The sequence below is a fragment of the Hoplias malabaricus genome, chromosome 4, assembly GCF_029633855.1.
Source record: "Hoplias malabaricus isolate fHopMal1 chromosome 4, fHopMal1.hap1, whole genome shotgun sequence".
NCBI classification, from domain to species: Eukaryota; Metazoa; Chordata; class Actinopteri; order Characiformes; family Erythrinidae; genus Hoplias; species Hoplias malabaricus.
The window spans coordinates 60,372,578-60,443,114 of record NC_089803.1 but is presented as its reverse complement, the minus strand read 5'-3'; the positions used below and the strand labels follow the sequence as shown (position 1 = coordinate 60,443,114).

The 70,537-nt window shown below is 37.1% G+C and overlaps 6 protein-coding genes across 15 annotated transcripts in view; 1 reads left to right on the top strand and 5 right to left on the bottom strand.

Annotated features, from left to right (window-relative positions):
- LOC136694457 (protein mono-ADP-ribosyltransferase PARP11) overlaps positions 1–5,502 on the top strand; it is a 6,590-nt gene extending 1,088 nt beyond the window's left edge. For 2 of the 3 annotated variants that reach the window (XM_066668029.1, XM_066668027.1), the window contains 5 exons: positions 21–93; positions 2,088–2,221; positions 2,323–2,480; positions 2,573–2,760; positions 5,034–5,502. In XM_066668029.1, coding sequence (XP_066524126.1) covers positions 21–93; positions 2,088–2,221; positions 2,323–2,480; positions 2,573–2,760; positions 5,034–5,135 — 655 coding nt within the window. In that variant the 3' untranslated portion in view covers positions 5,136–5,502. Of the gene's footprint in view, positions 1–20; positions 94–2,087; positions 2,222–2,322; positions 2,481–2,572; positions 2,928–5,033 lie in introns of those variants that run through there. The other variant, XM_066668028.1, reaches the window with a different exon arrangement.
- pyroxd1 (pyridine nucleotide-disulphide oxidoreductase domain 1) lies at positions 2,166–11,538 on the bottom strand. Its single transcript, XM_066668023.1, has 13 exons — positions 11,403–11,538; positions 11,151–11,238; positions 10,590–10,670; positions 10,331–10,450; positions 10,122–10,250; positions 9,568–9,641; positions 8,908–9,089; positions 7,453–7,523; positions 7,252–7,354; positions 6,449–6,561; positions 5,916–6,038; positions 5,176–5,313; positions 2,166–3,590 (listed from the first exon to the last, which is right to left on the bottom strand). Exons 2-13 carry the CDS (start codon positions 11,232–11,234, stop codon positions 3,342–3,344), a joined length of 1,467 nt encoding a protein of 488 aa, XP_066524120.1. The 5' UTR covers positions 11,235–11,238; positions 11,403–11,538; the 3' UTR covers positions 2,166–3,341.
- A 6,033-nt stretch (positions 11,539–17,571) lies between these two features.
- LOC136695453 (islet amyloid polypeptide) lies at positions 17,572–20,913 on the bottom strand. Its single transcript, XM_066669538.1, has 4 exons — positions 20,857–20,913; positions 20,151–20,252; positions 18,173–18,298; positions 17,572–17,860 (listed from the first exon to the last, which is right to left on the bottom strand). The coding sequence occupies exons 2-4, from the start codon at positions 20,228–20,230 to the stop codon at positions 17,680–17,682; spliced, it is 387 nt and encodes a 128-aa protein (XP_066525635.1). The 5' UTR covers positions 20,231–20,252; positions 20,857–20,913; the 3' UTR covers positions 17,572–17,679.
- A 2,953-nt stretch (positions 20,914–23,866) lies between these two features.
- LOC136695452 (solute carrier organic anion transporter family member 1C1-like) lies at positions 23,867–34,694 on the bottom strand. The gene is made up of 15 exons (XM_066669537.1): positions 34,641–34,694; positions 33,431–33,562; positions 32,583–32,724; positions 32,263–32,395; positions 31,446–31,549; positions 30,977–31,129; positions 30,169–30,267; positions 29,735–29,956; positions 29,275–29,439; positions 28,781–28,976; positions 27,292–27,457; positions 26,863–27,044; positions 25,985–26,049; positions 25,674–25,791; positions 23,867–25,318 (listed from the first exon to the last, which is right to left on the bottom strand). The coding sequence occupies exons 2-15, from the start codon at positions 33,530–33,532 to the stop codon at positions 25,120–25,122; spliced, it is 2,046 nt and encodes a 681-aa protein (XP_066525634.1). The 5' UTR covers positions 33,533–33,562; positions 34,641–34,694; the 3' UTR covers positions 23,867–25,119.
- A 1,438-nt stretch (positions 34,695–36,132) lies between these two features.
- Positions 36,133–49,525, bottom strand: slco1e1 (solute carrier organic anion transporter family, member 1E1). Of its 7 annotated transcripts, none has more exons than XM_066669531.1 (19): positions 49,321–49,525; positions 49,068–49,175; positions 47,941–48,076; positions 47,514–47,694; positions 47,271–47,426; positions 47,044–47,177; positions 45,155–45,296; positions 44,824–44,956; positions 44,522–44,649; positions 43,710–43,862; positions 43,258–43,356; positions 42,853–43,083; positions 41,890–42,054; positions 40,946–41,141; positions 40,158–40,323; positions 38,929–39,113; positions 38,403–38,467; positions 37,866–37,983; positions 36,133–37,094 (listed from the first exon to the last, which is right to left on the bottom strand). In XM_066669531.1, exons 6-19 carry the CDS (start codon positions 47,146–47,148, stop codon positions 36,737–36,739), a joined length of 2,244 nt encoding a protein of 747 aa, XP_066525628.1. In that variant the 5' UTR covers positions 47,149–47,177; positions 47,271–47,426; positions 47,514–47,694; positions 47,941–48,076; positions 49,068–49,175; positions 49,321–49,525; the 3' UTR covers positions 36,133–36,736. The 7 variants fall into 7 exon arrangements, with proteins under 7 accessions (XP_066525628.1, XP_066525630.1, XP_066525627.1 ...); XM_066669533.1 differs by having other exon boundaries at positions 47,514–47,613; XM_066669530.1 differs by lacking the exon at positions 47,941–48,076.
- A 1,926-nt stretch (positions 49,526–51,451) lies between these two features.
- slco1d1 (solute carrier organic anion transporter family, member 1D1) lies at positions 51,452–68,640 on the bottom strand. 2 transcript variants are annotated; one of them, XM_066668016.1, is made up of 15 exons: positions 68,558–68,640; positions 67,524–67,580; positions 65,723–65,864; positions 65,215–65,347; positions 64,412–64,536; positions 63,572–63,718; positions 60,188–60,286; positions 57,495–57,758; positions 57,145–57,309; positions 55,754–55,949; positions 54,745–54,910; positions 54,016–54,200; positions 53,868–53,932; positions 53,193–53,310; positions 51,452–52,693 (listed from the first exon to the last, which is right to left on the bottom strand). In XM_066668016.1, the coding sequence occupies exons 2-15, from the start codon at positions 67,572–67,574 to the stop codon at positions 52,492–52,494; spliced, it is 2,058 nt and encodes a 685-aa protein (XP_066524113.1). In that variant the 5' UTR covers positions 67,575–67,580; positions 68,558–68,640; the 3' UTR covers positions 51,452–52,491. The 2 variants fall into 2 exon arrangements, with proteins under 2 accessions (XP_066524113.1, XP_066524112.1); XM_066668015.1 differs by lacking the exon at positions 68,558–68,640 and having other exon boundaries at positions 67,524–67,661.
- Between the last annotated feature and the right edge of the window lie 1,897 nt (positions 68,641–70,537).

Here is a 70,537-nt window from a genome sequence, read left to right as displayed (position 1 = left end):
AAAGTGTTCTTGTGTTACAGATGCAAATGTGCTGAACAGGTTTCATCTATACCACTTCACTGGGACAAAATGGACCATAGGAAACCTTATGAGGTACAATTTATGATATAAAATACTTCAAAATGTGTGTTTTATGTAGTGGAAAAACTGTCACATGATTAAAGATTAGACAAGGTTTTCATTTTTGTTAATTTGTTAAAACATACTGAAGTCAGTTCCAAACCCCTGAAATTGTTCAGTTGCTCTAAAGCACTGCAACATATTGAAATAGACTGCAGTGCATTAACATCATTTTTAAAATGTGAAACACTGAACTTTAATAATCAATGCATAAAAATGACCACGGCTTTGACTCTGCTGAATGATGTATGAACCATGATGTATGTAGAAACAAGATGAGATTTCAGTGCAGTTGATGAATCAGGTACAGTGCATGAAATACATGCTAGTCTACCAGGCCACATTCACATATCATTTGCAAGAAAAACACTCTAATTCATGCAGATGTTTGATAAATAAGAAAAATTAAAAACGGAATTCCAAGGCTTATGAGAGTAAGTGGACATGCTCATGGGATGAAGGTGAACATGGAGTGCCCTGCTTTACTTGCTGACCAATATTATAGCGTTAACATTACAACAGGAAAATAAGACAATAATACGGAGAAAATTGCGCTGTGGCATTTGATCCTTGTGGTATTTTGACCAAAACATGTCACAGACATTTGACAATGACAGTGTTAAAAGGTATTATATAGGTATATGTCCTCTTTAAGATGGAAGAATGTTGTGTTCATAGTTTGATAATTTTCCTAGAATAACAGATTTAAACCTATATTACTTAAGTTCATTAGATGTGTGTTTATGTGTTTTTATTTTTTATTTATAAAGTAATATAAAAGCACAGGGTCCTCAAATTTTTTAATCACAGGGCCCTCGGTTTTTAAATCTTTCAGGGGCCAGAAAAAATCTATTAAAAGAGAGAAAAAAAACACCTATATACCATGTCATAAATAAAGTTGTTTATATTTAGAGAATGTAAAGTCATCTATGTCGAGTGTGTGAGCGCACAGGGAAAATTTATCGCTGAAAATTGCAGATATTGCATCCCCAAAAGAGCTGGATTGAATCCTAGCTGATGTCACCGGACCTCAATCTATATGAGACGCGAAATCTTAACTGTTTGTACGAAATACATTGACTAGACACCGACAGAGCATTGTATTGTGATTTCCACCCAAAATTATTGCGAGAGAAAATTCAGTAATCACTGGATTGGTTAAGAGACATGTCCATTTAGTCTCTAACCAAATCTATGTCCTTGGCCAGGCCACATGCTTTGCTGCTGTAGTTAAAGTGGTCGGTCAAATGAAACCAGCGGGGCGTATGTGGCCCTGAAGACCCCTGAAGTCCATTTTGTATAGTATTGCCATGTGCACATTATTAGTAAAAATTTCTGTTTTTGTATTGATGTTGATTTTCATTTACTGCTACAATCAAATTTGCACGCACTTTTATCAGACATGGGGCGGCACGGTGGTGCAGCAGGTAGTGTCCAGTCACACAGCTCAGGGACCTGGAGGTTGTGGATTCAAGTCCAGCTCCGATGACTGTCTGTCTGAATGGGTTTCCTCCCAAGGTCCAAAAACACACGATGATAGGTGGATTGGCGACTCACAAGTGTCCATAGGTGTGAATGTGAGAGTGTGTCACCCTGTGAAGGACTGGCGCCCCCTCCAGGGTGTGTTCCTGCCTTGCGCCCACTGATTCCAGGTGGGCTCCTTACTGGGTACAGACAATGAATGAATGAATGTATATTTGGGTCATACAGAAATGCTAAAAATATAGTTGGTAAATATCAAAACAGTCAGTGAAAGGCATGCATGCTCATGCTATTACCAGGTGTCTGCAACTTTGATGAATGAGGTCCAGTACTTTGATTGGGGTTAATAGTCATCATTAAAACCAATGTGCATAGCTATCAGTTTATGAGTAAACATATTGAGTTTACCATGCTTTAGTCTCAAATGATTTAACATTGAAGTGTAAATGTTAACAGTTGACAAAAAATTGTTCCCCCTTCTTTAGGTGTTTTGCCTGAAGTGGCACACAAACGAATACAAAGAAGTAGAAAAATATGTTCGAGAAATTGGTTTACTGAACAAAACTATTAAAAACATTTACAGAATACAGAATATAGACCTCTGGGAGTTGTACTGTAGGTAAGTGAATTTGTTCTATAATGTAAATGTGTTTTGCAAACAACTACATTTGTGTCTGTATTTATGTAAGTTGTTCAAAGTTGGCTTTTTCTTGTGTTTAGGAAAAGAACACAGCTGATGAGAATAAAAGGTCAATCTCAGATTGAAGAACAAATGCTGTTTCATGGAACAAGCCAGTACAATGTGCAAAGCATTTGCAAGTACAACTTTGACTGCAACCTCTCTGATCAGAGGAGAAGTGCTCATATTTTTGGCAAAGGTGAGTACAATATACTTCCCCGGTGGACTTCACATTATTATACAAGATTACACAATATATACACTTCAGTTTTTTTTGTTTGTTTTCTTTAGGGACATACTTTGCAAAACATGCAACCCTAGCTGACACCTACAGTGTCTGTGCCAGCCCAGGAGTTAATAAGTTATACACTATGTTCCTTGCACGTGTGACTGTTGGAAAATACACAATGGGACAGGAAGATCTTTGCAAACCTGATGGCAACCAAATAGAGAACACACATGACAGTTGTGTGGACAATGTAATGTATCCTAGAACCTTTGTCATCTTTAACTCCAACCAAATATATCCAGAGTATGTGCTTGAATATTGTGGTTGATAATATGGCGGCTAATTTAAGACATGTACGTTTAATCTTGTTGGAACATGCCCCAAACCGAAGCAGAAAAAAAAAAGGTTAATAAAGCCACAGACACAAATTATACAGCAATTTACTGCTCAATTCAAACTGCTGCAACTACTAAAACACTACATATCTTTTGAAGGATGAGCCTTTACAGGATAATCTTTTTGAATTTCTAGCAGGGCTAGATCTTCTAAAAGTCTGTCATCATTGCCTTTGCACTTTTTTGTTTGTTGTTTTAAACATTATATTAATATATTAAATCATAAAATTAATTTGATAAGCAAACTTCCCTCTCCACAAAGCCGATAAGGCGCATATTCCTCCTTTAAATAAACATTCTATTTCACGTCTAGTTCAAGATAAAGACAATGCACTGATCCATTTGATGGTGTAAGTCTTATGACATTAACACTTCAAATGTGCATTCTCTGATCTACTGCTGGATCCACATTCCTGAGTGTGTCAAATCAGTAGAATCAGTCAAAATAGTCCTCAATATCAATATTTGGGTTGAGAAGCTCTTCTCCGTATGAGGACAGGTCCATCTGGTTCAGAATGAGGTTTTCAAACGTCTCCTCCAGGTCAGTCTCTCCGATGAGGATGGCCCCCATCATCCGGCCATTGCTTAGTACCACCTTTACGTACTCCTGTGCTTTGGTGCAGCGCACAAGCAGCTCATGATCAGATCCCAGGCCCTGAGCATTAAACTTTCCTAAAAGCACCACCTGGAGGGGACAGAGAGAACACATACACAAATCCAGTTCACAAATACAGATCACATCAGCTCCAACTAATAGTGGAGACCAGCAACAGTCCAGCATGGAGGGACACTGAAGTAAACACTACAGCAGGCAGAATAAAAAGAGCAATAAAAAAGTGTCTGAACCTTACATAAGAAAATAACATCTGGGCAGCGTAACAATGCTGTTTTTCCACTACGTTGGAACTTGCTCTAATACCTGCTCTATTTGAACTTGACTCTGCTTGCTTGGTCCCTGGTTGGTTACACCCCCAAATGTAGTCAATGACATTGCAAGCGAAGTCTCTGTGCTGTATTTGCGTGTTATTTGTATTGTGGTTGTTGTTTGGGACTAAACCCACCCCCTTGTCCCAGTACACAGAAATCAGTAGAGGTCCCCACCCACCCTCATTGCTCCACCAGGCTCTGGATGGGTTGTTTCGTCGGCCGCCAGTCCAAGGAACGTTTGAACATCTTCAAAACCCAACAGTGTAGTTTTACATGTTGTGAGTTGGACAAAACTTTGTGATCGCTGTTGTAGCCTGGAGGTTTTACAAGTGGCTAGTTTGTGCTGGATGTCTGCATTTCATGACAAGTCTTACTGGCAATCAACATTCTGCAATTTATACCCCTGCTCAGCTTACTTGGAACCAGGCATGAGTCTCAAAAAACACACAGGTCCCAGATTTGCCTAGTGGAAAATAAAAAAGGCAGAGCTGAGTTGAGTGGAGCCAAGTATGTACCATGCAGTGGAAAAGCACCATAATTGTTGATTTGCAGTGCATTCCATGAGAGCCCCACCTTAGATCGAGCATTTCAGTTATCGAAGATATTCCAGCTTGCCTATTAGGTTCAAAACTCTACAATAAAGGCAATTTTATCTTGTAGTGTCAGTGTTACATTTTGTTCTTTGGGCTCTTTTAGTAATGATTAATAAATGTCTTGGGTGTTTTACTTTTAGAGGATGTTAATACTTGTCAGCTTGGGTCAGTTAGTGAAGTTGGTTAGAGTAAAGTAGAGAATGTTTCCTTCCAAATACTGCTGTGCACCGATCTATCGAAGTGAGACTGCCTGAGCAAGTGGGCCTTGGTCCGTTTCTAAACTAATTTTGGTTTAAATATGAGCACAATACAAACCTCCTCCTCAATCAATACCAATTCTTACCGTGTTTCCAGTTGTTAACAACTTGCAAAGTACACATCACATGTCACCTTTGATTTAAATTTTTCTTGGTTTGATTGTAAATTTGTCCATGTGAATGCTAAGCAAACCAGGACGAAAATGTAACAATGTATGATTTTCTTGTTTGGTCCAGACCAAGCCAACCCTGCTACAAGTATAAACACACCCTTATATTTCAGTTTCAGTTGTGTTCTACTGCCTCTCAAATGTTTAACGTACTGTTACTAATACATCCAAGTCTTTACAGATGCAGATGATTCAAAGATCAGATCTTTCAGGTCACACTGAGACGTCCCTGACAGTTACGCAAAATCCCATAAAAAACTGTAAGAAAACTGCAATGGAATAACGAAAAATGATGAGTGACAAAGAATACTGAAGAAAATCACCTTGTAATTGAAAAACTTAGTGATGTGAGAGAAGAGCTCGAAGCAGAAATCCAGTTCCAGGTGCTCCCCCAACACATCAGCCTGTATAGAGCGGGCCGCATACCAGCCCATCTGCCTTGCCTGAGTCCACAAACGCATCTGCCACCAGAGGGAGACATCACTCAACACTACAGTACTAAGTCACTTATTACAGATCACATACACACCTGTGATTTAACGGTGTCCATAATCTGAGGCTGGGATTTGGATACAGCAAAAAAATGATCTGTAATCTTTAGCAAAGATGTTGTGATGTCCTGAACATTTGCATATTAAAATTTTTCCAAGAAAATCTAACTTAATGACTCTGTATACTGATTCATTTGTGTGTGCACTCATTTTTGGGGTTGGCAACTTGGGGTTTTGACAAAAACAGAAAAACTGCCCAATGGCCAAAATATTTACTGAAAGTAAAAATGACACAGACTTATAAAAATATACCAAATTCCACCACTTAACAATTATTAATTGAAATAAACTAAAGGAAATAATAACCTGCAAGGATTTATCAGGTTTTCTAAGAGGGGAATTATATGTGATTTATAATCTCTCTTATATAATGCGAAGGTGCCCTTTAGCACATATACTGTAATAATGTTATTAGTAATTTGTGTTTTTATTTAATATCTACTTTTATCGTACTTTTTGTCCTGTGCATCCTTAATTTCAGTATAAGGTTTTAGTGGTGCAACACTAGGTACCTGCTGCCAGAGAGCACTGGCCTTCCAGCCTGCAGTGCACACATCTCCAGCTGCATAAACATCTGGTTCAGACGTCTGCATATGCTCATTGACCCTCAGACCATGATCCTCTGCCAGCTCAAACTAGCAGCAGAAAGTGCAAAAAGCAATCATTAAAAATGCAAATGATGTGAATGAGACTTGTTCCCTTGAGCCAACCAATGAGTGTGGAAGGGAGGCAGGAATACAAAAGAGCGAAAGAGTGCTTTATTGTAATAAAAATATACTCCAGTTATATAAATCATGTACAATTTGATGGTACAAACAAAGGGGTAACAGCTCAACCTACTGTGCTGTTTTCCCCCTTCACTTACCTAAAGCTCCCCTCTGATTTCACTGACTGACTCAATGGAAGTGACTGATTAGCTTTCAGAAATAAACTCCCACTAGCGTTTGTAAAAATGACAACAGTGTGGAACCTGAAAGATGGAAAGTTACCCCAGGGTCCTATGTATCTTTAACCTCATCTGAAAAGGGCTACAGAAGATACTTACGTTGTTTCCATGGAGAAAAGGTTCAGTGTTTGGCACCACACCTGTAGCACTGACAATAAAGTCACAGCCATATGTTTTTCCATTGGTTAAATGTGCATAAACTGGCCATACCCCTGGGGGAAAAGAGCAGTAATGATGTTTCAGTATAAGGGCAACTGAGTCATTCCATAGAGCATAGGGATCTACTGTGAGGCTGTTTGTTATTGTAACATTTCCTGCTTGTACATTATTATTTAAAGTAACTAATTAAAAGCCCTAAAGTATATACTTATCCTCAAGTGATCCACAACATCACTTGAATGTGACTGGGATCGTGACAAACAGGAAATGCAAAAAAAATGTTCCAAGACTGAAACTTGTAAATGTCGAAACATATCCCTGCAGATTCCTCAGAAAAGCAGGAAGCAATATAAAATTTTATATTAAATTTAGATTTTCAGGCTTTTATTTTAATTGTTTTTCACCCTAAATAAATGATGATTATATGATGGTTTTGACAAACTATTAAGATGAATAGATAGGTAGGGACCAGTTTAGTCTCTGACTTTTATACAGTAATGTATGTATAACACAGTATACAGTGTTAGCTCATCAGTATCAGTATATTCACTGTAAACATATACTCACTTATGTATCTCCAGTGGCAATTGTAATAATATAAATTAATTAATTAATTTAAAAATGCAGCTCATTCAGGTAATTACATATGACTTGTTGCTCATAGTCTGCACATTTTCACGCCTACATGCCTAATGTGTCATTTGGATAAAAATGGAAACAATTTATCAAGGCTTTTTGCTGACCTAAATCCGTTTGCTGTCTATGGAGGGGGGATTTCATGAAGTCTTCCAGTGAGTAGATTGTTTTGATTTCACACTTATATTCTATGTGAACTTTGTGAGACACCTGCAAGGGAAACGATGACATGAGAAACAAAAAAACCAAAATGACTTTCAACAACATAATTTTGTGTAATCTATTTTGAACATGTAGTTTTAACACACCTCCTCTGTTCCTCTAAGGCTGATGCCCTCGTGCCAGTCTGGACCTAAGGCACTGCCAAGCAATTTTGATCCTGAAAGGAAACACTACACATTAGCAGAATATCGCCAGTAGTTTTTAGACACAGCTCATTTCTTCTATCACTCCACCCCCTTTAATTTGCAATCTTTTATACAGTATTTTATACAGTACTGCTGCATTGTAAAAGCTTTTTCTCATATTGGAAGGCTACATATTGGAACACAGCTGTAAAGATATGACAGCAGCACCTCAAACACAAGGGAAGACAGATATTGATGTTTGAAATATTAGATCTGGATCACAAATGCTATTTCAACCCATCCCACAGGTACTGGATGGAGTTCGATACCTCCAGATTCAACACAGTTCCACTGCTCCAAAGTCCATTTTCTGGTGTTTGTTTACCCTTCCAGCAAAGATTTGGCCCACCTAAGGCTCATATACAGCTGCTCTAGGTTGTCATATTCTATTGGGCAATGTGTTTGTATTTATAAACCCAATTTACAGAAGAGTTGGAATATTTTAAAAAGGAGACAAGAACCTGTGACTTGTTGAAGTTTTCTTTTGAAGCTTGATTTAACTGAAAAATGCACAAAGTAAATAATTCCAGTGTTTCACTGAACAGGGCGCCATAGTGGGGCTGCAGGTAGTGTCGCAGTCACACAGCTCCAGGGATCAGGAGTTGGGGGTTCGAGTCCTGCTCCGGGTGACTGTCTGTGAGTAGTTTGATGTGTTCTCCTTGTTTCTGCGTGGGTTTCCTCCGGGTGCTCCGGTTTCCCCCCACAGTCCAAAAACACAAGTTGGTAAGTGGACTGGCGACTCAAAAGTGTCCGTAGGTGTGAGTCTGTGAGTGAATATGTGAGTGTGTGACACCCTGCTCCAGGGTGTGTTCCTGCCTTGTGCCCAGTGATTCCGGGTAGGCTCCGAACCCACCACGACCCTGAACTGGATAAGCGTTTACAGATAATGAAAGAATGAATGAATATTTCACTGAACAACTTAATTGTATTTTTAAAATATAAACACATTTAGAAATTCGTGCACTCCTGGGACAGTGGCGGGTTTACCACTGTGTTACAACTTTCCTTTTAATTTCACTGTTTAATCATTCGGGAACTGTGTTTACAGTTTTGCAAGTAGATTTATTAAGTGTCTACTAGACAGTTCTCCAAGCCTTAAAGACGATTAAAACAATGTTATTTGAGTAATTCCTTTAAATAACTCTAGTCAAGTATTAGGAATTTGAAAACACCCTCACTGGAACACTATTGAAACCTGTATATTAGAACACATTTGATCATTAATATTTGTCCACTTTTTATCAGTATTTTTCCACCTGAAGCTCATATGTGTGGTTTGGACGCAAGGATTTGATTCCAGACAAGGCATTATTTGTAATCAAACACGAGGACGCCAACACCTTTAACTTCATGTACCTTGCTTTGAGTCAGTGGACTGGTCTGTGGTGTAGCGTGTCCGTTTGCAAGGCAGGGCTTTCTCAGGTTTATCTCCCTCCAACGTGGGGATGAGGAACTGAGCAGCTCCAGCATCAAAGAATGTGTTCCCTATGGCCTTGTCCTTTATCGCCCAGATCACCTCACAGCCCTCCACCTCGTACCTAAACACCCACACAAACAGTACAGTAGTTACCAACAAAACAAATACATTTAGACACAAGAGGGCAAAATATTTCACAAGAGAGTTGATATGATTCACACCATTTATAGACACCTATAAATGTTAGTCAACTTAGTGGGTTTAAAAAGTGCACCAATTCTGGAGACAGACCTTCACCTTTGCATGCACAGCTTGTATAATCTTCATAGAAAAGCAGATGCATATAATTTCACTATACCATGCCATGCATAGGGATTATAAATCCCCAGAGCACAGGAACTTCTGCAGACAGCATTCTCTGGAGTGTTTGAGCTAAATCATATATATTTGGGATACACTGGAATGGCATTTGTGATCCAGAATTAATCATCCATATGATCCATACTACCAGCCATACATCCCTAACCAACATAAATTCAATCATCAATATTAGACGGTGATCTCATAGCAGTTGATTGAATGTGAGACTTGATACTTACACCAATTCCAGGGCAATTCCTCCATTTCCAACAACCACCATACGCTTGGCTTTGGATAAATGCTTCTGAAATTCCTGTAAACAGAAAAGACTCTTTTATAGAACACATTTTTTATATTAGTTTTAAAAAAACCTTAGATTACTCTATGAATACAGTTTTTGTCTTGTTCTTTCAATAATTTCCATGCTAATATTAAACTCAAAATAATCCTGTAAATTAACTGACAGTGGTCAGCAATATTATCTTATATATCCCTTTTCATAAGGATAACGGCTGGTTGTGTAAAAGATTTCTAACTTGCTAAAGAACATTTGGATTCAGTGTATTGACTGACTGAAGTTTAGAAATAGCTGACATTATGTATTTTTATACATTCACAATACATTAAAAAATTTAATCGTTTTAAAACATACCATTACCCATGAGCATTGTTTCTATAGAAAACCGGATGTGATTCATTATATATTGAGCATCCCACAGCTCAGTTTCATTTACAAGAGGCTTTGCTGTCATTTCAGCTTTAAACATAAGTACAAAATGAAACAAAACAGTACCTGGGCACTGTCTGTGTCTCGTAGGCCCAGCACATGAGGGTTCTCCTGGGTCAGGAGTTTAGGTCTGGCTCCAGTACAGAGGCACAGCTTTTCATAATGAAACACCTGGCCATTCTCAGTCTGCACTCTCTGCATGTAAACACAGAATCATTATCACGGTCCATATTACTTCAGATCTCTTTTATTCTACAGTTTATATTTCCACTTACATGTTGCTTTGCATGGAGCCCTTTAACAGCTGACTGAATAACTTTCAGGTTTGAGTACTTCTCCTCCAGAACACTGGACGGCTGCTCTTCAACACTGAAGTCCTCCAAGGTCTTAGAAACCTTCAGAAAAAGGTATTATGTATGCATTATGTAGTCACCGTAAACAGTAAAGTGAAATGGTGATTCATTTAAAAAATATGACAGCTAGAAAAGTCAAAAAGACTTCAGTGACGAATACCCAAGACCAAGATAAACAAACCTGTCTGAAATTTGTCACGGTTTTCACTAGTGGAGCAGCGGTCAGCAAAGCCACTTCATCAGAAGGAAACTGAGATGCTAACTAGTCAAGAGCAGAGGACATTTGAGAGGTGGTAGATGAAGATGAAAAACAATTGTCATAAAACATAAGCCATAATTTTCCTCACTGGAGTACTGTAGTTCACATTCTTCTCAGTTATTTTATTGAAGATGGCACAATGTAACTTTAGATATCAATATAAATATTATAATGTCAGCAATCACTATAGCTTCTTCAAATGTATGGCTTAAGCACTTAAAGTTGACTATGAAACCAAGTGAAGGGATTCTAGGACAGAATTTAAAGTACTGAATCACATCTTCTCTTTTCTGTATGTTCTCAAGTTTACCAATTTCTAGAGAAATCTCAGAAAAAGTATCACGGTGTATATTTTTTTATAGTTTTTGCTGTCTTGTGACATTTCTTTAGGTGGAAGAAAGCAAAATGTCAATTACTGAAGTTTAAGCGCTGCTGCAAGCGAACCACAAATACAAAATAATCTATAAATTACTAAAATCTTACCTGTTCTGCACAGGTTACACCAGCGATTCCTCCACCAACAACAACAAACCTAAACCATCTTTTTGACTCAGAGACACCTGCCATTACACTGATAGAGAGAGAGAGAGAGGGAGAGAGAGAGAGAGAGTACAAAAACCGATCTAAACAGTTAAAGAGATACAAGAGAGTCTCCAGTGTTTTTATTGCAGTACCATATGCTAATAGTGTTATTTTCAACTCAGTTCACATGAACAGTCTACCTTCTGTTATTACCTGTATCGTTTAACAGACACGGTCTGTTTATTCGCCGTGAAACTGTTTTATAGAGAATTAACCCTAAGCCTTCAACACTTAGCTCTTACAACCTCCATAGTGCTTTATGGATAGAGGACTACGGCGTGTGAGGAGGTTCATTCAGCGAACACTTTGAATCTAATAGGCGTGTCCTGATAAGACCACGTGACTCCTTCCTTCCCCACTTTTTTAAAACCCAAATTCTGTGGTTTTGAAACATGTATGAAAAATGCGTAACACTATGACGCTAATTTAGGAACAAACGGTTTGTTCATCTGAAAAAAAATAACTGAAACTGAAAGTTCAAATCTTGAGATTGAACTTTATAAAATACAACAATGTATTAAAAATATATATATTTTTTTCAGTTTAAATTGAATTATGATTAAATTCTGGAATTATTTTGAATAAATAGTTTATTTTCATTTTTCACGTTCATGTATATGTTGATATTTGCAGTCTTCTATTTTTCAGTTGCAAATTCTATGTTTTCATACTCAGATCTTATTTTTTCTAGGTTCATATATTTTATTTGGCTGCAGATTTATTTTTTTAACATTTAGATCCTTTTTTTCACATTGGTTTCCTTGTACTTCAGTTTCAGATCTGTCCCATTATACGGAAATAATAGCGTGGCATTATAGATTCAGACTCTCTATTTAATATTTTGAGGGGTGTTAAAAATATAGATAACCTTAACAGACAGCAAGAAGCAAAATGTATTTGAGCAAATGTAGGGCTCGAGTCTGGTGTGTTGGATTTTGATTCTGTCATGGTAATTGTCTCATTGTCTCATTGGTGTTGCCTAATTAAATTTTTCTTGGGTCAGCTATGTACGATGGAGTTTTAGGGCCACGATACTGAAAAAAAAAAAAAAAAAAAAAATATATATATATATATATATATATATATATATATATTCATTCAGAGTATAAAGTCAGAATTCAGAGAATAAACTCAAAATAATTCAGAGAATAAAGTCAGAATATTTAAAGAAACACTGTTTAGGTTATTATTTATTATAATCTGCAAACAGACAGACTGTGCAGCATAGAGTGGGTTCTGATAGAAGCACTCAGTGAAGTGAACAGAATCATTTATTAAATGCATCCACACAACATTACAACCAACCCGGTCAGTGCAGCCCCTGGCTGCAATGCATACGGCTGTAGTTTATTGTACAAGTCTGAGACGTAACGTGATGTACGGGCATGCCAGAGTTCCACCCTGTCTGGATTGATCATTTTTGTGATCATTAACTGTAACCTATGAAACATGACCTCTGAATAAACGGGTTCTTGCAACAATTCAAAGTTTGAAATTCTAATCACAGTCTGGTCCTGTTGTGGCAGAGAACTGAGTATTTATTCCTAAAATCTATACCATAATATGACTGCAGCAACACACCTCAATTACAGTGTGGTTGTGTCTGCCTCATTATACATGCAGCGAATTATTCTGAGGTTATTCTCAGAATTCTGACTTTATTCTCGGAATCATATATATTTTTTTCAATGTCGTGGCCCTAAGACTCTTTCGTAGGCTATGTTTTAAACTAAATGTGTATACACATTTCAGGATCTTTGAAGAATGTTTTATTATCAAATGTGCATATTGTGTTTGTCATATTTCTTGCTTAAAAAAAACAAATATATATTTTTTGCTGCTTAAATAATGTTAATAATTTCAGACACACTTATCCTGCAGTTTTCCATGAAGAGTTGTCTAGACTGGACAGATTATATTTTTCCAGTCAACTCTCATTTCACTGTTTAAGTGGTGTAGTTAATTAATAGCATTAAATATAGGGGTGCCCACTTTCCTACTCTCTCTGATACAAGAGGAAACAAAACTGATGGGGCTGTTAATTCCCTCTGATCAGCATCTAGAACCTTTAGCCCAGTGAGAACTGGGTGTGAAGATGCTCCCATCACTGCAGCACATCATATCCACTAAATTACCCATGACCACATATGATCCTATTATTCAGTAGTTTATAAACAGCAGTGATGCTGCCGCTGCTGTTGCTGTTTGATACACTTGGATTAAAAAAGAAATAGGGTGACACAGGGTTAAAAATAATTTGGCCTTTGTCATAATTATGTTTATCACAGATAGAGAGTGAGTCATAATACGGTTTCTGCTTAATTGTAAATACAGAGTACTCCTTCAATGGCACCTTTTTTCAAAATAAACAGCAGGAAACGGAACATATAATAATATGAACAATAATAATAATTAGAAGAAGAATAACAACAATAATATTTTGTATAAACAAGAGGGACATACATTAACATACTAAAAACCTAACCACTTGTACCTTTCAAATAAACAAAATTCACAATCACAATCAAGCACAAGTGTTTGGTTAAACAGGGATTTTTTAATTGCTTATGGTCTCTGATTTTGTACCATGCCATACAATATTGCAGTACTTTATAGAAGTAATACAATATTAAAAAAAAATAACATTACAGTTCAAACAAAAAAAGGCCAGTGGGCTTTTGATTTCATTTTATTCTATTACATCGCAAGGCCATCTTTGATGTTTGGAAGTTTTCTGCATGGTGTGCTCAGAGCCACAGAGGGAATATGTGAAATTTTATTGGAGAAAGTTTCGTCTGTTTTCTCGTTGGCTGGGCCATTGCTTGATGTCTCTGATGTCTCTGTAGTTATAAGACACTGCTTGGCCCTGGTGGCCCTGCCCCAGCAGACTGATTGATCCATTTGTATTGCAGACGGTCCTGGATGTTTCTATATTTGTTCTGTTTCATAGCTGTTCATTACACCTTTATGACTTTGGGCAGAAAGGGTACAACTCCTGTGGTCTGCATCGCTGTCCACAGGCAGAGAGCACGCCAAAGCGTCGGACTCTAATGGACAGAATGTTGATGTGATGGATATGCCTTAGATGTGAAAGAAAATACATGTGAGAGAAGAGATAAATGGTCAGGTTGTGCTGAAAATTGAAAAGTTGTGTTAAATCTTTGAATCACGATTGTCATAAAGACATTTCCTAATCCATTTTGGAAACCATTGGATTGTAAATGGCTATAAAAGGCTGCATTGTCTTTCCAGATACCAGCTTCAGATGGTACATACGCAACCAGTAATATGACCTTCATTATAAACATTTATCAGTCTACATATCCATGCCCACATGTGTTCCCACAAATCTGGTCCTATGTATCAACTGTTGAGAGTATGTTTAACTGATTTTTGCAAAAAATCAATTTGAGCCCAGTGTGAACACTTGTTAAATAATGTTAAATTGCTATACTAAGCGGCACGGTGGCGCAGCAGGTAGTGTCGCAGTCACACAGCTCCAGGAACCTGGAGGTTGTGGGTTCGATTCCCGCTCCGGGTGACTGTCTGTGAGGAGTTGGTGTGTTCTCCCCGTGTCCGCGTGGGTTTCCTCCGGGTGCTCCGGTTTCCTCCCACAGTCCAAAAAAAAAAAACACACGTTGCAGGTGGATTGGCGACTTGAAAGTGTCCGTAGGTGTGAGTGTGTGAGTGAATGTGTGTGTGTCTGTGTTGCCCTGTGAAGGACTGGCGTCCCCTCCAGGGTGTATTCCCGCCTTGCGCCCGATGATTCCAGGTAGGCTCTGGACCCCCCGCGACCCTAAATTGGATAAGCGGTTACAGATAATGGATGGATGGATGGATGCTATACTAAGCTAGATTGTATTTTAGTACGGTGGTGCAGCAGGTAGTGTCGCAGTCACATAGCTCCAGGGACCTGGAGGTTGTGGGTTCGATTCTCACTCCGGGTGACTGACTGTGAGGAGTTTGGTGTGTTCTCCCTGTGTCCGCGTGGGTTTCCTCCGGGTGCTCCGGTTTCCTCCAACTGTCCAAAAACACGTTGTTAGGTGGCTTGGCGATTTCAGGGTGTATTCCCGCCTTGTGCCCAATGATTCCAGGTAGGCTCTTGACCCACCGCGACCCTGAACTGGATAAGCGGTTACAGATAATGAATGAATGAATGAATTTGCTATCATGCTAACATTCTTATGAGGAAGTTGGCTTGAGTTTCCAGTTGGAGTTGGATTTGCTAGTTACTGAAACTAGCACATCACTCTGCTGAATTATATAATTGTATAATTCTTTCCCGTAGGAAAACTAATTTCTTAATAAAGTAGACAATATTTGCAAGTATTCTGAAAACAAGGTAGCAAATAAGCCTTTCCTCATTTATTATAATATAAATCCCCTCTTTAACTCCGTGGGAGGCTTTTTAAATCTCTCAGTCAAACAAGTTCATTTTTGCTATTGAAAGAATCTGGAAATGACATGACGTTCTCTCTCAGTTGTTTGTGTTTAGTTCGGTTTGGAAAAGCCCTTCTGACTGATTTGGATCAGCAGATAAATGGGATTAGAGGTGAACAAGCACATGTCACAGAATGAATCTCAATTATGACTAATGTTGTTGAGGTGTAATAATCACATACGGGACTCACTCCTGTTAGCAGTTGTTGATATGCATTAACTTCACCATGATTTTATCAGAACAACAGCTTTCTACAGCCAACACACTGTGTCAGAAATGTTTTTAGGATAATTGATGATCCCCAGAAATACAGAGGGAAAACTAAATAAAATGTCTAAACAGTAGCTGTGTGAAAATGTGAAAATGATAAGATTTCTCTTAAAATATTAATATAAAATATGAAAACTAATATGAGTTTCCATATTATGCATGGGTGTCCTGCAGGTGCTCCAGTTTTTTCTATGATCAAAAAAAAAAAAAACACGTTGGTAGGGGGACTGATTATTCAAATATATCCGTAGGTGTGAGTGAATGGATGAGTATGTAGAAGGTTTGGAAAATAGTCTGGCTCCCTGTTGAGGGTGTGTTCCTGCCTTGTACCCAGTGGGTAGGCTCCAGATAACCTGCAACCCCGAACAGGATGAATTGGTTACAGAAAATGAATTAGTCAATTGAATGTATTGCAATAATGCTTTGTTATATAATATGGAAACTATTATCCCAGAGGAATATTGTATTGTTTAAATGTTGCTCAGGATGGCTTAGTAGACTTACAGGGGATTTTCTTAAAATAGTGTCCCAGATATAGATACAGATCCACCATCGTAATATTCACAAAATATCTCTATAAAAAAGTTACAGGCTTCTCACATGTTAGAGTAGCAAAAGGGATCACTCAGACTGTCATCACCCATTGGTATCAATGCCCACAGCATGGGTGATTTTCATATTTGTATTGTATTGTAAAAATGTAAAAAAAAAAAAATGTAGCATTGTTGCCAATAAATATATCTGGAATCTGGGGAGATATATGCTGCCATCAAGACAAAGTCTTTTCTAATGATATCCAGACAGTGTAAGGTCTATATGCCACAACAGGGTGGTAGGGTATATACAGAGAGTGTGGCTTGACTGGCCTGTCAGCAATTCAGATGTGCCTTCAGCTGATAGTGTATGGGGCACCTTGAAGAGGGGAATAAGAAAGCCGAGCAGCTTGTCTTGTATCAAGCAGGAAAATGCAAAAGTTCACTTGCATTACAGTAACTATTAATATCCTCAGTTCCCAAACAATTTAAAAGTGTGATTAATATGAAAGGTGATGTAACACAGTGGTAAACATTCCTCTTTCACAACATTTTTAGTCTGTTGGAGGCATCAAAGTATAAATATGTTTATGTTTACAAAAGAAAATCAAGTTGGTCCGTGAAACAACAGGGAAATAAAGGTATAAATAAAGGTGTTTTTTTGTTGTTTTTTTTTCTTTGTATTTTACATAAACGTACCAACCCCTTGAAACATGGGGTTTGTTAAAAACATGCATTTCATGCATTTTGAAACTACAAGCTGGTTCTTTATAAATTTTTACATTCTTTTGTGTTGATATATATGCTTTCTTTTATGTCTAAATTAATTTCAAGTCAAGTTTTGTTGAACAACACAGAGATCCGGATTTTCAATTAAATATTTTTTATTACAAAAACAAATGAAAACATGGCAAGCTTAAATTTCATGTAGTATTTTTATAATTACACATTATTCAGATTGTATTTCCATTGCAGTACTCCTTGTACAGGATGCTGTTTCACCCCAAAAAATAGCAAAAAACAACAAACATTAAACAAGAAAAAAGAGAACCCAATCATCAAATTCAGTTTTCAAGTATGTTACATTTCCTGTTTCCTGTTTTAATTTATCATTTATTTTTATTTCATTTTATTTATTTTGTGGCACCTACATACATTATAAACTAGAGAGTTTGGATAGGATACACTAGAGAGGCAATGAATTTGGGGACTGGAAAACATCTCTTTTCCCATAGGTGCTGGAGCCCACGTTGGTGGGGATGTAGACTGTGCCTATGGTGTTACTGGAGCGCACAAGGAAGTCGGCTAGTCTCTGAGTCACACATGTAGCTGTGTTACATCTTCTCTTCTCTATGTGATGCTGCTGACTGGTGAAATACAAAAAGGAAAAGTCAGTATTTCTTCATTTTGCTGCATAACCCCAAGCCCTATGATAACGTATGTGGGTTATTCATAATGTGCTATGCACACAGAGAGCATATAGTATTGTAGTTAACCTGAAAACAGAGTCATGGGAACAATAAAGTGTTTTATTATTATATATGTGACAATTTTCAATAAGTAGCTGCTAGATTATTTACAAATGAGTTATGGGTTTTCCCACTGAGAATTCAGCTCCAACCTGCAACATTCATCACCACCTTCAAGACTTTCAGCACTGCAGTGTTGAGAACAAATACCTGTCCTGTGTGTTGAGTCCCCTCTGAGGCCGCAACCCCATGAATTCGAGGAAAGGACTTGAAGACAAACTTGGAGGTATCCAGCCTCGAGTCTCATCCTCCTGCTCAGTAGAGGAGATAGAGAACCTGCAAAAAAAATCAAGGATTGGAGGCTCAGAGAGAAGCACTCACTCCAAATTCTACCCAAAAACAGAGAGGCACTCTGGAAGTCCAATAGAAGAAAGAAATATGTCAGTTTAAAATATTCGTCTAAATTGTCCTCAGTTACTGTGTCTTTAGGATAATAACCTGTGGTGAACTGAAACATTTGCGCATCATTTCCACATCTATACATTATTTTACATCAACACAATTACTAAGCAAATAAGTAAAATGAAAGACAAATCAATGCTGAAGAATTTGCCCAGTTACTGTAATATCCCTGATATGCCATATATGGAAAAAAATCTGGAGAAGAAAGGAAATATATTTATAACTTTCAATGTTTATGTCAAATATGTCATTGTATCTTCAAAAATTGTTAACGAAAATTTTTTTTTTTGTAAATCTTCTATCTCCCAAAAAGAACCCTGCTACTCTGAACTTTCTAAAATGGATACTAAATAAGTAAGAATTTTGACAATTTCATTGTATTTCTAATCAGTTTTGGAACATTTTTGTTGGTCCATATATTATTAACTTTACACAATTTAAACACAAATTGGTATTTTTTACCAATCTGTGACCACCGCGACCAATGAATGAATGAATGAATGAATATTGTTGTTGTTGTGCCCTGTGGGGGACTGGCGTCCCCTCCGGGGTGTGTTCCCGCCTTGCGCCTGATGATTCCAGGTAGGCTCTGGACCCCCCGCGACCCTAAATTGGATAAGCGGTTACAGATAATGGATGGATGGATGTTGTTGTTGTTGTGTTGGTGTTGTGTAAAATAAAACAAATGTTTGGCAACAAAGTTTGTTTCTAAATCCAATAGAATGTGTATGTACTGTTGGATTTTTCCAGTTTTTAAACAAATTTCAGTTAATTTCACTGGAATCCCCACAGGTGAACAGGGAACATGAGCTCAGTCTCAAATAATTGAGGAGAATGGCTGTCTTTCCAGAAACAGAGGCATCAGTGTGAGCCACCATTTACTTATTTACACAAGCTTATTATTGTCCTGAGCCAGGGCAGATGATGACCCTTTTCTCAGAACTAACATGTGAAAGAATGGAATCGGTTCTGCACTGAAGAGCAAACTGTTTTGAGAATGTAACACACTTTATTTGCACTTGTCCCCGTCAAATGTATTAATTAGGCTGTGTGTGGCACTTAATTCTAATACTTATCTAAAGAGAACTAGCCTTTCCTTCTCATGCTCAGGCTACAAATATCTCTAAAAAGGTTAAGCTATTTCTGAATGTGGCAATCTCTCTGCTCAATAAAGAACGATAGTTTGAGTATATTCATCCTGGTCTCTTGATACAATTGCATCAGTTATAATGCTTACAAATTGCAAGGCTCCAAAGTGCTTTGATGTGTGGAAGTGTTAATTTCTGGTTTGTAATTGTGCTTTATAATAGTCATTTTGACATGAAATGTTTAATACACACCCCCCCCACACACACACATTTTTTAAGTAAAATTATGTAGACGTGTAGGGAAAAAATAGACGTATTAATTATGATAAATTCTAAACTTTATATAATATTCATAAGTGTACAAAAGACAATTTTTTAAAGTCATGACCAAAGTAATAAAGCATTCAAAAATAAACATGCACTCTATTTGAATTTTTAAAAATGATTAAATAATGTGCCACAATTAGATCACAAGATAAGATCTGTTTTACTGTGTTGTTGTGGTAAGGAGGATTATTTACAGTAGGAGATATTGTTGTAGTATCATAAAATGTATCAGTATTGCTGAATCTTATCCAGATTCAGTTATATTATTTATTTAGTTAGTTATTTTTAATCCATGTTGACCAGGTGCTTACCTGTTGCTGGGGGCAGTGCTCACACATTGCAGCAGAGTGAGGAGCAGCAGGAGCAAGACAGGCACTTTCTGATCAGACATGACCAAACTGATCTACAGAATACTAGAAACAAGCAAAAAAAAAAAAAAAAAAAAAAAAAAAAATATGTATATATATATATATATATATATATATATATATAAACAAGCAATAAGTAAATACCATTTAATTGCAGTTGTATTAGTACAAAATTGTATTGTATTTAATTCCTTTCCATCATATTCAATATTTCTATTACATTACAGGAAAATAGATATAAAACAACAATGAAAAGATTTGAATAAGAATGAAACATTAACACAAAGGGATCAATAAAAATGTATTAATTTGATCTTACTTATATTTTACACTATATTAAATACTCTTATTTTATATTATGACCTAGACATTCAAATGTTTAAGGGAAAGATTACAGTAGCTGCTCTGCATTCGTGAAAACTCTTAGGTGCCCCCCTTTTTTTGTTGGTGGATTATTGTACGCACTACTACAAATTACAAGCAGAGGAGGCAAAAGGCTGAACTTTCCCATACACGTGCATTCATACGAATTGAAACATTCATTGATTAAATTCAAATGTGCAAAAAATCCGTTCCATATGAATAAAACACATTGCTTCAACAATTATTGATACAGGTTAGGACTCAAAGAAAGACCCTCCTCACTCACCTGCAGTAGTTAATGTCCAGTGGTAGGCAGTGGCAGGTGTACCATTCACAGTTTTCTCTCACTCACATACACACACACACATACACCAGCCACCCTGTTATAGGCTTCTCCCTCAACACTTGTGACATCACAGCCATCCAAATATAGCCATCAATTTCCCTCTGAGCGGTGGACCGGGAGGAGTGTCCGCTTGAAGAATCCAAACCCACGGCATGGGTCAAAAGCTCCACACACATTCGTCATCATCTTCGTCATTTTCATAATACACATCACCCTCACCATCTGACTATTGCAGCAGTGGGATGATCACTTATAAAGTGGTTCTGTGGAAAACTTCTGCATTAACCCTGCAGCGATCAACCATAACATTATAACCATCTACATTTATCTACACTCTCTGAGTTCCACTGACCATACAGAAGCATTTTGTAGTTTTATAATTACAGAGTACAGTCCATTTATAGTGGACATAGTCTTCTAGTCCTTCATCAGTGAACACAGGACACTGCCCACAGGATGACAGTGACACTGAGAGCGCTAAAAACGTCCTGTGTCCACTGATGAAGTACTAGAGGACGACCAACACAAAGTGTGCAGCAACAGATCAGCTACTATCTGGTAACTTTTTTACATCTACAGGTGGACCAATGAGGTAGGTGTGTCTAACAGAGTGGACACACTGTTTAAAAACTCCAGCAGCACTGCTGTGTCTGATCCACTTGTACCAGCACAACACCCACTACAACATCACCACATCAATGTCAGTGCAATGTGAGAATTATCCACCACCCAAATCATATCTTCTCTGTGGTGATCCTGTGGGGGTTCAATGGGTTTTGACCATTGAAAAATGTGGCAAAAAGTGTGTACAGAGAACAGATGGACTCTAATCTGTAACTGTAGTCCTGTGGACATGGAGCTGAGACAATGGACAGCAATTGTAAAAACGAGGAGGTTTCACGAATTCAGTGAGGACTCCAGAGAAGGCAGCTGCCTTTTGTCAAAACTCTTATAATGTTCGGGCCCTGGTACTAATGACTGCAGTCACCGCACATGAAGTAGAATGACCTTATTTTTGTCCATAAAGGAAAATAGTTTTCAGTTCAGTGTTTATCACATTGTGTACATATGGATCATTAAGCGAGTGTAAGGAAGTGTTGAAGTAAACGGTGTGCATCATCTTTTCAGCTGAGCACTAGAAGCTCATAGATGTCATTTAAACACAACAACACCAAAATAGAATATTTATTTGGATTGGATCGAACTCCTGAGCCCTACATTTCCCACATTTGTCCTGTTTATAACTTAGGAGCCATAAATATTTTACATAATTGCTGTGAAGTTTATTATTATTTTTTCTTTTTACCCATGTCCCTCCCAGGGCTCCATAAAAAATTCAGCAAGCACAATGACATGATGAATGAATACATGCACAGTAAGGGAAAGAAAATCATATATTTGTGTTCATTGCTAGTTTTAGAATAATAACGCTGGGAAGAATTTGCTGAAATACTTTGGAAGCTAATTGTTACACTAGTACAATTTATGCTAGCCTCACACTGGACTGAGAATAATGTAATTTTGGTTTAATTCTATTTTCTGTGATCTGTACAGCTATGGTTGGTTTGATCCACTGAACCGGCATTAAATATTCAGGTCAAGGAATGTGCTTTTTCTTCCCTCAACAATAATGTCTGACATGTCCTTGAGTAAAGTATAGTGCACTGTCAGAAGCACAAACACCAGCTAATTTTCAATGGTTTCTGGTGCTATATAAGAATGACTATGTCATTTATGAAATTCACTGTATCGAAGCTGTTCTACAAATTAAAGATGTGCCAAAATGTCCCTCTGACTAGACAGCAGCTGTTGAGCATGAATGGATTGAGGATGTATTAAGGATGAATTCAAGGACCCAGTTGTGTCCGTCCCTGGGAAAGTTCAGTTTGTACGGGACAAAAATGTACGTCCAGTACAATGTACACTATGGAAAGAACCAGGGGCTTTAAAAGTGAGAGTGAAATCACAGTTTGACAGCTATGAGAAGAAAGGGCATATCATGGCATTGAATGAACCAACATCTTGAATTAGCATCTTGCTGGTTATCACAAAACTGGACAAAGTGTGAATAAACATTAAACCAAATTTCCTAAACAAGGATCTGAAAAGGTCACACTACATTATGCATGACCTGGAAGAGTTTCTCTACACGCACACACAATTATTCACACCAGTGGAGGCACGAGATGCTACAGTGTAAGCTTGACAAAACAAGTTTTTGACATTTTGGACTCCATCTGGGCAGATGATATAGAACTGCCTTTTAGAATGTCAGTGACATGGAAATGTATCCATTCAAATTGCACCAGCAACTGTCAAGCACAGAGTCAATAGTAGATGACATTCTGATAGTGAGCTGCAGCAACTCAGAAGCTGAGGCTGAATCTGACCATGACAGCAGCCTTCATGCTCTAATGGAACATTGCAGAGACGTTAAACTTCAGCTTAGCGATAAGGAACTGCTGTTCCATCTTAAAGCAATGAACATTATTGGACATATACTGTCAGCTAAAGGCTTGGTGATCCACCTTGAGAAAACACAAGCAGGTGCCAATGCCAGGACATTCAAAACTGGTTCAGTGGTTCAGCGGCAGAGCACAAAACCCTTACAGCAATTTTCAAGAAATCTCTACATTATAGCAGGCTGCATTTGTATTTGGATCGGGTGAAATGCAAAAGGAAAGTATCAAAATCCAAAAACCCGTGAGAGGAAATTAACAAATGCACGTCAATAAAAACACATGAGTGACTTGATCCACAAACACAGATTCAACGATTTACAAATACGTTTTAAATTTGAGACTTTGACTTTACAAATATATGGAAGGTAAATTTAAGCACGTATTTATTTTCAAATAAAAGTATGAAATATATATATAAAAACCAAAAACATGTATTTATGAATGTAACTGTCTGTACAAACTGCAGACCGTGAGAGAAGATTGGGATGTATTCATTTGTGAATAGTGAAACATATCTTTGACTTTAGTTTGTGGATTAACATTTACGCATTTGTAAAGTATTTTGAGACTAATCTCTCTCCATAATCCTCCACTGTTGAAACATGCCTACACCAATAATATTATGTAGTCCAGCACAATAGGTAATGTCTCACTGATTCAGAACCTCACTTCCAGTAGCTGACAGCTTCTTCTCCCAAAAGATTTGCTAAAAAACTATGGCTGGAAATGACATATTGCAAATTCCATTACAACACTAGAGCCAATACAGGCCATTGCAATACTGAACATTTGTGACCTTGTTAGGACAAAGACTCTTCCTGGTGACAGAAGAGAGCCATGTAGTGGTCTGTGTGTTGGAAGATTTTGACCCTGATCATACATTATGGAAATGGAAGGCACACTCTATAGACATAACCAACTAGACTTGCCCACACTCACACATGAGAGAAGCACAGGACAACAACAAACACCCACACACTGTGCACACTAACACCAACTACACAGGCATCTTTTTAGCAAACAACATTTTTATTATTATTAATTAATGTTCGCAGATTAGCTGGCTAATTAGCTCAGCTCGGGATAATCTTCAGCTTGCTGACTCACTAGATGTTTTATTTTGTACTTTCAACATGTTGGAATGATTATTGGAGTAAAGTTAACATAAGGGGGAATGATCATTGCCTAAACTGAATTAAAACTGCCTAACTATAGTGACTCAATGAAGTCATAAGATTGAATTCTAGTTTTAAAAAACTAGAATGTTATAAAAAACTAAACTGATGAAATATATGCCTCTGTGTGTGTGTGTGTGTGTGTGTGTGTGTGTGTGTGTGTGTGTCACAGAGAGAAAGAAAGACAGACAAAGAGATAGAGCGAGAAAGACAGATAGATAGAGAAAAATGTTGTGATGTCACCATTCCGAACATATTAAAATATAACTGCTCTTTCTCATAATGGCAGTGTATCTCCGACCATGAAGTGATATGGAGTGTTACTACACTTAACCCTGGCTGCTTGTTCAATATGTTTCTAGGGGTAAATATCAATCCTGAAGCAACAGTAGCATTTGAACACAGAATGATGTACACAGGTACACAGAATGAGAAGATTGATTACAGATGTCCTTAGTATGTGAAATGTAAGTTATATGTGGAGGTAAACAAACAAAAATAACATAAAAGAAGATGCAGACTACTGGGCACTTAGAATTTAGTGACTGTCTCAGCTACTAAACACATCACACTGACTCTTGGAGGACTTCTTTTGTGTGATCTTTCAGTAGAGCTTCAGTTGTGCCCCCTGCAGATGTCTGGAGCTCCAGCACTATGGGGGTCCTCTTATCTTTCTGCAACTTCTTCTTCATCTGGACCAGAGTAATCCAAAGTAGCACATAGCCACACACACGTTGACCACTGATCAGGCCCAAGAACAGAAACCTGAGTGAGGAGTCATGTGTCAGGTGTGTATTTGTTTTTACTGCAAATAAAGACATTACTCACATCTGACCCAACAAGAATCAGCCAGGTTCTGACCACAGGACCACTGTTTTACAGGTATTATTTAGGTGGTGGTCCATTCTGAGCATGATGTGGATAATGATGTGGAGATAGTAACAGCATGTAAGGCACATATGTGTTCAGAAATTAACAGTAAAGAGCCAGAGGAGGAACAACTCAATCTGTGCATAAACAGAGGGCTACTGGGAGGTTCTATTAAAACAGCCAGTAAGCAATGGATAGTCACAACGATCAGTTGTATAGTAATAATACCAGTCAGGTAAGTGGTCCTCACCTGAAAATGTGTGTGTCATACATCCTGCATGCTCCTCTGCCACCACACTTCCTGCTCCCCCACTTTAGACAGGTGGAGTCTATAAGAGCCCCAAAGTAGATGGGTGCTGGAATACCTCCTACAATAACACATAGGGGGTGTTAAAATGGATCTTCTGTGGGAGTCCAGGGGCATAGAAAGTAAATGTGTCTGTGACTGGGTGAATGTGTGATGCTCTGTGATGGACTGTCACCCTCAGCTCCAGACCCACTGAGATCCTGATAATAATGAAGTGGTTACAGGAGATGAATGAATGAAAGAATTAAGGTTACCAAACACTCTGAGAACCAGCAAGAGCATCCCTGCAGACAGTGACTTCAGTTCAGGCTCCACAGCCCTAAAGTGTATGCACACATACACACACACACACACACACACACACACCTTAAATTCTATACATTTATAGATTTTAATATATTCTATAATGTATAACTGAATATCCAAATAACTAATACAATTGTAATTAAGTGTAAAGGTTGTGATTCCACTAGAAAAATAGATAGATAGATAGATAGATAGATAGATACTTTATTGGTCCCCAGGGGAAATTCAAGAATATATATAAATATATAAATGTTTTGCAATATAGAACTGAATTAAAAGAATTCAAAATAAAAATAAAATAAAATAAAATAAACAAAATGATGCATCATAAAAAATGTTACAGAATTATTATAACACAACTGAGCATATTTAAATTTGTAGCTAATTTAATTTTATTATAAAAGCTTATTTAATCTAGATATAATCAAGAAATAATTTTATTTTTATATATACAAATATAGTATAGCATGCTATATTATAGTGTAATATCATGAATTATTTTTATACACACAGTTTATTATGTTGAGTCATGGTATTAATTAATATGTCCAGTCATATTCTATATAATGCACAACAATAATAGTAGGTCTGTAGGTTTAATCCAAAAAACAGACTAATATCTAATGAAAAACAGTAGAATATAGTCACTGTCCCACTACAATTTCTAAATAATATATGAGCACACTGTGATTCCGGGTAAGCTCTGGACCCACCGCAAAACCTGAATTGGGCCACGGTTACAGACATTCAAACGAAAAGGAAATAAATATGAGCACGCTATTAAGGAATGTATGACTGTTGTTTAAATGAATGTCTTCGAGTGTACCTGAGGCTCATGAGGAGGACAGGCACGGCGCCAAGGCAGAACATGAACAAAGTGAAAGACTGCAGAGCCAAATATATGTAGAACATTGTCGAACAGCTGCTGTCTCTGGGACACTGTCCCAATGCTGCAGAGTTTTCCCCACTCTCTCCCCAACTTTCCACACATCTGCAGCCATGGAAACTCTACAGAGAGAAAATAAACATAACCATATTTATAGAACCCTTGTTTAATGAATATCAGTAAAGTCTTGGTCTTATCATTAGCCTTATCATCAGAAGATCACCCATTTGATCCCTGGTTCTGAGGCCAGGAGTGCAAGAGACTGTGTTTGATTCTGGGTTTGTTCTAGACCCACCAATGCCCTTAACAGAAAAAAACAGTTACAGAAAATGAAAAAATGAATGAATGGTGTGTGCATAGGAAGCTCACTGTGTTTTTGCCCGAGCCAAGTGTTGAGCTACAGCCGGCATAACAAGGTGAAACATAGGTCACTCCATTCTGACCACAAACAGGATCCCACTGGTTCAGTGGACAGCCACAGTCTGTATTACAGGATGACAGCAAACTGATATCCATGTCTCCAGCATGAGTGGATCTGAAATACAATCACCATATCTGAACACCAGAATCACCAACACTTCAGTGGAATAGTTATCCTGTGTGTACAAGGAACTTGTGATGGAGCTGATGCTTATGTAAATGGAATACTATACAATACACAAAAACAGATATTTACATTATACACATTAGTGTGTTCATGTTAGATTCAGTTAGCTTTGAGTTTGTTAGATATTTATTTGACTCTGTAGGTCTAAGGAAGGCTGTTATATTGAAATATGAATTACTCCATACTGTTGGAAATTTGAAATTGTGAGCATGCAGTGTATAATCATTCTCTGAAATTAAAGGAAACGTGAGCATAAATTACAATACAGTTCACTCAATTTAAAGAAAATGTGAGCACGAATTACATATTGTTCCCTCAAATTAATATTTATTTTTCCCCATTGCCCCTCCCTTAGTGTGTGGGCAATACCCAGTGATTATATGATTTGTACAATTCATGCTGGGTATTGTAATGAGAAACCATTAGATGAATAAAAGGCTGAGATTAAATGCTGCGCTATAGAATATATAAAAACATACACAATGCCATATTAAATGCTAGTTATAGGTCATTTAAATAGTGTCACACTCTGGCCCTGTCTTGTACTTTCCTCCTGTCTAGGTCTCCCTTGTTTCCTTGTTTGCCATATGCCCTGTTATTAGTGTTCCCACCTGTGTCTCCTCTGTAATCCTACATCCTAGTTATCAGTCTCAGGTGTCCTTCTGTGTATTTAGGTTCCCTTGATTCAGTGTTTCTTTGGTGGACATTACCATTGTATCTGTCTATAACTCTCTGTAGCTCTCTAGTCTGTTGGTATCTCTCTCACTCTTTCTCTCTAGTCTGTTGGAATCTTCTTTGGATCTTTCTAGTCTGTTTATGCCTTCCTGTACCTTGTACACACACACATTCACTCACACACTCACACCTACGGACACTTTTGAGTCGCCAATCCACCTACCAACGTGTGTTTTTGGACTGTGGGAGGAAACCGAAGCACCCGGAGGAAACCCACATGAACATGGGGAGAACACATCAAACTCCTCACAGACAGTCACCCGGAGGGACACAGGTCCCTGGAGCTGTGTGACTGTGACACTACCTGCTGCACCACCGTACCGCCAACAACAAATATGATTTTTAATAATAATGAGTCATTCTAAACTTTAGAATAGTGACTTGTCTTTACCTGGCTAAGGAACTGGTGGAGAAAATGTTACTCTACATTAATCATCTGATAAAATATGTTTTACTGAGCATAGAATATTCAATACACATTGAATGAGAGTGATTAAATAGTTAAGGTAAAGGAACCTGTGATAGGGCACAGTGACCCCGGCAACTTCAGCGTTGGAGCAGCTGAGGGCAAAGAAAGGCACAGTGCAGAGAAATCCAAATATATAGAAGAATAAAGTCAGTCTGAGTGCTCCCAGCAACTCCAGCTTAAACCTCTTCATTATCACTCCACTCAGAAAGATGCCCAGACACATTGTTGGGATAGAAGTCACACCTGCAAATGCCACAAAAAACACAATTATCGCTTTATTTGAGACTGGTAATAATAATAATAATAATAATAATAATAATAATAATAATAATAATAACAATAATAATAATAACTCAGGAACTAGAAACTCTTATGTCATCTAGTTTTTCCTTGCCAATGAGGCATGTACATTTTTCACATCTTCCAAAAAAATAAAAAAATAATAACCCAAATGGGCCATGGTAAAATATATAACATTGTCAAATAAAAAAAAAAAATGAAGTACACTTAGTGTTCCAGAAAGTGCCATGAATATTGTTACCTAAGAGGAAGTTGGATCTGGATGCACTTTGTCCAAACTGCTGCTCGAAGTATTTTGGTGTGTATGTGATGAGGATTACGAAGGAATTAAACAGCAAGGTGTTGAAGATCAAATAGAGCACGTAGATCTTATTGGAGAGCAAACGCTTCAGAGATGGCACAAAATCTATAACCAAGGACAACGCTCCTTAGACTCCAGGTTCATCATGCAGACCTTGAATTAACCAGTTTATAGAAGCGACTATGTTCAAATAGGCCTAGTACATAATTGCTGACACATCCAGGCCACCAGGTGTCAATTCAACAGTTTCATAGCATGAATAATATTCAACTGAAAATGATATGGTCACTTATACCTGCTAACTAAGTCTTGCAATTACATGATGGCACAGACCTTAGAGAGTGAAAGCAGCACAGCTCTAGTTTTCCTGAAGTTGTAGTTATAGTGTGAAGAGACTTACCCTTTGCTATGTCTTTGAGGTTGACTGGGTTCTGCTCAGTACAAGAATTTACAGGTTTTTCTGGGCTTGCACCTGACTTCACAGGTTGTGGATGTTCAGGAAGAGCATTGGGCAAAAACCAGAAGGGCACAGCAGCCAGCAGAGACAGAGCACCTGCCACTAAATAACCCAACCACCAGGCTCCAACCCAACGAGAGTCCTGAGGGTTGATGGTCACACTGTCTGAGTAGGAGAATATATGTAAACATTACATAGGTCACCATGCTCATCAAAATAAGCATCTAGTATAAAACTTTCCCACCCCTGTTATTGCAGTAAAAAGAGACAATCTCCCTATTTTTAAATGTTGTATCATACAAGCCCATTTTAAATGTATTATGGTTTTACAATTTGCTCTAAAATGGAAGTTCAGAATACTCTACATTGTATCTCACCTAGGTCCACAAAGCCAATGTCCACATAGATGCTTGCACAGAGTGAGCCAAGTGAGAGACCAAACAATGGCCCAATCACAGAAATGGTGTGGAGACAACCTGATACATATAAGCATTGCAGAGGACACAAGAGTCTAATCAGCAGAGTGAGTGAAATGCTTGAAGGTTAACAGTTATTTATATTAAAATAAACATGGGTAATATTTAAATTACTAATAAATACTGACTGATTTATATGAGGTATTTGAATAATATAATAATATTCATTATGTGTAACCCTTATCCAGTTCAGGGTCGCGGTGGGTCCAGAGCCTACCTGGAATCATTGGGCGCAAGGCGGGAATACACCCTGGAGGGGGCGCCAGTCCTTCACAGGGCAACACAGACACACAAACACACACACACCTATGGACACTTTTGAGTCACCAATTCATCTACCAACGTCACCTACCAAAAACCATGTGTGTTTTTTGGACTGTGGGAGGAAACCAGAGCACCTGGAGGAAACCCACGCAGACACAGGGAGAACACATCAACTCCTCAGTAACCTGGAGCGGGAAATGAACCCACAATCTCCTGGAGCTGTGTGACTGTGACACTACCTGCTGTGCCAACATGCCGCCCTTAATATAATAATATAATTTACTCTAATACTAAGCAGTATTATAATAATGCAGCTAATGAAGACTGGTGGATAAAACCTAAAAAGATTTTCGAAGCTTTTCGAAGCTGTAACTTCTATAATGTGATAAATGACAAATAATAGTTTTATGATGAAAATGCACTTTTCAGATTTCACAGTTCTCACCAATGTAAAAAGCAGAGTTCTCTGGTCTGGCATAGTCATCAATGAAGGATATTCCCAGAGGAGTCACAGTAGCTTCACCAATACCACGAATAACATTCCCCATCAACACAATAATCCACATAAGAGAACGCTCCTCTTCTCCCTCTTCACAACCTGAAACACACACACACACACACACACACACACACACACACACACACACACACATGCAAACTCAAGGAACTGTTTATAATATTCAGTACTAGGGGTGGACTATAGGTGTAAATATCCTGACATTTGTAATTAGAACTAATTAGTCTTATGATTTTTATGTTTAATATTATTCCCAAGTGTTTTAGGCCATAAACAGGAGTTTATGCCCCAAATATTGTAGTTGAAATCTTGTTCATAGATGAATGCATCACAAGCACTGGTGTACATGTTTTCTATTGTATCTCTACAAGCTCTACCACAAAATAAATGTAGCTACCTGGGATGTGTTTCACAGTACTGTGGCTGTTATAGGAGCAAGGGGAGGTCATTGTGAAATTCTCAGCATCATTCACATTTGTGACAATCGTCTCATATTTATACCTGTCAAACCACATACAACGTATACAAACAATTACATATATTTAGCACCTTTCATACAAACAAATGTCCAGTATAACAGAGGGTTTACAAATGTAAGACAAAGGCTAGAAATAGAACAGACCACTTCACAAGTTATAAGAAAATACATATCATGAAATAAAAATAAATAACTAAAATAAACACAAGGTCATGAGTGATGGTTTAGATCCACATGCTAAGAAAATTATTGAAACACAGTCTCCAAAAATGTTAGACACTCAAACTCTAGACTGTATATAAGAATTTAAAGTCTTTTTTTGTTTTATAGAAACCAAAACTAATAAAACATATAAAATATTTACTTCTTTGACCTAGATCAATGTAACACTGATGCAAAGCACAGACGAGCGCCCTTGTGGAGCATATTGATAAAAAGGTGTATATGGCTTGTGAGTTACAAGCTAGAATTATAAGGTGATCTGTCTCACAAAGACACAAGCAGGACATAGGCCCTTACGGCAACAAAGTTAAAAGGGACTTATTTTAGTAAATGAAATAATAATGTTTTTGGTAGTGACTATGATACTCTTCAGGAGTTTAAGCAGTAAATCACACAGATTCTCATTGTGAATTCTAGAAAAAGTACAATAAACAATTAAAAATTGTGTACATCACAATGCCATTTCCACATCACTGTTTTGTAATTTTATAGCTGCAGTAATATAGTTACCCACCGGCCCATGAGGAAATGTGGTAGAGCCATTAATAGAGTTCCCATAGCCATCAGCAAAACTCCTGCTCCAATAATTTTGGGTCGGTGGAACTTAGCCCCAAAGTAACTTACCACGGTTATAACCAGCAGATTACCTACACACACACACACACACACACACACACACACACACACACACAAACTGATCATGTTATTACTTTGTTTACCAGGACTTGCATCATTAGAAACATTGGTGAAACATATTTGAACTCGTAAACATGGGTTGGCTATGAATGAAATAAAATTAATTTTTGTTGAATAATGTTCATTTCTCTCCCTCACCCATTTCAAAGCTGCCATCAATGATCCCCACAACTGAGCTAGGGATTTCAAATCTCCTCTCGATCTGTGTGATAGTGCTTTTAGTGTAACTGCCACTCAGAGATTTAGCAAAATATGAGAAGGCCAGCACACCAATGAACATCTATAAAAATAAAGCAGAAAATGACCAAAACACAAACAAACAAACAAAACAAGACTGACTATGCTCTGTGATGTGGACAGTTTTAGGATTTGAGCCTCAAGGACATAATAATTCAAGCAATTCAACCAATAAAGATAACAGTACAAGAGATCAGCTGGCTTCCACTCAGCTCTATAAAGAGTAGTGTATGTTTGCACTTGGTACATGTTTTTGTAGAAGAAGTAAATTTGATCTGAAGTGAACCCATGTGAACAGTGCAGCACATGCCCTCTACTCCACTGATACAGTCACTGAATCCATATGTGTTCACCTGTAAATATCTGGGAAAGTTTAGCAAAGATAGCAAAGGATGATACAGCAGAATTCTGCTGTAAAACTACTGTTTAAAAATGAGCACCTACAATCAGGAGATTGTGTTCTCTTTAATTTACATTTTGCACAGCATCTGAACCTTTCTGGAAATTTGGGTTTGAATGTCTGTAACTGTAGGGTTGCAAATGGTTATTAGAAGTGATTGATGTGATTCGTTGGTGGTGTAATGAGCAGTAGACTTACACCATCTGAGGTATAATTATGTAAGTATATTATTGTAAAGTAATAAATGACTCATACTACAGTAGAATAATATGTGATGGTTGTTTGATATGCGACATCCTGCTAAAGTACTGGGACAGTGTAAATTAATCTCTGGAGGTCTCTGCCTCGCCTTCAAATTTGGGGAGCAGCACTTGGCAGCAGGTTGAATTTCTGGGTCATTTTCTGTAGGACGTGGCTCACTCAAGCCCTCTGCCCTGCTGTCCACAGTCATGGTGCATGGATCAAAGGTCACAATATGTCTCTGCAGAAGCAAGAGGAATCCAAAGACTATTAAACATCCCAAAAATGAGATGACAAACAACAAAACCATAGTGGAATTAATGGTAACATTAAGTAACAGGCACAAATATAACATGCTATTGCACCATATCAGTAGCAAGTAACTGTAAAAACTATGTAATATAATGAGAAACATTATTTTTAATACAGTATGTAACCTTAATTAATATTCTACACCAGTGGTTCTCAAAGTTTTTAGACCAAGTACCACCCATTATCAGACCAAAACCTCCTATGATTTTTACCACAGAAACATGTGCGCCCCTGGTTCTTCCTCTGTTCTGGGGGCATAAGGCAATATCTTTAATTTTTATGCTTGAATTTTTGCATGTTTTTTTGTTTTGCTTTTTTATTGAATGCTTAACATGTATAATTGTGTTTAAAACATTCAGTTTAGGCATAGTTATTTATATATGGTTTATATATAATTTATAAATTTAAATGAGACGAGGTCAATTTAATATGAGTTATGTGCTATAATAGACTACAGGTGAAAACGCACTGCAGTGCTTGGGGCAGGTCATAACGGCTCTCCACACTTGCAGTAGGTGAAGGAGGGGAGGCGCTGTGTTAAATCTCGTTTTAGGGCTGTAATGATGCAAAGAACGGTCATGTTTTCCTTAGGCTGAGTGTTTTTTTCTATTTTGTCTTCACACGTACAGAATTCTCATTTAATTTCTCTCTATTTTTGCCCCCTTTAGTCCTTCTGGGCTTCGGAGTCACCCCCCACCCACTGTTCCCTTAAAGACGTAATCAACTACAGTGTATGCTTAGCATGTTTTAATTTTCTACAACAGAAATTAATTCCATTGGGGTATAATTTGAAAACTGAGAAACATTCTGTAGTTTACACATAACATTTTTAGGTTTTCAGTTATGAATAAATTCCTTAATTAAGTAGCTAGTACATTTTTCAAGGTCATTTGGCGTACCACAATTTGAGAACCACTATTCTACACCATGTAAGTTTAAAATTTGTTTAAGACTGGTGATCTACAACTGAACAAATGCTGCAAAATAAAAAAAAAACAAAGCCTCACCTTGTGTCTGTTTCCGCTAATTGTCTCTTTGTGTAGCTCACTTGTAAGTGTTTGAGAGACTGATCGTGATCTTCTAAATCTGAAAAACATATTCACCCACAGCCAGGAGTCAAATGTGATGCATTAATCATTAAACAGCATTGATTGATCCCCTTTAACCTGGTCTGCTCAGAGGTGTGTTCACTTCCATGGATAGGTCAAATGAAGAGATTCAGTATCTCGAAGGCAATTAAAAAGTAACTCTTTCTTTCTTTCTTTCTTTCTTCTAAACTGAATATCCAGGAAAATATATCCCACATGAGAAAGCATGCAAAATGGAGCCAGGAAGTTACCCAGCTAATATAATAATGCTACAGATATATTCACAGTTTCATGCAACATATTCTGCCTTCATCATTCATCTATTCATTCATTCAAAGTCTGTAAATGCTTATCCAGTTCAGGGTCGCGGTGGGTCCGGAGCCTATCCGGAATCATTGGGCGCAAGGCAGGAACACACCCTTGAGGAGCACCAGTCCTTCACAGGTCAACACACACACACACACATTCATTCATACAGTCACACGTATGGACACTTTTAAACCTCCAATCCACCTACAAGCATGTGTTTTTGCACTGTGGGAGAACACATCTAACTCCTCACAGACAGTCACCCGGAGCGGGGCTTGAACCCACAACCTACAGGTCCCTGAACCCAAGGCCTTCATCATCTGTTTCCAAAATAAAAATATTTGATACAAAATTAGCTTTCGCTGTTACTTAATCTTTGCAGTAATTTTGCTGTCACATATTATATGAATGTGGAATCACTTGATGCATCAAACTATTAAATTAATAATATTTTACCTTTTTTTAGCTTCAGGAAAAACATAAGAACTGGGCATGTGAATAATTGATTTCCAATTGGATCAGTTGGAGTTGTTGCAATCGGTATTGTTTGCTTTATTTGTAATGAAACATCTTTTCCACCAGGCCATTTGAAATGACGTAGCCTACAGAATTATGAGGTGACCAGCTCTCTCCTATCCTCAAACCCTCACCTTTGAGCTTGACTGTTTTAATGGAACCAGTCACTGGTCAAAGCTGCAGGCAAAGCTAATACATCCGTGCCCTTCCTGATAATGAGATGCTACTTCTGTTGATGGATGCATCCTCTTCATTATTCTGACTAATGAACAGTGTCAAGGTCATGTTTCTCAACCCGAGTCCTTCACAAAGCCAGTGAAAAAATGTATATATATATATATAAAAAAAAAATAATAATAATAAAAATAAAAAACAACGATTTACCATGGTAATATTTACCATTACAATTCATATTGCATTCATTGACAGACGGAATTATTTATACTGATGAGCTTTGCTCAGTTAGGAAACTGAATCAACTTTTGGAGGAATGGAGCAGCTTGCTTGCAGCTTGTGGACTGGTGGATAAGAACAGCAAAACGTTTAAGTCTGTCAAATAAACAATTTGATTTTAATGTAAACAAAGTGGGATCGTGCAACTAACAGATGATTCTTTATTCTTGAATAAAAACTATGGATAAAAAACACATTTACTCAATTTAAACAAGTACACAAATGTTCATAGCAACTGCTGATAGGCTGGACAAGATCTACAGAATGCATATCCACCTAATGAAAAATTTGACATTTTGCTATGTAACATGGGATTTACATGTCAAATTTCTACGTTATTGAACCGGATTATGCTAATCAAACTGGGAAAGTCCATGTTAAAATTAGCTATAGCCAATCAAACCAAAAAACAGGGTTATAACAATACATCATGCACAGAAATATTTTTGCAAGCTAGTGAATTATTTTGGGGCAAAGTAAATCAAGTGCAAGATAGGAGTGTTAGTGACAGTGTGTCTATGCCCAGAGCAAATCGTGGATATAAAAATATTTTTACAAAAGTAAAATATGTATTTCTTTTATCTGGAACTAATGTACACATTTGAATCAAACAAACTGAATTTAGCATATTTTTTCTGTCCAGTACACAGTGACACCATGAGTGGTTCAGGCTATGCCCAGTTCCTCTGCTGAATTTATAGACCGTGCTTCCATGTTCTCTTCAGTGCAGGACATCACTAATTGCCATCCACACTTGTTAGAACATTAATTTTCTCAGAGGCAGTGACCCCTGGGTTTTCTAGACCAGTTGATGGTAGATGTTGGTTTAAATTTGTTGTGCAGGGTTCTGCAGTCTCTACTCTCTTCTGACCAGAGGCTAAAGACTCTCCTCCAGGCTGAGATGAACCAGAGCAGTGTCCTGGATTTTCATCAGTCTTCAGTTCTGGCAGCTGTAACTCAAGTTGACCATGGTCATTCTGCTGCAGGGTATTGGCTGCATCCTTACGGAACTGTCTCCTCAACAGTACAATGACTGCTAAGTCGAAAATGTATGAGGAGCCCCTCAAACAAGTCAGAAGGCCCAGGAAGATCACTCTGAAATATAAAAAAAACATACCAGACAACTCAAATTCTTGTTGGATTAATATATCAAGTATGTCTCTGTGTTTGTTGATACTATTTATATGAATAATGTATTTTATTATAGTGCACCCATTGTGGACATTTAACTTTTCACGTTAGTGTGTGTGTGTGTGTGTGTGTGTGTGTGTGTGTGTGTGTGTGTATTCACTGCCATGTATGGGTTAAATACAGATATTTTGTTGTACTATATTACAAAGTAAAATAAAGCAAAATTTCAGCTCATGTCACTTTTCAAAGTTTTGTACCATCATAGAAAACGTGAAAACAAACTATGGCGTAAGCGCACATTCGTCTAAAGTCCACATGTTTATTCATTCATTCATTGTCTGTATCCACTCATCCATTTCAGGGTCACTGTGATCTTGCCCAGTGCCCAGCTTATTTTTGATGCAGTAAAACACTTTTATTGATTGAGGAAAAACTATCCAGTAACTCTGATGTGAACTGGAATATCCAACATCAGAGCCTGACCTCATTAATGCTCTTGAGGCTCAATAGCATTAAATCCTCACAGCAACTTTAAAATATCAAATGTTAAGTCTTATCAGAAGAGTAGATCCTGCTACTAGAGCAATGGGGCAAACATTCTTAATACCTTTAATTTCACAACAAACTTACAAGCATGAACTGGATCTCATGGTCATATAATCTACATCTGATCAATGATATTAATAGAGCTAGAAATTACAGCTATTTTTCCACTTAACACACAAACACACACACCTGTACAAGTCAGAGTCGTACAAACGGCATGCCCCTCGGCCGCCACATTTTTTCACACCCCATTTCAAACAGGTGGAGTCTATCAGTGCTCCAAAATACACTGGTGCTGGAAGACCTCCTGAATCAGAGAAGTAATTTAGGATAAAGAAAAGCTGGACACATATTTTGAGACATTTATTTAAAGGTGCAATCTGTCATTTTTACCATCAAATACTAGCAAACAATATTTATGAATGTAAATATATTGTATTATTATGTTTTTCTATTAAGTATAACTCACATAAGATGAAGAATTAGATGACCTTGTAGTGTGCACAAATGAGCAAGTTTATATTCTATAGATCAAAACACTCACATTTTTTTTTTTTTCAAATACTACTGAATCTTTAAAACACCCGGGTCACTAGACGCCATTTGAATGGTTGTTTCATAATGTGAAGATGTATCATTGTAAAAAATGACTGATTGCTCCTTTATTGGCATACATAAATCACAAATCAAGCATAGCTGGAAATGTTTTTTTTTTCACTTGCTTACCTAACATTCTTATTACTAGAGTCTGAATGCCCAGTGCCAGTGACTTCAGTTCAGGCTTGATGCACCTATGAAAAATCCACCCAATGTAATAAATTAAAACATTCTATCCAGAATCCGTACAGTGGTTGGTCAACCAAGATATGGCTTCCCTTACTTTCACACTGGAGCTACAAGGCTAATCTTGCTAACAAACACCAGAGGTCAGTAGTCACCAACTACTTTTCACCGAAAACATCCCTCAATACGTTCACACTGAACAAAAAAAAAGCTAAAAGAGCTGATCGATGACCATTGGGGCACAGTGAGAAATACAGCTCATTTGTATGTGATGAATATATGATGATGTCTTTCCAGTTCTAGGCAAAAGAAGCAAACTTTGGACACCAAACATATATCTTGGCTGATTGGGTGTATCTGGAATACTTGGAAAAATATTTGAATTTTAATTTATATATTTCCATGTCTTTAAATCCCATGGCTTCATATATCATTGCCCAGTGACAGACAAAAGAAGTGTTTCACTGACCGTATAATCACCATATATGCAGGTGTAAACCCCAGTGAGCTAATGAAGGAGCTGAGAACAGACACAGCCATGTAAGAAGTGAAGCTTTGACTGCATTCTGGACCCCTGGAACACTGTCCCATAGACACAGAGGTACTTCCCTCTAGAGGAGAGGGACTCAACACACAACTGCAATTATGGAAGACCTGAGGAAGGTAAACATAAATGAGCTGTATAAGAAAATGTCAATGCTGGCTTTAAAAGAAAGATGTTATAACACTTAAGTTCCCTTCATGTATGACCCAGTCGCCAGTTCACAGGTCATTCTTCCTTGGGCCACTTTTGGGAGGAACTAACCACTGCATACTGGGAATACTCCACAAGCCCTTTTTAGACATAACCTATATTACTATTAATATTTATCCCTTCTTAAAGTCTCTTAGAGCATTATGCTTGCTCATGTTTCCTCCAACTACATTTCAAGAACTGACAGCTTATTTTACTGGCTACTATATCTAACTCCTTAACATGTGCTATTGTAATGTGATCATCAGTGTTGTCAGTTGTTGATATCTTGTGATTGATGTGTGTATTTCAAAAAATGTGTATAATTCATGTAAATTATTAGTTAGTGAATCCAGTTACTCTAAGGTGCAACCACAGAGGACACTAACATTTTTTGTGCATTTACAATTTTTACAGTTTTCATATAAAAGCCTGGGTCTCCCTGGAACAATTGCACGTGACCTTAAAGTCATGCATTAAGTCTCTATTTTAGCACAATATAACTCCATTTACCTTTGGGCCCAAGAACTAAGCACACAAATTATTATTTGACCTCACCACTGTTTTCATGGCTGAATGGCAACACATTTTCAAGGAAATATTCAAATATTTATATCTAAAGGCTTTGCAAAAGATTAGAGACTGCAGTAAACAGAGGTAAAATCCATATTAATATCCTTGATTTTACAAGAGATTAGAAAGTTGCCTAGCTTTCCACAACAGTTTAAAAAACACAAAAAACATTAATAACTTTAATAATATAAATTAACCTTAATATCTACCTAAATGTTCATTTAATCTTTTAAATTTTAACCTAAGAATCTATTTCAGTGTCTTGTCATAGGTTAAAAAAACAATACAGTACACTGACTAATCATTAAATATTCATTCATTCATTAATTCATTATCTGTAACCTCTAATGTACTTTTTAACTTTCTCATGGTAGATATGTTGTTAGGAATACCGTGTCTTTGCCATGCCCTGTGGAGCTCATACAACCCGCCAAACATGGATTCATGAATGTAATTCCATCATCAGAACACACAGGGTCCCACTCCACTGCAGAACAGGAACACTGTTGATTACACTGAGAGAACAGTGTCTGTTCATCAGATGAAATCTGAGGAGTCCTGCAGTGAGAAAATATAGATAACAATTAGCAATGTGCCTTTGAAATGCCATTATTTCTGTCTTGCTGGCTCTGTCTACTATACTGAAAAACTAGATATCAGAGTGGATCATTATAAGAAAAGAAAAGTCCTTGAAGCAATACCAACAGAAACTTATAAACATAAATAAAACTAAAAACCGGAAAGGCCCAAATGGACATGGTGCTGCGAAGCTTAGATTTTCTTTCTAACCTATATGATATGTGATGGAATTTCTTTAAATTAAAACTAACTAAATAATATAACACTAATTTACCTTATTTAAAATGAAAATAAATAAATTAATTAAAAAAAAACAACTATATAAATATATAAAATATTACACCTTAATATGTTATTTAATATTATATAGCACGTTCTCTAGCTTTCTGTCAGTGTTCTTTTTCAATACGCAAATCCTGTTGTTGATTGTGTTACTTGTTTATCACTGTGTTACTTGTTAATAATCTCCATTATCTGAAACAATCATCTTTTAATCTAGGCTTAATAAGGCAGCACATAAAAAGCTATAAATAAAATTCAGTAGCGATACTATAAAACTAAAGTGATAACAGATTAACTGAAGTTCACATGTGTACAGTACCCATTGTAGGACACGGTGAGGCCAGCCACACGCAGGTTATCACACTTAGTGCCAAACTGCAGGAGCATTAGCAGATAAGCTGAAATGGACGCAATGAATGAAAACTGAGCTCCAGAAACCACACTCAGCTTATACCTCTTCATCACCAGACCACCCAAAAATATCCCCATGGCAACCACTGGCAAATTTAGTATACCTGCAGGGCAAAAAGCAGCAAAATGGTATAAAGTATGAATAGTCTGCAGCATCAAATTAAAGCACAAGGACAAGTGCCCCACAATATATTACTAATTTTATCAAATATATAGGTCATTGACAAATTTGATGTGTCATTCATTTGCTTAGTAGCCAATGACTGATTTGATCATGATTCTATTAATGGTTGATTCATATTTGGCCTTGTTTTTGATAATGGCATGTTGGAATGAAAGCCTGAACACCTGAAAACTCGCTCATAGGCTGCTCTGAAAGTTTCATAGGCTCATAGGCTGTTTTGAAAATCAGGAGACATAGTGGAGATTCTCATACAATTCTTTAGGAGAAAAACAAAGCGACAAAAAGGAGACAAGGGATACAAGTGAGAAATAAAAGGGATAAAGGAGAAAGTTGGATTTTGTTCATCCTGAAATCTGAGCACAGCACATGACTTTACGGAGATCTTCACACAAACACAAGAGAAGACACAAGATTTCTGACTTCTTAGTCTCAGGACACATTTGAGCAGCAGAAGATGCTAAAATTTCCTGTGTCTTTTAATCTGATCTCATTATTGTCTAGGAGAAACTACTGAGATATTAAAGAGATTTCCTTTTTGATTATTCTTCCCTGTGGGAAAAGCTAAAACCAATTATACAATTGTATAAAATACGCAAGTGTTAATAAAACTAGACAAAAATGAAAATGTTCTCCAAATAAACTGGGCTTTATTCTGACCCCATACTCACCAATGAGGAAATTGGCTCTGGAGGCGGACTGGCCGAACTGCTGCTCCATGTATTTGGCTTTAAATGTGAACAGTCCGATTAAAGAATTAAAATGCAGGACGCTCCCACAGAGTAGCAGGAAGTAGGTAGGGGTTCCCAATAGTTTCTTTAGCGAGGGCAAGAAACCTGAACATAAAAATATCCCTTATTTTTGTAATAGTTATAATGGCTGCTGTAATCTTCCTGTTTTTTACATGCAAGATGGACATCCAGATGTCCTTAAACTGACATTAATTTCCTGAAATGAAGACCAAAGCAGCTCAAAGCTGCTAATTTGTAGAGCAAAAAAAAAAAAAAAAAAAGAAAGAAATAGAAAGAAAAAGAAAGAAATAAACAGATATACCCTTAAAGTAAATAAATACAAAAGAGAGAAGAGAGAAGTGTAAAAAATTTGATTCTGTGCTTTTGCATGGGGGGGTTTCCAGGTTAACATTGTCCACGCTACTATGCCTAAATCATTACATTAAGGGCTGGTTTCAAAGACAGTGATTAAGCTTTGTCCTGAACTATTAATTGTAATACGTATAATTGAGTTGTTGATTAATCTTATGCAGACACAATTGGGGCATGGGCAAAAACATGAAAATCTGTTTAAAGCATATAAAGACCTTTTGTGCAATGTCATACCATGTCAGAAAACACATAAGCCATTGCACACCTGGAACGACTAAGTTACATTACTGCAAGAGCACAAATGTAAAGCTAAAAAAGAAAATGGCCAACACATACACGTCTGGACTGTTTAAACGTCATTATAAACAGTAGACCACATTGCAAAAAAGGGTGAAAATTGGGAATTAGTTTTTTGGTTGAACTATGTTTTTAACACTCAATCTTTGAGCACTGCTAATGAATAGCTAATCAGTTAGCAAATGTATCATCACAGCCATTAAACAAATTTGTTAAATGAACAGGGGAACATGCCTTTTGCAATGTCCACAAGTTTCATAGCTGGAGAAGCTGGGTGTACAGGAGGTTCTTGGTTGCTGTGGTGAGGACTGGGTTCATCTGTTTTTTCCTGGTCCTGTTTGGGTAAAGATCGAGGAAGAAACCAGAAAGGAAGGCCAGCCAGGAACATGACGAACGATGACACAAAAAACCCAAGCCACCAGGCTCCAACCCACCGTGCGTCTGTGGGGTTGATGGTCACTGAGTCTTCAAAAAAGACATTAATACTTGCTTAAGTGATAAGCAACAAAACAAAAAGTCAATGTATTGGTTCTTCTAAAATGACAAACACAGTTTAAAATGTTATTTGTTGTGTTATGCAGGACTTTGTTGTGTATATATCCCTCAGCCTATTATAAAACAATCATATGGAGGACTTACCAACATCAACAAACCCAATGTCCACATAGAGTTTGGCACACATTGAGCCTAACAGGAAGCCAAACATGGGTCCTAGCAGTGTGATGGTCTGGAGACAAGCTGTTATATTACATTGTGAGAGAAAAAAGAAAGGAAGAACATTTCCAACTGCATACAATGCTGTGCAGGTCTGAGGCTATTAGATGGTACAAGCAATGTCTATTAAATATTAAAGGAAATAAGCACACATACATTCCATTCAAAAAGTGAAATTTAATTTAAATGAAAAGAAATAAACACTTGAAACACATATCAGTCTGTGTGCAATGAGTTAAGTTTCACTTTTAAAATGGAATTAGTGAAATAAATCAACTTTTTCATGATATTCTAATGTTATGACCAGCACCTGTATACAGGAGGTCAACAAAATGCACATTCATGTAACATAAAATTGTAAAGTGAGTATAATTTGCCAATGTAAAATGCTGAGTTCTCTGCTTTGGCGAAGTCATCGATGTATGAGACTCCAAGGGGAGTGACAGGCGTTTCTCCAATTCCCCTCAGAGCGTTTCCCAGAAAAACATAAACCCACATATAGGAGATGGGCTCTTTGACACACACCGAGTCTGCATTCACAAACAAATTCAGAGAATTACATTATGGCTGTTGTCCACACTTCCATGTTTAATTTGTTGCTAATTATGTTTATGGTCATCATGGCCAAATTAAATATATTTCAATGGAAGTCAATGTAAAAACATTTAATTCCAAGCAATTTTGGAATATTTCTATTGGTTCATTTATCATGAAATGTGAAGGACAGCTGCTGTGTTTAAATAATGTAGTAAACTGTTGTATATGTAGTATATGTTAGACTTTCAGTTATTTTATGAAGACCCCTCCATAGAAATCAGGTTTGTCCAACCACATTTCACAGTGGGCCTCATACTTGCTAGACTTTCTCTAGTTCCTTTGTGTAATGTAGGAGTTTGGATTTGCATATTTAACAGAGATTTTCCTTCACCTTTGAGACCTTTTCTTGACTGATTAACTTCCATTTTCCAATGACACCGAAAATTAAATGCAGGATGTGTTCCCATATTGTTTTTTTACTCATCTGCTGAGTAATACTTTTTCATTTCAGACTGTCAGTCATCTGCTTGAAGAAGTGTGTGTCAATTAAGTTTGAGGAATGATCTTTGCACTTAGTAAATCAGCAAAACATGTAATTTGACCAGGAGAGCCAAATTTGTCACATAAAATAATGAATCAAATGATGATATACCTGGGATATAATTCACAGGAGATTCCATATATATATCTGGGAAATCGCTTTGCATTGTGGGATCCTTACAGGCCACAATACTCACATTTTTGTGCACTGAACCCTGAATAATTGTCTCAAATTTATACCTGTGAAAATCAGACAGACAATGGATTTAGGTTCCCACAGACAGTCTGCTCTCTCTCTTTCTCTTTCTCACTCTCTCTCTCTCACAAACACACACACACACACAATCCAAAATAAAACAACACACATGCCACAGAGGTACATTAAAGCTCTCAAAATCACTGATTTAACTGTACCGTCCCATGAAGAAGTGTGGGATTCCAGTCAAAGCCGAGCCAATGGCCATCAGGAAACAGCCCAAGGCAATGAGCCTTGGCCTGTGGAGCTTTGCCCCAAAATGACTGACCACAGCTAAAAACAGCAGGTTACCTGCAGGAAAGCAGTGGAGAGCAGAAAAACTGAGATTAAATATGTCAGTAACTATAAAATGTGATGCATAAAAAAAATACTGCAAAAATTGTAAGAACATTTTGTAAGAATGCTTTGTTTTTGTAGATGTATTTTCTGTGTATTTTGGTGCATCATCACACACACACACACACACACACACAAACAGTGTATTCTTACCCATTTCAAAGCTACCATCAATGAGGCCCACGCGAGTGCTGGACAGGTCAAATCTCTTCTCGATCTGAGTGATGGAGCTCTTCATGTAGGTTCCAGAGAAAGCTTTGGATAAGCAGGCGAAAGACAGGAACATGATGAACAGCTGCAGTTTTTACATAACAAAGAAAAACACAGAGTAATCAGTCTACTGAATTGTGGCTTTAGGCAAGTTAGTTATAAATTCTTTATTAAAATGAACAATATGGGCTAGTTCCCAGACAGGGATTAAACTTAAGATGTGAATTATAACCTCCTTTCAATGGAAAATCAGGTACCACTTTAAATTACAGCCCACTAATTACTGGGTAAGTACAGAGTACGTACTTGTTAAGTTAGCCAAAGATATAATAAGTACATAAGTAAAGAGTATGATACTAGAAATATGTGATTATTACTGGAATATTACAAACATTTTACAAATAAGGAAGAAGAGCAGAAGAGAAACATCAATTTCATCATTAGTCAGCTATGTTCATATAATGTCTTAATACATATCGGCTAAACCGTGTGAAATATCTCAGAAGTATGTGATGATGATTATTGTGGTGAATCACGTGTTCTAAGTGTAATGGGTACCAAGCACTTTGAAACTCTGCTAGTGCCTGTAATGAAAGCAGCTGACCATGTCCTTCCATGTCTGTGCACTGTTAATCATTTTAAAGGACCTATAATTACATTCAGAACCACAGTCAATTCAAAATAGAAGTTGCATTCCTTATTTATAAAAAAAATGACAGTAATACACAGCAAATTCTCCAGTAGTAGTGAGAGTGTTAAATTATTACACTAAAAGTGTTAATTTAACACTAATAGTGTTGACTTAACACTGGTGCATTTGCTGTATAATCACTTGCATAAATTGTCATACTTTTTATACAATTATACATCTATGATTATGCTTAGACTTACAAATGGATTCGGAACATAGTCATGTGCCTTATTTGTAAGGTATTTGTAAGATACCCAGTAATTGCCACATATTTCTAGTGTCATACTCACTACTTACTCATTACTTCTGTTAATCTTACACCTTACTTAATAGGTACTTACTCTGTATTTACGGTGTGCCTTATTTGTAAAATGTTTGTGATGTACCCAGTAATAACCCCATATTTCTACTATCATACCCTTTACTTGCTCAGTATTTATTTCATCTTACGGCTAAATTAACAGGTACTTACTCTGTACTTACCCAGTAATTAGCGGGCTGTAATTTAAAATGTTACTGAAAATCATAATTAAATATAGTTAATATAATATAGATTCTTGTTTAGAAAATCCACTCTTTAGAGCACACAGTTGCCTTAATTTTACTTTTAAGGATTCAGAATTCAATCATTGCGCTCTAACTTTCCTTCAAATAGCAATCATTGTCGAGTTGAATGTGTATTTTGCCCTCATTGTTTGTGTATGCCTTCCCCTGCATACTTCTTATGTCATTGCACGTTTTTTGCATGTCATGTATGTTGCTTCTTAGGTCATGGAGGAATGTTAATTCATCTCACTCTGTGCTGCACATCGTATGTAGTAGTGATTACACTAAAGATCTGTTTGACTTGACTTAGGGTGTATACCCTATTTCTAAGCACCATAATGTTAACTGGATAAGCCCTAGGGTGTTTAATTGCTTTATTATAAGGAATATGAACAATTTGTTATTCTACAGCTGATCTCAAACTTAGTAACCAAAGTGAAATAAATAGTTTTCGTATTTTATTGTTTTGTAGTTTCTCTCTCTCTCTCTCTCTCTCTCTCTCTCTCTCTCTCTCTCTCTCTCTTTCTCTCTCTCTCACACACACACACACACTGTTTCTCATAGACACTTTAAGAATATGTGTAGTCACGCATACCTTAAGACGAGAGCAGCAAGAATCTTTGGTTGTCTCTTCATCGGGGGTAAACAGTACCTGTTGACTGGTCATATTCACGTTGCCCTCTTCATTTGGGTCGACCATTATGATGCTGAGAGCCACCAACGAAGATGCTTTTCAGCAGTAATTTATAGTTAGCAGTTTATATGTAAAAGCTCAATGATCAGTAAGAAGAGTCTTCACATCTGTGTTGTAAAGATACGTACTGCAGAGAAGCAATGCCCACCAGATAGAGCAGAGGATTACAATTTAACCAACAAGAAGACACCTCTCTTGTGCTGTGTCAGGTGAACTTTTCAGATACTTCATCCTCAAAATAGGTAACTGAGCATACAGAGCAAAGGATTGTTTGTGTCACTCTTCTAAACAGAAAAAAGGCAAGTGGAAAGTTATATTAAACAAGTACTTGCTAGGCACAAAAACACCTTTTCAGCATTTTCTTTCCTTACCTACTTACTCCTCCTGGTTAAGCTGTAGTAGATCCACCCTTCAATCCACAGACCCCTTAGTCATTGATTCTTTTGTAGAGGACGGTGGAGGTTGGGAGGACTTGGAGAAAATTAAAGAGATTGGAAGTTGTAGGTTTCTCAGGTGTACATGGAAGAGAATTCAGAAGTTGTGCAGAGGAATCTAAAGAAAAGAATGGAAAAAGTGAACAAATGATGAATGGGAAAGGGACAGGAAAGGGACAGTTACAGACAAATCTGAATGAAAGAGAAAATAAGAAGGATCAAATCCACTGTGAAGAATGAAAATAAATGCAGAGGAATTGCTAAAAGGAAAAAGTGAGAACAAAGACGTGATTCAGGAAGATTGGAAGGAAAAGAAGATGATACAGAGAGAAAAAAGGGGGGCAAGGAGGGATCAGGTGTCTACCTTTCAAATCGCCTGCTTTTCCCAGTCCAGCCTGTGGCTGCAGTTGCGCTCAGAAATCAACACAAAGGCCTTTGGCCATTTTCATTCTGCCCACATGCCAGGTCCAAGGGGGACAGTCACCACACAACAGACACTTCTAAAGGACAGTTCCATCGAGCCACAGAAACACTCTTACCATTACACATTTATTTGTTTACATCCACTGATACTTCACTTGTAGTGCAATGCATATTAGATGTGCTTTTATTATACACAAACACAAAACACAATTTTTTCATTGCCATCAAATTCATTTCATGTTCTCAGAATGAAATATTTAGAATATGACAAAAAAATGTGCTCTCGCTAATCACTGACAAAAAAAAATGACCAAAACAAACCATCACTAGAACACCTGAAAATCATGTTCCACAATAAATCTCAACTACAGGGTTACCTAGAGGTCATATCTGACTGCATTCAACCCAGTTTTGTCCTGGGAAGGTTTGGGACCTGAGCCAAGGGAATGTACTATTAGCATTGCTAGCAGTCTCTGGGGCAGCCAAAGCCAAGCTGCTGTGCTGATTAGAAGTCAGGGAAATGGACTTTGCCTCTCCCACATTCCTACACTCAACCCAGGCTGAAAACAAAGCTTTATTCTTTGACAATAATCCCTTCGCCATCATACACCAGTTAGTAAGTCCTTGTAAAGGCTTAGTCATGCTACATTGTTCTACACTTTAAGGGGAGGGGTGCAATCACTATGGTTAAACAAACAAAAGGAGGATGGCAGTAGAGAAGGCTTCCAATGAAAAGAGGTTGGACAGAGGACAAACCAGAGTGAACATTTGTGTAATCATTAGGTATTTTCTTGAAAGTGACATTAAGTAGATGTATAATGTTTAAAGTGAAGTGTTCAGGACCTCTCTTTCAGTGACTTATCAAGCTGTGGCCTTCATGTATATTAGGGGGGTTGCTTTGAAACAAGGGCTGAATGTATGTGGGGTGACTTTTTTCAGTTGGATGTTTTCAAAAAACTGGCTTACACTTGTTGTTTCCTATAAAATCACATACTCCAGTTTTAATAACAGCCAAACAGGAACTAATCATTCATATGCAATAATATAGTGAAATGTGGTGAAAAATACCTCACAACACAACTATAATCCAGGGAGCCGATAAGCAGTTATTTGGAAGCACCAACGATAGATAGGATCCCATTTGAGACACTAAAGGCAGACCAAGACACAGTGGTACTACAAATGAAAAAAGAAAGAAGCTGAGTTGACAACCTGATAACCTTGCATATTTATCATTAACATAACTGCTCGTTATCTCATAAAAGCTAAAATTAAAGTCATTAAAACTGCAGGGTGTTGCCCTCGAAGAGAAGTCACATACCTTGGCAGTAACGTGGATAAATTGGATCAGATGCTGGCAGGGGATATTGAAACTTCCCAAGTTTTGAAACAACTGAACTTAAAATAGAATGTATCCACTACATCAAGTAACATTTAGTAACTTATATTTAAATGCTGAGCCAGATCTTTGAGAATTAAAAAATTACATAGAAGAAAATCTCTGCAGGTCAGAGGCACCTCCAAGTAGAAGGTACAGCTCTAAGTAGATGGTACAGCCTAACACTAAACCTAACTGTAACCTCCTACTTACTGTGTATCCCTCCCACTTACTGGTCTGCAGCCTGCAGAGATTTTCCCCCAGATTCCTGAGAATTGTTTGGAGAAAAAATATAAAACATAACTCTCTAAACAAAAAGGCTGGACATACCATAAAATATGGTTTATTTTATTATTCGTTTACAGGAATCAGCTCTAAAACTGGTCATTATAAACAGGGCTGTTTAGACAGGGGGATATGGTGCTGTGGTATTTGTTCCTTGGGGTAGTTTTTACAAAAATATGTCACAAAACCTTTTCATTAGAACCCCAGAAGTTTGTTAACCTGTGGAAAAGGGGTAGAATATGTCCGTTTTAAGATTTTAAACAATTACTTTTGGGTTAAAAAAAGGTATAGCATTTGTCGGATGCTGTAATCGAATAAATCTTCTAATTGAATCATGTTACAGATGTAGATGTAACGGTCTAGCACAAGGACATACGGTCTAGCACAAGTATAGCATGATGCAATTAATAGCAATTTAATGATCAGCTAAACTTGAACATGAAAAGCAAGGCCAAAAATGTCTTCAAAAACATTACACTACATGGCACTACATTGGAATCACATGAATATACACTGGTACATATTATGATCAGTACTTTTCATTCGCTCATCTGAGCATTATATTCTTAAAAGAGTAACTACACACTAAGATTATTTCATATATTTTCATATTCCGTTCTCATAATAAAATGTACTATCCCTTACAATTTGAAAATTTTATTGTGTTAAGTATTACTGTAGCCAATTCTGTCTCTGCATGCAGGACACTTCAGGTTAAATTCTGCTATAAGTGTGGATGACATAAATGGCATGTTGATGTGTAACAGTGAGTGTTCAGGGTCCTTAATGATGCTCTCCTTGTGCATACGTGTCTAGGAGGATTTTAGTCTAGATATTTGGTGCTTAATTTAAGTGCAGCCCAAAAGATCAATTCCCTCCAGACCACACCCTGCTCTTCCACCTGAACTCTGCAGCACACCACCACATGACCCCCTATTTTTCAAGGTTCAGATAGAAGTAGAATAAGCTGAAGCTAACTTTTTAATTACCATTTAAATCAAACACTCAGGATAAATGAACTAGAAATCACCTTAAAATCCTGCAGGGGAAAGTGTGTAATCAGGTATATATTTGATAATGTGTATCAACACTAATACGTTTGGTGTGTTTTCCCCATGATTTTGTGGGTTTTCTCTGGGTGATCTGGTTTCTTCCTACAGTCCATAAACACATGCTGGTAGGTGAATTAGCTATTCAAAAGTTTCCATAAGTGTGAATGTGTAAGGGAATATGTGACTGTGCCCTGTGATGAACTGGCAACCCTTCCAGGGTGTGTTTCTGCTCTATATTCAATGGTTCACAGTTTGGCTCCAGACCCATTCCAAAACCAAACAAGATAATGCAGTTACAGAAAAGGAATGAATGAATGAATGAATGAATGAATGAATGAATGAACAAAAGCAAATAAGGGCGGCATGGTGGCGCAGCAGGTAGTGTCGCAGTCACACAGGGACCTGGAGGTTGTGGGTTCGTGACTGTGAGGAGTTGGTGTGTTCTCCCCGTGTCCGCGTGGGTTTCCTCCGGGTGCTCCGGTTTCCTCCCACAGTCCAAAAACACATGCTGGTAGGTGGATTGGTGACTCAAAAAAGTGTCCGTAGGTGTGAGTATGTGAGTGAATGTGCGAGTGTGTGTGTTGCCCTGTGAAGGCCTGGCGGTCCAGGACTCCAAGGGTGTATTCCCGCCTTGTGTCCAATGATTCCAGGTAGGTTCTGGACTCAGAACTGGATAAGCAGTTACAGATAATGAATGAATGAAAGCAAATAGCATTTGACGTGATTTTCATTTGCAGTAAAAAAAGGTGCTGTCATAAATTCAGTTAATTCAAATATAAATCAACACAATATTTCCTTAACATTTGAATCACAGAAATCTAATGCATAACTTTTTATATAACATACCATCACTCTCTGAACAAAACTATGACTTTCCAAAATGGCAACTTTACAGAACAATACAAATGTTGCTTAAAATTAAATTAATTAACAAAAAATCTAATTTCAGCAGGTCATTTTGGTCCCTTCCTAGTGATCCAGTCATAATGCATTTTGGACCCAATATAAGAGGCAGCTAGAGTCCTTGAAATATGTAAAAAAAAATTAAAAAAAAGGAAATAAAGTTACAAGGTTTCTGATAGCTACAATATAATGTAACATCCTAGTGTCTTAACAGCATTTGGTTTGTGTCACTTTTTAAATGTGCAATGCTCCCAGTGTAACTACGGTTTATGTAAAAAAATAAGCCTAGACATAATACTCCATAATACTCCAAATAATTTGCAACTTAGCCATAGTTAAATTACAGCAGAGAATCGGTACATCACAAACTGTACATGTCCTGTAAGATGTACAAAATTTTCACAGTAACAGTGGCCTAAACAACAGTTTATTTTGTAACTTTCACTGTAGGTAAGCAATGGGCAGGTGTTGCATCCAGTGTGAGATCCTGCCTTGCACCATTGATTCTGCTTAGGCTCCATACCCACCTCAACCCTAAACTGGATAAGCAGTTACAGACAATGAATGCATACTGTAGGTGTACATTCATAAGGTTACATGACACATAAAGAACTTTTTCAAAACAGCGGACATAGACCTCCATAAAGCAGCTATAAACCTAATTTCAACAAGCATCACAACATAAATCTGCTTTAGTCAGTTTTACTCTAGGAAGTGCTATGACACCTGCATTGGAAAAAGCATTTATAGATATTTATTTAGTTTTATATCAGTTGTCCTGAAAGGCTCAGTAAATATAATGCAGCATTTTGAATGGACACCTACAGTAGTGGTAGGTATTTATTGCTGTTTGTGTTAGATATAGGTAGTAAATTCAGATAGTGGTCTCTCTGTCCATGTCCTCTTTACATTTAATGATTGCAATGGAACCCTTTCCATTGCTGCCCATTCCTGGGTCCTTGGCTTGTTCCTGTAGGGTCTGCTGTTTGTGGCGGTGGGCTAGTCTGTTATAGGTCACCCCCGCCAGGATGAAAGCGAGAGAATACAGACTGTAGATCAATCCCAGGAATGTTGCTCTGGAAGGGGCAGGAATTTACAAATTTATACCCAGACATTAACAAAAATTTATATTTGGAACCACTCTGTATCAACAACATAAAATACACGATGGCAATGAAAACATCAGGAATGTAGAACGTGTCTAATATTTCGTATGAGAATAAGCAGTAATCAAGAATCTTTATACTGCACAGAAAAAGTACATTTATTTGATCTAAATATTTTCCTTTTTCTGGATTAATTACAAAAACTACATGAACCATGAATACAGTGACCAAAATGTTGTTATTTTAAGCAAAAACACTTGGAAACCAATGACAATGGCTATATACATTATAACATAAACTGTAATTCTGGTTTAGCACAGCAAGGTAATCCTATTATATACACTAACTGTACTGTGACACAGCAAGATTAGTAACAAATACATTCATAAGCCCAAATAATGGCAATTACGCTAATTTTATTTATTCATTTATGTTTATTAGTATCTTTTTTGAGTGTTTGAATGTATACCTGAAATTGTCAGCGTTGTAAAGTCGACAAGCCCCTCGTCCCCCACATCGCTTTACACCCCACTTCAGACATGTTCTGTCAATCAAAGCTCCAAAATATATTGGAGGAGGGATTCCACCTGAAACAAACAATGCACTATCAACTGTTTGGTGATGCACCAAGCTTTGTGATGGACTGGCACCCTGTCCAGGGTGTGTTCCTGCCTGGCACCCAGTGAATCCAGGTATATTAAAATGTTACATTCATCTACAGATTTATGTAATATCCATTCTAATCCAATGTCTTTGTTTACATGTGGTTTTTATTATGTGATTGTGTTGTACAGAAAATATGGAGGGCAGGACTAATATATGCAGAATAGAATCAGAGCTGTTCAGTTTCCTCACTGGTAGAAAACACTAGGTGAAATATGCCTGAGTTAACAACAGATGGTGTGGTAGCGCCACCTTGTAAAAGATATCTGAACTAACAGCAGAATTTGAAATTAAGTTCCTGCTCGCGCATGCATGTTTCAAAATTAGGAGTCAGTCAGTCAGTACATGAAAATAGCTCTTCTTGACAGTCCAATAAGATATAGAAGTTATATCAGGAGAGTGTATTTAATTTCCTAACTTAATAGTGTCCTCTTCAGAATCCATTTAAAATGACAAGAATGAGAAAGGGAATTTCTCTTACCCAGAGTCCTCACGATCAGAGTCTGCATCCCGAGTGCCAAAGATTTCAGATCTGGCCGAATAGATCTAAAACAAATTGGAAAGTAGATTTCATCAATGTCTAATAACATACACACACTGGAAAATAAAAATTGTATTCAATATATTACCTGAGCAGGATAATGTATCCAGGAGTAGCTCCACATGCTGAGATAAAAGCCCCCAGCACTGAGACCCCCATATATATCTTGAACATGTAATCACAATTTTCTTTACGTTGACACTGCCCCAGAACTACTGAATGGTTCATGGCTGGCAGGCCAGCTTCACTAACGCAGGTGCAGTTATGGAAGACCTTTAAAGGAGAAGAGAGAAAATCTTATTGCAAGTGTGCACAGTATATGATACAGTAATGTTTGTGGTTGCCTAGTGTTTCTTTTGAAATGTAGAATATTAATAGAGGGGTTGTCCCTTTTATCTGCAGCAATAACATCTACCCTTCTGGGAAGGATTTTAGAAGATGATGGAAGATTGCTGTGAAGGTTTAATGGAATTCAGCTACAAGAGCATTAGTGAGACCAGGTACTGATGTTGGATGCCTAGTCAGAAAATGAATCAGAAATATATTAGAATAATTAATATCTACTGCTTCGTTGCCCAGTACAATTTTAAGCATGGTGGTTTTAGGGTCATAAGCAGCTGCTCAATTTTTATTTCTTTTCATGCTTATCTATGGACAATGTCAGGGACATCAGTTTGTGTGAACCTTGAAGATTTCACAAGTTATGAGGGATATTTACGACCAGTTAAACATGAGTGTATGTTGAGTCCAGTCAATGTTCAGAACAAGATCAAAAGCAGTGGTGAAGCATATGTTTCTGAAGTTTTGAGAAGCTCACCATCTCCTTTCCAACCCCAGTGGAGCTCTTACAGCCGGCCAGGCAGGGCGAGGCATATGTCAGTCCATTATTTGAGCACACAGGATCCCAATGCTTTAGAGAACAGGCACAGGCTGAATTACATTGAGATATCAGACTCTGCTGCTCGTATGACACCTCCGGAGCTCTGAGAGAAAACACTCACAGTTTAGGACCGAAATGATCAATTTCTCAAAAGCAAAGCTATGGAAATCATACAGTTTATCCTCCTACTACAAATGTAGCCAAAAAGCTAAGACACAGCTTTTGTCTGCTGTTTGTTTTTTCAGCCTCTCCAAAGTAGGTTGTTCAAAACACTGCTCAAAACAACATCAACATTCACATGCCAGGTGTTGCTGGCTAATTTATCTTAGCCTTGGGATTCCATGTCTTGTCCATGTCTTGGCTCATCCAGTACATTTCGAAATCTAATCAAAATTATGTCATCTTACAAGACTTTACTTCTTGTTAGAGCTCCAAACAAACAAAGAAAGTAAACAAAGTTTGCTTTAACGGAAGAGGAAATATTTGTGAAAATTGTCATTGTGAAAACAATAAGATGAATTATTATATACATCATAAATAGTAAACATACTGCTATATGTGTTGCTTGGTCAAGCTCCATTTCTTACATTTCATAAAAGTATTGGCAGATATGAATATGAAAAATATCAGCTACTGGCATCTGCCCACAGCATCTATATAAAGCCTTAATTTATTGCTACACTTGCTTACATGATTCCTTTATTATATTTATTATTTATATTATATTATATATTATTATATTATTATATTATATATTATTATTGCATTATATTTATTATTATTATTGGTAATTTTGTATTACAGGGTTTTGTGAATTCCTATATCATTTCTGTATCATAACAAACAGTGAATATTCGTGTGACACTGGTTGTCTTCTTCCAAAGCAAAGTGACACAAGTAAAACATGAGCAAACCAAAAAAAAAGAAAAAAAGGGTGTGTATTTACCCCTGATAGGACATAGTGAGTCCAGCCACCTGACTGTTTCCACAGTGCAAAAAGTACTGGCTGAGCAGCAGAGCAAAGGATAAGAAACCGGTGGCGATGGAGATTTTGGCGGCTCCAAGGACATTCAGTTTGAACCTTTTCATTACAAAGCCTCCTGTGATGATGCCCAGTGCAACAGCAGGGAGATTCATAATACCTGCAGGAGAGGAGCATTTACAGTTACGTTGAGTAAGTGGTTCCCAAACACTTTTCTGCAATACCCTCCTTTTGTAGATGAGAATATTTTTGAGCTGCCCCCTCTCTGATATACACATACTTCTACTTCCAATCTTCCAATTATAATAAAAAAAAATGTAAAAAGCCAATGACTAAATATAATATCAAGATTTTGATTTGCTGTGTCTAATCACGGTTATGATAAATATATGCTGAATAAATCCATAACAACTGTTTGTTTGCTGTATAGTTAGCTCTTTTGGACTCAAATGCACTATGTCTTCTGAGAATGTAAAAGTATGAGCAAAAACACGTGCTATCAGGGATGCATCATCATCTCTGTGCTCCCAGGGCTTGTTATTAGGAAACCCTTTCTACCATGTCTTGGTCCTAACCATGACATTAGGACCTCTGGCATAAGCTTTATTACGACAGTTAATGTAATGTAACCCCTAGACATGTAGGGCTTTGGGAACCTAAGTACGCTCTCATTACCATTACAGTTTCCTAGCTAGCTAACGTTACACTGGTGAACTCTTTGATCCATCTAAAAAAATAAAAATTAACAGAGCTGGTGCTCAGTACTCATCACTGTATTACTGTACTTGATTTTACAAAGAGCTCTTTAATAATGGCATGTGTTAATATATTTGTTGTAACCTTGTGTACAATATTTGATGTTAACCCTATTTTTGGGGTAAAATTCAATATAAGGTTTGTCTATATGTTTCAGAAATAGGTGTCAGTCTGTCAGTGACTCTAAGTAGGTGTCTTTCAGACATTTCTTTGAAGGTTGTAAAAGAAAGTAGATATTATGTTTTTTTCTCTACAGGAAATATAAAGGTACCAGTATTCCATTTCAATAACATAGGAGTAAAGTACAAAGTATGTTCACTCAGGTGTTTTGCACAAAGTCACATGTGTCCAATGATACTTCCATGCTTTTAAATTTATAAACCAAAAGTGTGAGTAAGGGACAGAGAAGAAGATTTCTGGGTTGTGACAAAACTCAGTCTATCTAATCACCTAACAAGATTACATTCACTTTACAACTGCACCTACAAAAGCTCATGGAGACTGGATTAGCCATTTCTCAGTGTTTATGGGCCTCCTTTTCCTGTGACAACAATACTGCTTCGTTGTGAACTGCTAGCAAAGGTAAGGTAAACACGCACCTATCATAAAAATGGCCTTCGACTGAGACTGGCCATAGGTCTGCTCCATATATTTGGGCTTAAAGGTGATCATTCCGATGAAGCCGTTGACTTGTACCAGACCTGAGAATATGATAAGCAGGTAAAGAGTGTCGCTGAAGAGTCTCCTCAATGATGGCAGGAAGTCTAGAGCAAACCACAACCACAGTCAATGACAACAGGAACAAAACAATGTTTCAGTAGTATTGTACTTAACAATCAAGGGTCTATAACAAGACAAGGCCAGTTCTATGTAGAAGCACCATTAAAATTATTTGGGATAGTATAATTATCACAACTACTGCAGTCAGTGATCACCATCCATACTGAACCTTTGGCCAGGGCAGACATGGTGACAGGGTCTTGCATTTCAGTGTTTTCTGTGTTGCTGCTGTTGTCTGTGGAGATGAAATTGTCTTGCTCCCCCTTCTGGACATCATCACTCTTCTCATCTGAACTCTTTCCTTGTTTGGGCATTGATCTTGGCAAAAACCAGAATGGGATCCCAGCCAATATCATTACAGTTCCAGTCACCAAGAAGCCGAGCCACCAGGCCCCCACCCAGCGTGAGTCTTTGTGGTTAATTGTGATGGCCTCTGTGGAGGATAGACAGAAATCACTAAAGAGTGACCACAATTTCAGCAATATCAGGTCAGCACGGTCAGCCACATCAGGCACTATTTAAGTCTGGGTTAACAATGTCAACTAAAGAGAATCACACCATGTCAGACATGCAGTGTCCATACTGATTTGTTCTATTTATGTTCAAGGTCATGATTTAGTGACAGGATTAAATAATATGGGTAGGTTCCAGGAACCATATTATCAGAGACATTTCTAAAAGTGGTGACAGTTGGACGTCTGGTAAAAGTTCATGTTTTCAACTTTTTTGCAACATCAAATGGCTTTTTCCCTAAGCAAAATATAATGTGATAAAAATATTATTACTTAATAAAATCTAAATATTATTTATATATTAGTTTAATTAAATATGTGAAATATGTCCGTATGTTGAGCTGCTAACAAGCAATGAGGGGTTCAAAACAAAGGGATGAGAATCCCTAACTGTGAAAAACAATTTAAACCTTTTAACAAAGACAGGATAAAACCTAAGTAAAATGGTGGTATATTAGCATTAAAAACCACAGAATCTGAAACAATGTTAAACAATTGATTTTCACAGTAGAAGGCCTTTCAAAATATAATTTATGGTCTTACAATTCATAATATATTCTCATTAAAATTACTGAAGCAAATACTAGTAATGTAAGACCTGTAAAGCTTTTCATTCCTTATGTCCTAATCATTAGCATATTCAAATGAATAAGATAAGGCTTCTGTGGTATAAAGACCTCCGTTTAGCAACATTAAGAGAGGTATTCCCACAAGCTGACTGAAGGCCAAATGACCTTTAAAACTGCTTTGGCAGGAAAGACCATGACCAGGTAAATATAACAGAGGTAATAGTCATAGAGGTTTTCCCTGTAACACATTGCACATTAGTTCATAATAAGGGTGGCACAAAAGGTCACACAGTGTGTGTGCTGCTGTGAATCAGCAACAACTGAAATACATACAACCACTCTAATATGGAAGTCTCTTCCTTTAACTCTGTCTCCTGTCAAAAATTACTTTGAAAACTGTATTAAACTTTGCATAATGATCAGTGCCACATCCTGCAAACTGAAGTAGCCTAGAAATTAAACTAATCTTTTTTTGTAGTTAACAACAACTGAATGTTAATTAACAAATATTATTTTTTGTTAACCACACAAAGGGTGAAATATCATTATCACCTGGACACTTTAAATAGTGAGCCATTCTTTTGTAGTCCATGCAGAATGTGGATTGCCTTGTCTAACTGAAATAAGCAAAGACTTCCCTGAAAAAAGACATTGTCAGGATGGCAGATTGTTGGTCTAAACCCTGGATATATTTTTCAACGTTAACTGTGCCTTCACAAATGCACCCCAATATCAAGAATACTGGCTTTTGAACGGTGAGCTTATAACAGGCCGAATGGAGTGTGAAGTCTTTGAGAGTGGTGAACCCCTCCCCATTTTTAATTCTGAAAGATTTTCTGGGAAGAACTCATTAAACCCAGTGTCACTGACCTGCTACTAATTACTTGTTACCAGTAAACTTTACCAGTTTTTTGTGCCGTACTTGAGATGTGTTGCTGATATCAAATTCAAGATAAGGATATATATTTAAATATATATATATATATATATATATATATATATATATATATATATATATATATTTACTTTCAAAAATTGCAATATTGCAATATTATCTTTGTAATATTTTCAATTAAATATAGCATTTAAATGATTTGCACATCATTGAATTCTGTCATTATTTACATTTTGCACCTCACTTTTCTGAAAATGGGGTTTGTAAATAATACCACTGGATGACCTACAGTACTGTGCAAAAACTAATTGATATAACATATTGTCATCTTCTCTTTTAAATTTCTTGAAGCTCAGTCTGAAAAGGTAGTTGCATGTTCTGCTTTTTATAATCCAAGTAAAAAACAAATCCAAAAAATTAACGCAGACTCATCAGCACTTTACATTTACTCAGGAGAAGACTAATCATTTTCTCAGTAAGGGCTTCTAGACATTTCCACATCCTCAAGATCCATAGTGTTAACTTGTCTTTGCACGAGTGTTTAGTGAGAATGGTAGATTCATTTTCTTCTAATATGCGTCCAGGTCTTCCACATTTGTTAATAGTTCCATTTTCTCTGTAACTAATAATCTTATTTTTTATGATTTAGTTTTTTTTTAACTTGTACTTAAAGACATATTTGACTGAGAATAAAATGTGAATGTTGTCTCTGACTTTGTCTTTGTCTCTGACAGGATACTCTGTTAGAGGGTACATTCATTGTTGTCATTGAATTCTGGAGATTCTCTGGAACTTTTTTATACACCCATTTGGCCACAAACAGCAGGAAATTAGAAGCCTGATCCCAGGGCAAACTCTTTTCCTCTAATTAAAAAAAAAGCATTACCTAACTCCACAGATCCAATGTCTACATAGAGTTTGGCACAGAAAGAGCCCATCATGTAACCAAACATAGGTCCAAGAATTCCAATTGTCTGTATGCATGCTGTGTTGGGAGAGAGAGAGAGAGAGAGAGAGAGAGAGAGAGAGAGAGAAATAGAGAGAGATAGAGAGACAGAGAGAGAGAAATAGAGAGAGAGCGAGAGAGAGACACAGAGAGAGAAATACAGAGAGAGAGAGAGAGAGAGAGGCATCATTACACAAGCATGAGTCATCTGTCATCTATCACTGTGATCATATAACAGCTCAAAGAACAAAGGTCATCGCAGAGAGGGAGAGAGAGAGAGAGAGAGAGTGTGTGTGTGAGAGAGAGAGAGAGAGAGAGAGAGAGAGAGAGAGAGAGAGAGAGAGAGAGAGAGAGAGAGAGAGAGAGAGAGAGAGAGAGAGAGAGTGTGTGTGTTTGAGAAACAGCAGTGGGAACAAAATGATCCCCACATCTCTTAATGTCATTTTATGTCATTTTAAAACACCTGAAATACATGTGCACTCACACCATCAGTGTGAAGAATATTTGAAATAGTTGAAATAATAATGTTGAAATATATGAAATAATAATAATTTTTTCATATTATATTATGGCAACAGTATAACTCATATTAAGCTGTAATAAATATTGATAATACTTCCTATAACAGTAGCAGAAGTGTGTAACTTGGGTTTGGTACCATGTAAGAACTGTTACACTGAAAATGTCCTTGATTTCAATAATTTCCTTCAATAATCACTTTCATTTTCATTTTACAACCCCAATTCCAAAGAGTTTGGGACATTGTGTAAAACATAAATAAAACAGATAAACTTTATTGGATTGGATTGCAAATATTCACTCATTTTGAGTTTGAGGCCTACAACATGTTCCAAAAGAGTTGGGACAGGGGCAACAAAAAACTGGGAAAGTTCAGGAATGCTCAAAAAACATTCCACAGGTGAACAGGTTAATTGAACAAAGGTGGGTGTCAAAATTGGGTACAAAGGGAACAAGGGCTCAGTCTTTCACAAGCAAGGACATTCACTTTGTGAACAACTGCGTGAGAAACTCGTCCAACAGTTTAAGAACAACATTTCTCAACATACAATTACAGCAAATCTAGGGATTTCATCATCTACAGTCCATAATATCATAAAAAGATTCAGTGAATCTCGAGAAATCTCTGCAAGTAAGTGGCAAGGCCGAAAACCAACATTGTGACCTTCGATCCCTTAGGCAGTACTGTATTAAAAACCGTCATTATAATGGCTATTACCACATGGGCTCAGGAACACTTCAGAAAACTATTGTCAGTGAACACAGTTCGTCGCTCCATCAAGTGCAAGTTAAAACTGTACCATGCAAATTGAAAGCCATATATCAACAACACCCAGAAACACCGCCGGCTTCTCTGGGCCCGAGCTCATTTGAGATGGACTGGCGCAAAATGGAAAAGTGTAATGTGGTCTGAGGAGGCCACATTTCAAATTGTTTTTGGAAATCATGGACGTTGTGTCCTCCGGGCCAAAGAGGAAAAGGACTGGCCAGACTGTTCTCAGTGCAAACTTCAAAAGTCAGCATTTCTGATGGTATGGGGTGTGTTAGTGCCCATGGCATGGGTAACTTGCACATCTGTTAAAGCACCATTAATACTGAAAGGTACACATAGGTTTGGAGCAACATATACTACCATCCAAGTCAGAGACGTCCCTGCTTATTTCAGGAAGACAATGCCAAGCCACATTCTGCATGTGTTACAACAGTGTGGCTTTTTAGTAAAAGAGTGTGGGTACTAGACAGGCCTGCCTGTAGTCCAGACCTGTCTTCCATTGAAAATGTGTGGCACATTATAAAGAGCAAATTGTATCAACGGAGACCGCAGACTGTTGAGCAACTGAAGTTGTACATCAAGCAAAAGTGGGAAAGAATTCCACCTACAAAGCTTCAACAAATAGTGTCCTCAGATCCCAAACACTTAAAGAGTGTTGTAAAAGGGAAAGGTGATGTAACACAGTGGCAGACATGCCCCTTTTTCAACTTTTTTTAAATGTGTTGCAGGACTCAAATTCAAAATGAGTAAATATTTGCAAAAAAACAATAAAGTTTATCCGTTTGAGCATTAAATATCTTGTCTTTGTAGTGTATTCAATTGCATATAGGTTGAAAAAGATTTGCAAATCATCGTATTCTGTTTTTATTTAAGTTTTAAACAATGTGCCAATTTCACTGGAATTGAAAACATGTGCTATTGACTCTTTGGTTCTTAATAATTAATCATTTATTCAATGTTTGTAACTGCTTATCCACCTCAGGGTTGCAGCATGTCTGATGCCAACTTGGTGTCCAGAATCACTGGGACTCATTCATGGAATTTGCGCAAAAATCATTCGTAAATCAATTTTGTCGTAAAGATCCGGATTCATCAAAATGTTTGTAGTCTCAAAACATTCGTAGCAAAAATTACACCTGCTCCTGAAAATGCATAATGTGCACGTAATGAATGTATCAACATGCTTGACCGAACTTACTTTATAAGCTTTTAAAATTAGCTAAAATGCACCAAATAATTTAATATTAAATAAAACAATAAATAATCAAACAAAATATCACAAAACTGTCCTCTTCCTAATACAGCTTGTTATTTAGAGCAACTTCCACTATCTAAAGCAAAATTGTTCGCTAAATCATTTGTGTTACTCATGGGATCAGACAGTAACTTTATGTGAATGATTTCAATATAAATGTTTTTAGGGTGTGTAACCCGTTTTTACAGACAGCTCTACACAGAGAACTTTAACATTTGAGTGAAGACTCGCTGGTTAGAAATCCATTTCTTTGTGCAACATTTTAGAACCTGCTTTGAAAAGGGAGTCCAACACTATTTCCGAGCAGTTTAGTGCATTTCTGCACTATTTTGTGCAGAAAAGGGAAGTTGAAACAGCATCATCCTAGGAATTTTAAGCTGACCACAACATTATTGTGAAAATTGATATAACATAATAATAATATCTATTAAACACTTACTGCTCAGAAAAATGGCTTCTTATATCTCATTTTCTCAGATGCCTAAAAATTTTGCATATTACGGTATTACCGTCACGTTATTCAATACACGAGAGCTTTTTTAATAATAATAAAAAAATAAACTTAAATGGAAATTAACAAACAAGTAATCTTGATCCATTTCTATTGATACATTCATCAGGAAATTGTATACATTGTTGAAATGGGGATACATTGTTTTGTCCTGACGTTTGCAAAACGTGCTGTAATATATTTTATTTTTGTTGAAATTAGGTTCACATTGATAGTAAGTAAATGTAGTTATATTAGTGGTGTGTGTGTGTTGCACGTATATCATACCAATGTACAAGGCTGTGTTTTCTTCTCTGGCAAAGTCATCCAGGTAGGAAAGTCCTAAAGGCATGACAGGGGTCTCTCCAATGCCCCTCAGCATGTTCCCCAAGAACACATACACCCACAGAGAAGAACCCGCCACTTTCTCACACTCTGCAGAAGCAAAGGGATATTTAAACAATTTAGACACATTTAAACAACTCCAAACACATTTAAACAAATCAAAACACATTTAAACCCCTCTACATTCATTTTCCCAACTCAGCATAAAAATAAATACCTGCACACATACTTACATACATCCACACATTTACACATCTACACACATTTGAACAGCTTCAGACACTTCTGCAGGACTGCACACACAATTACCCCAACCACACTTTGGAGCTTTAAGCCGCTCTGGCCCATGCAACTGAACAATTATGGACCCAGTCCAAGCACATTATAGAAGCTGAAATCACTAATAAAAAGGGGTTTCCCAAAACCTTTGGACTTACAGTGCCTTTTAAGGTGTTTCTCCTGTATTCAAAAACAGGGTAAAATCTGTAAGACTTGTGTCATAAGAGTATAACGGCTTAGTTTGGTGATGTACGTTATACAGTATTTCAAGGGTACTGAATATTATGTTACATATGTGGTAGAAACTGAGATGAAAAGCACTGGTATTTTACTTTAACCTCATATTCTTTGGAATAGACTGTCCACTGACTTTAGACATGGTCAGTTATGATCTACACTTGATCCTGTAATTATGGAGAGATAATTGTTTTGGGGCCATAATAAAACTGAATGTAATGCTGGGTGGCATTCAGAAGCTGATTGACTTGTTTAGCTGTCACTCACCTGCTTGAGTCTCTGCAGAGTGTGGTGCATCCCCCAGTGGATGACTCCCATTGTCCAGACAGGGCAGAATAGTCTCAGTAACATTGGTTTGAGAGACATGGGAAATGGTTGTCTCATATTTATACCTGTTTAGGTAAATAAGAAGTGTGTTTGTATAGTATTACATTGAAAATGACCTGCCTTATACAGAAAAAAATGGAACTGTATGCAAAGGTCTCTGTGTGATATTATTAGTAATTAATTAAGTTGATTAAGTGTTTAGCAACATTACATTTAAACTTAGTAAAATACATGCGCTTAGGAATTGTATTTTTAAATTTGTGTTTAATTCTACTGCGGATATGTAGATATGATCTACTTTTTTATTAAAATAGTTGCACATATTTTGTGCTATGTTTGTCATTTTATTTTAGAAAAAAAGATACAAAATACTTTCAATGCCTATGTAAAAATGTCCCACAGCAGTCCCTTAAATACTTTTATTAGTGTTTGAATAGAGTCTTAACTTACTCAACACACCTCTATATATTAGTCATATATTAGTTTCAGTAAATATTAGTCATTAGTTTCAACCTCGACCCTGAACTGGAAAAGCGGAAAAGAAAATGATGATGATGATGATGATGATGATGATGATAATATTAGTTTCAGTATATATTAGTCATATATTAGTTTCAGAGTAGTTACTGATTGTGTAGTAGTGGCGATACAATAATAGTGGGTGTTAATAACGCAATAAGAGTTCTGTCATTTAAGACTTAAAAAGGTTAAGGAATAAATTAACACATTTTTGGAGAACTCACAGTCCTTGGATAAAGTGGGGTAGAGCGGTGAGGAAAGAGCCAATGGCCATAATCACACAGCCTGCTCCTATCAACCTTGGTCTGTGCAGCTTCGCCCCAAAATAACTCACAAATGCAATCACCAGCAGGTTCCCTGTACAAGGAAGCCAAGAAGAAATGACCTTTTTTGAAAGGCTACATTCTAACAATTCTAACCTTTACTTCACTGAAGTTGCAAGGCCATTTATTAATTTAAATGGAGGGTAATACTAAAACAAAAATGTTTCATGCTCATGCATTTTGGCTCAGTTCTAACTGTAAAATCTGACTTGTGTGATATTAAAAATAAGCCGTTTAATGATTTAAGGCATCTATATATCAACAAATCTCACAATGTGAATATCAATTACATAGCATTTTTAAGAAAGCGCAGAGTGCAGGTAGTTTCTAGTGTTTTGCTAGTTTGCGAGTATGGTGCTGTAAGTCTAATGTTTGTGGAACATGGAATAAAGTTTGTGGCAATTCACACCAATTTCAAAGCTTCCATCGATGACTCCTATGAGGGAGCTGGGGATGTCAAATCGCCTCTCGATCTGTGTCACTGAACTCTTCATATAACTGCCCTGGAATGCTTTGGCAAAGTAGACAAAGGACATGGAGACCAGAAACAACTAATCACACATACAAACACAGACAGACACAAACACACACACACACACACACACACACACAAACACACACACATGTAGAGAGAGAAAATATTTTAATACAAGATTACTGGACAAGAGATATGTAATAAAAATATTAACACTAATATACAACATGTCATTCATTCATCTTCTGAAACAACTATATCCCAATCATGGTGGTAGTGGGTCCAGAGACAAACTCATACAATCACTTACACACTCACACCTGTGAACCCTTTCGCACAGTTTCTTCACCTACCAAGCAGAGCATTTTCCTCACATAATTTAACACAATGATTACTGCTCAGATCATCAACAGCTTCTGCAACCAACACTAATAGAAAATGATGTTCCACCTACTAATGTGGTAGTGGTGTGCTGGAACAAGTGGATCAGGCACAGCAGTGCTGTTGAAATTTTTTAAACACCTTAGTGTCTTAGAGTCCACCAACCAAAATTGTGTTGCCAACAGCACCCTGTGGGCACTGATAAAGGAGTAGAGGTTGACCCACAAACAAAAAATATGTGTCTGATCCATTTCTTACCAGTGCAACAGACACCAACATGTCTTTGCTATGTCAGAGTCACAGCAGCACTGAATATGATCCACTACAAAAACTCTCCAGATTTTGTATTTATTCTTGTTCGTTACCTTGCTTTTCTTGTTTTCGCAGTGAATTTTCCTGCAGGCTTTGATTTCTGCCTGCTTGATGAGGGTGCAGTTAGACATTTGCACCACTTTAGAGCAATGAAAGTATGCAAATTTTCTGAGACAATGAATGATTTGCTTGTAAGGCTTTTATCTTTTGTTTGTGCTGAAATAAATATATTAGCACAAGTGGTGTAAATGTGTTTATTTGTATAGTTGTTTTGTTCTGTTACAGTATAAAATCCCCAGTGACACAAATGTTAAGCTGCTTGATTATAAGGAAATTGTGTTTATTAACGAGTCGGGGAATAGGGAACCCTGTCTGCACACACACACGCACACCGTCACCCCCACAGTTTCCTCTACTATGAGAAATCATGTGATGGGTGATTCAACATGTGGAAATTAGTAGAAGAATGTAAACACAGAAGCGGTTTTACGTCATACTGACAAAAACTATTTACTGATAAACCCAACTTGAATTGAGTTTCTTACCTGACTGAGATTTGCACCGGTACAGAAAGGGAGTTAGAAGTGAACAGTTAGCCTCGCTTCATTTTAAAACTCAATCCTTCAGTCTATATTTATGAAATTATTCATTTTCATAGAAAAATGTAAGATGCAACTTTAGTGATGATCTGTCATTTTTTTGCTAACTGTACATTGAACTGTATGTGGTTCTTTTGTCCCATTGCTTCACAGTCCTTTATTGTGAAAAAGAACTCATGGCAAATAATGAAAGAGAACAGAAAAAACTAATTCTGAGAAAGAGAAAGAGAAAGAGAAAGAGAGAGAATATACAGCAGTACTGAAGAGATATAATGATAAGAATAGAAAAAGAATAAAGAACAGAACAAATTGTTTTTTTTTTTTTTTGCTTAGGGAATCATTCAAATCTCTGCATTTCTGTAATTCAGGTTAGAGTAATTTTTGAAGTTTGGAAATAGGATTTGAGTGATATTTGAGAAAGAAAGAGAGTGAGAGACACTGACCTTTAGGTTGGAGCAGCATTGCTTTGGTGGTTGTTTTTTCTCCACACTCATGGTGATCTGGAAGGAACAAGAGAAGAGAGAAAAGTTCTTCATCAAGTGCAGCACCTTTCCCCAGCCTCATCTGCCACAACAGATCAGCATCAGCAAGTGCAAAAAAACACAGCATTTGTCCCTCTCTATTGTTCAGACCATTAACAACACAAGGCCCGGAGAAGGTCCCCAAGGCCCGAAGCTATTTTCTTGAGATTTGCAGGAAATGCAGTACATTTCCTGGAAGAGGAAGGGTGTTCTGAAGGGTCAAAGATTTTGAATGATAAAATCCAGGAGTCCTTTCCCTGGGTAAATAATGTCTGGATGCTCGTTTTATGATGATAACAATGAACACTATGCTGAGAAGCAGTGGAAATGTTTTTGTAGAGGAGCAAGGAGCAGTGCCTTTGTAAGTTCAAATATCAATAGAAAAGCTCTATGAAACATTAGTATATTACACTGTACTACATCAATATTAATTTGACAATAAAAGCATTGTGTTCATTGTCCAATTTAAACACATATCTCCATTTTTGTCAATTTTTAGTTTACTACATCATTTGTCCTTCACATCATGTGAAAAATGGACCAATAGAAATGCACCAAAATTACGTTTAAATATCACTTTATATTCACTTATATTGAAAGTAAAGAAAGTGTTTTCCTTCTCCTGTGAATTTACTATTTTGGAAAGCAATTTTTAAATTGGACAGCGAAATATATTTCATTTAAATAAATCATCTTAAGGTCAAATTATAACACTTTACCTACAGTAAGCTGCCTAAAAATTCTTTTTGAGAAAATCTGAATTTGAAAGTGAAATAAATCTAACAGTAAATATCCATATTTACTGTTATCCATAACAGCTTTAAAGAATGAAATACAATTTCATTTTAGTGAAAAAAATATTAAAAACAATATATATATATATATATACAGCAATCAATACATTTTATCATAAGCTGGTAAATGCACTTACAAAAACTTAGAAAAACTGAGTTTACCTGTCCTTCAGCTTAGGTCTTTTAAAATGGAGAGTTAGAGAGAGAGCGAGACAGAGAGAGAGAGACACAGAGAGAATGTGTAGAGTGGATTTCTAAGCAGGACTTTGCACCACACATTAAAAGCTGACCTCTGATCAGTGACGTCTTTTATGTGAACATGTTGATCACATTAGCTGTTCAGAAGTGGAAGTGGTTTTAAAGAGGGAGAGAGACTATTCATCAGTAGAATACACATTTCATTGACTGCAGAGGACTACAGGGAATATTTGTAATGTCTTCAAATCTCTTCCAGTGTTTGGATATAGTTCTTGTCTTAGTGTTATTAACATTAACTGAGAGAGAGACAGAGTTTTAAAAAGCATTAATATATGAAACACTGTGTTCCCTGGAAAAGATGTATATTTATTTTCATTATACAAATTTTCATTACTTTTCAAAAATCAACAAAGCATTGCCTAAACTATTGCACACAGACACTGTCAGGTCACAGGGGACTTTTGCACTAGTTTAGTCAACTCAAACTTGCTTTCTGTAACAGAAATAAACACAGCAGTTCAAAGGGCTGCAAATCTAGAACTGTCTGGATTCTCTAAAAGGACAATATGCATAACCTGTAATAAGTAATACGTAACATGTAATAAACCCATCCATCCATCCATCCATTATCTGTAACCGCTTATCCAATTTAGGGTCGCGGGGGGTCCAGAGCCTACCTGGAATCATCGGGTGCAAGGCGGGAATACACCCTGGAGGGGACGCCAGTCCTTCACAGGGCAACACAGACACATTCACTCACACACTCACACCTACGGACACTTTCGAGTCGCCAATCCACCTGCAACGTGTGTTTTTGGACTGTGGGAGGAAACCGGAGCACCCGGAGGAAACTCACGCGGACACGGGGAGAACACACCAACTCCTCACAGACAGTCACCCGGAGCTGGAATCGAAACGTAATAAACCCATTATGCAATATTATGACAGTTGTGTTTGCAGGTCAGAATCAAAAAGGAAACAGATTACAGGATGTAATTGATATGGTTTATTTTATGATTACATTGTTTGAAGGCAGTGTGATTTACAGTCACTTTGAAAGTTCTTTAGAAAGAACAAATAACACACCAGAGAACACCATTATTATAGAAATGTGAGATTGAAATCTGAGCTCTGAATTCCAAGATTACAACATTTTATTATTCATCATTTATTTATTTATTACTATTTCAGTGTGATTTACAATGGAATGGAAAATGTGTGTCTCCACATGAAAAAATAAACCATATGTCCCAAAAGTATATGAACATTTCTTATTGAATTCAGCTGCTGTGGATGGTGCCAATGAAATAAAAGAACAGCTAGTCTGTCTAACCTGTTATCGATGTAACAAAAGCTGAGATATCTGAGGCTTCAGATATCAAAGGAACCTGCCATAACCTTTCAAAAAGTCAAGCTTACTAACAAAACAAGCCGTACCCACTTTATCCACACAGTCATCCATATGAGGCAAAGGATAGGAGTCAGACAATGTAACAGCATCCACTTTCCTATAGTCGGAAATCCTAAATCTAGGATTAGGAGTCCTAATCTAAAAGTTCCATCTAATTTAGGAACTAATAAACAGGGGGTACTTTAAAGACTACCACTGGGCTTAGCAAAACTATGCTCTAAAAGATATTCTACTTCCTGTTTTATGACTGCTCTTTTCATGATATTAGTTATATGGGTATTAATATCATGTTGCAGGATAATAGTTTGGAAAGGAACAACAATGGAAAGTCTTTAATAAGTGTATGTAAATCCTCCTTCTGTTGCACAGATAAATGTGTTTGCTTAGAAGGTAACTCCAACAAAGTTTCTCTATTATAAAATCTAATCTCAACTAAGCCCTCGAATCTGAAAGATTGAAGTGGTGGGCTACAGAGATTAAGACCGCCTTCCTACACATTTCAAGTACCTCATAGGTACCACAGGCTTGGAAAT

What these genes read in the sequence shown, in the direction of transcription:
- slco1d1 (XM_066668015.1), bottom strand. Translation starts at nt 67,616, where the DNA reads ATGAAGAACTTTTCTCTCTTCTCTTGTTCCTTCCAGATCACCATGAGT. An exon ending in CTCTGCAGAGACTCAAGCAG is followed by an intron (nt 63,719 to 64,411) that starts GTGAGTGACAGC and finishes TTGCTTCTGCAG; the next exon opens with AGTGTGAGAAAGTGGCGGGT. An exon ending in TCTGATCGTGAGGACTCTGG is followed by an intron (nt 53,311 to 53,867) that starts GTAAGAGAAATT and finishes TGTTTGTTTCAG; the next exon opens with GTGGAATCCCTCCTCCAATA.
- pyroxd1 (XM_066668023.1), bottom strand. Translation starts at nt 11,234, where the DNA reads ATGGCAGGTGTCTCTGAGTCAAAAAGATGGTTTAGGTTTGTTGTTGTT. An exon ending in CCGTGACAAATTTCAGACAG is followed by an intron (nt 10,451 to 10,589) that starts GTTTGTTTATCT and finishes CTTTTTCTGAAG; the next exon opens with GTTTCTAAGACCTTGGAGGA. An exon ending in CCAGTGCTCTCTGGCAGCAG is followed by an intron (nt 5,314 to 5,915) that starts GTACCTAGTGTT and finishes CTCTGGTGGCAG; the next exon opens with ATGCGTTTGTGGACTCAGGC.
- LOC136695453 (XM_066669538.1), bottom strand. Translation starts at nt 20,230, where the DNA reads ATGTCTGATCAGAAAGTGCCTGTCTTGCTCCTGCTGCTCCTCACTCTG. An exon ending in AGCACTGCCCCCAGCAACAG is followed by an intron (nt 18,299 to 20,150) that starts GTAAGCACCTGG and finishes TTTTTTTTGCAG; the next exon opens with GTTCTCTATCTCCTCTACTG. An exon ending in GGACTCAACACACAGGACAG is followed by an intron (nt 17,861 to 18,172) that starts GTATTTGTTCTC and finishes GTATTTCACCAG; the next exon opens with TCAGCAGCATCACATAGAGA.
- LOC136695452 (XM_066669537.1), bottom strand. Translation starts at nt 33,532, where the DNA reads ATGACTGTGGACAGCAGGGCAGAGGGCTTGAGTGAGCCACGTCCTACA. An exon ending in CAGATCCAACTTCCTCTTAG is followed by an intron (nt 28,977 to 29,274) that starts GTAACAATATTC and finishes TGGCATTTGCAG; the next exon opens with GTGTGACTTCTATCCCAACA. An exon ending in TATGACACACACATTTTCAG is followed by an intron (nt 25,319 to 25,673) that starts GTGAGGACCACT and finishes CTCCTCACTCAG; the next exon opens with GTTTCTGTTCTTGGGCCTGA.
- slco1e1 (XM_066669531.1), bottom strand. Translation starts at nt 47,148, where the DNA reads ATGGTCGACCCAAATGAAGAGGGCAACGTGAATATGACCAGTCAACAG. An exon ending in CCACACTTCTTCATGGGACG is followed by an intron (nt 44,650 to 44,823) that starts GTACAGTTAAAT and finishes TGATTTTCACAG; the next exon opens with GTATAAATTTGAGACAATTA. An exon ending in ACTTGTGGACATTGCAAAAG is followed by an intron (nt 42,055 to 42,852) that starts GCATGTTCCCCT and finishes TTTTATGTTCAG; the next exon opens with GTTTCTTGCCCTCGCTAAAG.